This window comes from Meles meles, chromosome 8, assembly GCF_922984935.1.
Source record: "Meles meles chromosome 8, mMelMel3.1 paternal haplotype, whole genome shotgun sequence".
NCBI lineage: Eukaryota > Metazoa > Chordata > Mammalia > Carnivora > Mustelidae > Meles > Meles meles.
The window spans coordinates 16,903,487-16,956,729 of record NC_060073.1 but is presented as its reverse complement, the minus strand read 5'-3'; the positions used below and the strand labels follow the sequence as shown (position 1 = coordinate 16,956,729).

General features: G+C 38.6%; 1 protein-coding gene and 1 pseudogene across 1 annotated transcript; both read left to right on the top strand.

Annotated features, from left to right (window-relative positions):
* Positions 1-809: 809 nt before the first annotated feature.
* Positions 810-3,644, top strand: LOC123949115 (pyruvate dehydrogenase (acetyl-transferring) kinase isozyme 3, mitochondrial-like). The gene is given in 3 exon segments (XM_046016446.1): positions 810-1,592; positions 1,595-1,920; positions 3,277-3,644. Coding segments are annotated over 3 exon segments (1,245 nt in total). The 5' UTR covers positions 810-844; the 3' UTR covers positions 3,448-3,644.
* An 18,361-nt stretch (positions 3,645-22,005) lies between these two features.
* Positions 22,006-22,987, top strand: LOC123948641 (annotated as a pseudogene).
* Positions 22,988-53,243: the final 30,256 nt, after the last annotated feature.

Below are 53,243 nucleotides of genomic sequence, written 5' to 3'. Positions count from 1 at the left end.
ATTCCATTCCATTGATCTATGTCTCTGTTTTTGTGCCAATATCATGCTATCTTAGGGACCATAGCTTTGTAATATACCTAGAAGTCAGGCAACATGATGCTCCTAGCTTTGTTGTTCTTTTTCAACATCCCCTTGGTGATTTGGGGTCTTTTCTGGCTTCATACAACTTTTAGGATTGCTTGTTGTAGCTCACTGTGAGACAGGAATCCATCAAAATCTTAGAAGGAAACAGGCAGTAAACATTTTGAAATTGGCCACAGCAAATTCTTTCATAACACTTCTCCAAAGGCAAGGGAAATGAAAGCAAAAATGAGCTTTGGGACTTTATCAAGATAAAAACCATCTGCAAAGCAAATGACACAGTCAACAAAACTAAGAGACAACCCATGGAATGGGAGAAGATATTTGCAAATGACATAACAGAAAAACAGCTGGTATCCAACATCAATAAAAAACTTCTCAAACTCAACACCATCAAACAAAATAATCCCATCAAGAAATGGGCAGAAGACATTAACAGACACTTCTCTAGAGAAGATTTACAACAATATCTGGTGCATGATAAATAATGAATTAAAAAAAGAAAGTATAAAGGAAGGTGGATAAAGTTTTAAAAAATATAGAGCAAACGAGGCGGAGCCTGGGGAAGCCGCGGGCAGCCGTCCGCGGCCCGGGAGCTGCTGCTGCGGCGGCGGCGGGAGCGGCGGCCGCGGCTGCACCCGCGGTGCCAAGGCCGAGGCCAGGGTGCGAGCTAGGCTGACGTGCGGGATCCGCGTGGCTCGGCTGCAATGGCTCCTGCGGATGCCTGAGCGTCTGGGCTGGTGTGTGCGCAGCCTCGGCGAGGATGCGGCTTTTCCGATGGCTGCTGAAGCAGCCGGTGCCTAAGCAGATCGAACGCTACTCGCGTTTCTCGCCATCGTCACTCTCCATCAAGCAGTTCCTAGACTTCGGGAGAGATAATGCTTGTGAGAAAACTTCATATATGTTTCTATGGAAGGAGCTTCCCGTAAGACTGGCCAACACGATGGGAGAAGTTAATCTTCTGCCGGATAACTTGCTTAACCGCCCTTCGGTGGGGTTGGTTCAGAGTTGGTATATGCAGAGCTTTCTGGAACTTTTGGAATATGAGAATAAGAGCCCTGAAGATCCACAGGTCTTGGATAACTTTCTGCAAGTTCTGATTAAAGTGCGAAATAGACACAACGATGTGGTTCCTACAATGGCACAAGGAGTGATTGAATACAAAGAGAAATTTGGGTTTGATCCATTCATTAACAGTAACATCCAATATTTTCTGGATCGGTTCTATACCAACCGCATCTCTTTCCGCATGCTTATTAACCAGCACACACTTCTGTTTGGTGGTGACACTAACCCCGCTCATCCTAAACACATTGGAAGTATTGACCCCACCTGCAATGTGGCTGATGTTGTGAAAGATGCCTATGAAACTGCCAAGATGCTGTGTGAACAGTATCACCTGGTCACTCCAGAGCTGGAAGTGGAAGAATTCAATGCCAAAGCTCCAGACAAACCTATTCAGATAGTTTATGTGCCCTCACACCTGTTTCAGATGCTATTTGAGTTGTTCAAAAGTCAATGAGAGTGACAGTTGAACTATATGAAGACAGAAAAGAAGCCTACCCCTCTGTGAAAACCCTCGTTACTCTGGGTAAAGAAGACTTGTCCATTAAGATAAGTGACCAAGGTGGTGGTGTCCCACTTCGAAAAATAGACGACTTTTTTAACTACATGTATTCAACTGCTCCTAGATCCAGCCTGGAGCCTATGAGAGCCGCCCCTCTGACTGGATTTGGTTATGGCTTACCAATTTCTTGTCTGTATGCTAGATATTTCCAAGGAGATCTAAAACTCTATTCAATGGAAGGAGTTGGTACTGACGCTGTCATTTATTTAAAGGCACTTTCAGGAAAAAAATATTCAATGGAAAAAAGACAGTCTCTTCAATAAATGGTGCTGGGAAAACTGGACAGCGATATGTAGAAGAATGAAATTCAACCATTCTCTTACACCATACACAAAGATAAACTCGAAATGGATAAAAGACCTCAACGTGAGACAGGAATCTATCAGAATCCTAGAGGAGAACATAGGCAGTAACCTCTTCGATATCAGCCACAGCAACTTATTTCAAGATATGTCTCCAAAGGCCAAGGAAACAAAAGCGAAAATGAACTTTTGGGACTTCATCAAGATCAAAAGCTTCTGCACAGCAAAGGAAACAGTCAACAAAACAAAGAGGCAACCCACAGAATGGGAAAAGATATTTGCAAATGACAGTACAGACAAAAGGTTGATATCCAGGATCTATAAAGAACTTCTCAAACTCAACACACACAAAACAGATAATCATATCAAAAAATGGGCAGAAGATATGAACAGACACTTCTCCAACGAAGACATACAAATGGCTATCAGACACATGAAAAAATGTTCATCATCACTAGCCATCAGGGAGATTCAAATTAAAACAACATTGAGATACCACCTAACACCAGTTAGAATGGCCAAAATTAGCAAGACAGGAAACAACGTGTGTTGGAGAGGTTGTGGATAAAGGGGAACCCTCTTACACTGTTGGTGGGAATGCAAGTTAGTGCAGCCACTTTGGAGAACAGTGTGGAGATTCCTGAAGAAATTAAGAATAGAGCTTCCCTATGACCCTGCAATTGCACTGCTGGGTATTTACCCCAAAGATACAGATGTAGTGAAAAGAAGGGCCATTTGTACCCCAATGTTTATCGCAGCAATGGCTACGGTTGCCAAACTGTGGAAAGAATCAAGATGCCCTTCAACAGATGAATGGATAAGGAAGATGTGGTCCATATACACAATGGAGTATTATGCCTCCATCAGAAAGGACGAATACCCAACTTTTGTAGCAACATGGACGGGACTGGAAGAAATTATGCTGAGCGAAATAAGTCAAGCAGAGAGAGTCAAGTATCATATGGTCTCACTTATTTGTGGAGCATAACAAATAACATGGAGGACATGGGGAGATGGAGAGGAGAGGGAGTTGAGGGAAACTGGAAGGGGAGATGAACCATGAGAGACTATGGACTCTGAAAAACAACCAGAGGGTTATGAAGGGGCGGCGGGGATGGGGGGGGTGGGGGGTGGGGTGGGAGGTTGAGGAACCAGGTGGTGGGTAATAGGGAGGGCACGTACTGCATGGAGCACTGGGTGTGATGCCAAAACAATGAACACTGTTATGCTGTAAATAAACAAATAAAAATTAAAAAAAAAATAAAGGCACTTTCCAGTGAATCATTTGAGAGACTTCCAGTTTTCAATAAGTCCTCATGGTGTCATTACAAGACCACTCCCGAAGCTGATGACTGGAGCAATCCCAGCAGAGAACCAAGAGATGCCTCGAAAAACAAGGCAAAACAGGACAAGATCAAGACTAATAGAACTTTCTAGAGAACTGAATGCTCATATCCTCTCTGAGAAGAAAAAGGTTATCTTCTGCAAGTCAACCAGAGAGAACTCCTTTCCTCCACCAACTCTGAGCAATGCACTATAGTTACTCCAGTGCTTGAATGTGTAATTTCTCTATATGATCTGGACCTTTTCCACAAAAACCTTCCTGTAGCTGCTCCAGATCCACACTAAAGTAGTAACCTGAACAATTTTTCCTAGTACATTGTTGTGGTTTGGTTGACGCCTGTCATAAGAGAGCTCAGGGCCTCGTTAGCACTCTGGTGCCCTCATACCTTCCTCCTCCTTGTCATAGAGTCGAATGTCTCATTATCCCCAGGATTCTAAGCTTCTTTCTCATTCCAGATATAGCCAGTTTCTGCTGTTGCTCTTTGTGACCAAACACCATGGTTTTCCAAACCACCAGCTAAGGCCTGGGTGATCTGGAAGCTGAAGACACTAGCGGAGCGTATCTTGGTAATTCTGTCCCACGACCCTTCCTCTCCCATATGCGTCCTTTCTCACTCTGCGATTTCAGCTTTTGCCTTCTTCCATCTGATCTGAGTAAGGTGCGCTCCTTTCACCGTAGGTCTTATTCTCTGATGCATTGATTTTATTTTAAAATTCATTTGTGTACTTCCATTCTGTCAAATAAAGCATTCCAAAAGTAAAAAAAAAAAAATGTAGAGCAAAAAAAAAGTAGGTTGAAGGAATTTTTTTGTATTTTTATCAAATTCAGACTTTGAAACTTCAAGCTAGATCTCTTCAAGAAACCACAATTTCTTTCAACTCCTGCTTAAAAAGTGTGATGAGAAAGTAATTGAAACAGATTCTCGTGAAGGAACAAATAGCTTCCCTTGATACTCTTCCTGCTATCAACAACATTTCGTCATATAATTAGGAGCTGTTCATATTGTTTTTCCCTTTTAATTAGTTAATTTTTGGTAGCATTTCATTATGAAATGTATTTTTAAATACATGGCTACATACATACATACACACACACACAGAGATATAAACATAGGAATAAAGTTATTCCACTTATTCCTTCCACAAATCACTCATTAATCAACATAAATTTCTTAAACCCAAAGAATGTTTTAAACACGTTGATGGTTCCTGGGCCTTCAACGATAAATAGTGAGGAACCTAGGTCTTGTCTTCACAGAGCTTCAAACACACTGACAGACACCCAGAGGGGAGCACTCGAAAGTGACAACACCTTGTTATATATGCTAAGGAAGCAGCTTCACAGGGTCCTGTGAGCATGTTTGAGGGACACACAACAAAGGCTAGAGGATTCAGGAAAGGTTCCAAGATGAAAAGACATACAAAAGAGAACTTGCAAGGTGGAATCAAGTCAGCAGATAGAATCAAGTCAGCAGTGTGAATATGTTCACATCATTTGGTGTAAGAGTATTCATGCAAGAGAGAGTACATCACGAATGCCAGAGGGTGAAAATCAGTATGCAGGAAACCTCATGAATTCAGTGTGGCTGTAGTTGTTCATTCATCTATTCAATCAACAATTTTTTATTACACTGTCACTGTGTGTCAGGCAAAGTGCTAGACAGCAAGCTCATAAAAGGTAAATAGCAGAATATGAACTGGGAAAGACAGGAACAGAGAAGATGATGAAGAGTCTCATAATCCTGTTAAAGATTACCATGAATACACTGAGGCAAACATTGGAAGACCTTTTGATCGCACGAGTGATGCAGTCTGATTTCAGATTGGGATGATAACTGTATGGGTTATCAGTGTGGAAAATGTAATGAAGGGAACAAGAGTGACAGCACAATGTTACTGGAATGACATGAGTGTGAAAGGAAGGAACCCTGAAGTCTGGTGGTGCCAGTGAGGATGCAGAATGTGGTAGACACTGGTGTGTCCAGCCCCACTTCATAGCTTCTCTATGTCTGAGCTATTAAGAGCTCAGAGCTCTGTGTCCCACCTTCTATACAGTTAACCTAGGACAAAATTATAGGCTATGCCCACAATCCCAAGACCAGTAGGGACCAATGAATGACAGGCTGGTCCTGTTGCCTCAGCTGGAACCAGTCCTATATTACAATATATATCCCAGAGTTCTTATGGTGGCAGGATAAAGCCAAGCCCCTGCTGCAACCATAACCTTCTCTCTGTACTGTAGTCAGCTTCTCTCATCCCTTGTCCTTAGAAATCACTTTCATGGAAATACTCAACAGAGAATCTACTTCGGGAAACCAAACTATCAAAAAGATAGAAGATTTTAAGAAATAGTTAAAGAAATAAACAGAAGAACTTGAAAAGGGATGAATATATAAGAAACAAGTCATGGAGGAAAACCAGATTCTTCCTTAGATGACTGGGAGTTTGAGGGAACAGAGAAGATGAGTCTTTGCCAGTTTAAGTGGTTTCTCCCTCTTAATCTGAAGGGAGATTAATTAACTCTGCATTGCCTAAGGAAACTGTAATGCTCCTTTCCCAAGCTGTAGCCTTAAAAGAAAGAGCTGATTCTCCTCAGGACCTACCCCCCACCACGCTCTTTACTCCTAGACCTATAACTAAGACATGAGTCCCAGCAGACCTCAAAAGGTGAGGTTTCAAGTGTGACTGACCCATGAGGAGCACATGACATTCCAAAATAATGATGTGCTTTCTAGTTTGAATGGACAGAAATAGGATAATCATGGAAGAAACATAAAATTCACTCAAGCCAAATTTCTTGATATGTGTTCACTAAAAAGAGATTCTCCATTTAATATTGTAGCTGGGGAACTGAGTAAAAGTTAACAGGTTTTCTGCTTGGAGGTGAAATATGGACCAAATCGACCCATATTAAGCAAATTAGAATTTGACCTGTCTTGAGTATAGGAAAGGGAGAGATTGAAAGGCATAGGGAGGTTGGAATGTTAGAATGGATTCATCATTTGAGATCTGCTTAACTTCAGTGAGAGGGTCCAGAAGACATACCTTTTATCATGACTGTGAGAAATAAATTTGTCATGCTAGTCCCAGCACCCTTGAAAACCTCTGTGATCACTGTATTTTTGTAGACCAGATCATTAGTGTCACTGAACTGGGAAATCCTAATGCAAAGGGAGATAGTTTACCCCATGTAATAGTTGCCAAGTGGTAGCACTCAACTTCCTTAAAGGCAAAGTAGGCATGCTTCCCATAGAGGACAGAAGACTCAATACAACAGTCAGAATAATCAGTAAACTTCCAATGACGTAGGCACATACTGTGATGAGCACTGGATGTTAGATGTAACTAATAAATCTTTAAAAACTTCATCAAAAACTAATTATGTACTATACAGTGGCTAACTGAACATAAAAAAGAATATATTTATGATGAACACTGAGTAATGTAGAGAATTACTGAATTATGACATTGATTATCAGAAAGTAGTAGAACACCATAAGATAACTGTACTGGAATTAAACTTTGTTTTTTTTTTTTTGTTTTTTTTTAATATACTAAAAAATAATGACCTCCCAAGAAAAAGAGTGTTGGCTAGTGGGTAGTTTTTGCCAGTGATCCTGGAAGTCAAATATAGAGGAGGCTTATTCAAGTCTTTCTTGACCAGGGTTAGAAAATAAAAAAAAAAAGAAAGAAAGAAAAGAAAAGAAAGAAAGAAAAAGTCTAGGCAAAGAAAACAGAATTTTAGCATTTTTATTTTATTTTTATTGTGTTATGTTAGTCACCATACAATACATTAGTTATTGATGTAGTGTTCCAAGATTCATTGTTTACCTAAAACACCCATTGCTCCATGGAATACATGCCCTTCTTAGCAATCATCACATGGTTCACCAATTCCCCATCCCCTTTCCCTCTAAATCCTTCATTTTGTTTCTCAGAATAAAAAGTCTCTCATGGTTCAACTCCCATCCCTCCCATTTTCTTTTCCTTCTCCTAATGTCCTCCATGTTATTCCTTAAGTTCCACAAGTAAGAGAAATCATATGATAATTGCTTTTCTCTGCTTTACTTATTTCACTCAGCATAATCTCCTCTAGTCCAATCCATGTTGATGCAAAATTTGGGTATTCATTCTTTCTGATGGCTCAGAGATATTCCATTGGATGTATAGACCACACCTTCTTTAACCATTCATCTGTTGAAGGACATCTTGGCTCTTTCCACATTTTGACTATTGTGGAGTTGTTGTTATGAACATTGGGGTACAGATGTCCCTTCTTTTCACTGCATCTGAATCTTTGGAGTAAATATCCAGTAGTGCAATTGCTGGGTCATAAGGAGCTCTATTTTTTTTTTTCATTTTATTTATTTTTTCAGTGTAACAGTATTCATTCTTTTTGCACAACACCCAGTGCTCCATGCAAAACGTGCCCTCCCCATTACCCACCACCTGTTCCCCCAACCTCCCACCCCTGACCCTTCAAAACCCTCAGGTTGCCCCAACCTCCCACCCCTGACCCTTCAAAACCCTCAGGTTGTTTTTCAGAGTACATAGTCTCTAATGGTTCGCCTCCCCTCCCCAATGTCCATAGCCCGCTCCCCCTCTCCCAATCCCACCTCCCCCCAGCAACCCCCAGTATTTTTAACTTTTTGAGGAAACTCCACACTCTTTTCCAAAGTGGCTGTAACAACATGCATTTCCACCAACAGTGTAATAACATTCCCCTTTCTCCACATCCTCTCCAACATTTGTTGTTTCCTGCCATCTTAATTTTTGCCATTCTACCTGATGTTAGGGGGTATCTCACTGTGGTTTTGATTTGAAGTTCCCTGATGGCTAATGATGATGAACGTTTTTTTGTGTGTCTGCTAGTCATTTGTATGTGACTTCTCCAGGATTCTAACTTAATCATAAAAGCAGAGATTCATGGCCTCATACTCAATTCCCAGACTGGACCCAGTTTATAGACTCAAAATTCTATGAATAAAGGGGGGATTGGGTTTCCTTCACGAAAGAACTTGGGACATTGCTAAAAATGACTTAAAATAATCTTTTCCTTGAATTTCTCCAAAAGAGGCCTAAAGCCTTTTTTTATTCAAATTATGCACTGGAGGAAAGAAAATAAGCAACTATTGTAGGAAATTCTGGACACTCTCTTTGACCTGAAATTGATTGCTAGAAACCCATATCAGAAGTTTGATCCATCTGTCAGAACAGTAGCTTACAGAGGGCAATGTGATCATTGGAGTTTTACTTCCGACCTACTTTGTGCTGGGTCCAGTAGGTCACTGAACAAATTCTATGGTTACCTCCCCACCTCTAGAATGCATGATTTGAGTAGACATACTTTGCAATGGCAGAATCCCCACATTGGTTCCCTGGCATGTGAACAGAAGACTATTGTGGCTAAAAGCCAAGTTGGAGTCTCTAGAACTGCCTGACTTAGGAAAAGAATTCTCCAAAAGTGATAACCACATTCCTGGAGGAATCCGAGATTAGTGCCACCATCGAAAACTTGAAAGATGAAGAGGTGGTGATTCCCAAAACATGAACATTTAACTCACTTATTTGCCCTTCCCAGGAGATAGATGGATTTTGGAGAATGAGAGTAGGTATTTATTAGCTTAACCAGGTGGAAACTCCAGTAATTTATGACAGTTGTACCAGATATGGTTTCCTTGCTTGAAGAAATCAGGAGATTCTTTCTTACCTTGTAAACAACAAGTTACTTGATAATTGCATCTTATCTCCTTTTCAGTAAGCATCAACAGAAGCCATGTGATTTCAGCTTGCAAAGCCAGAAATAGGTCTTCACTGCCTACCTCTGGGGTGTTTCATCTTTTCAACACTATGTCATATTTTATTTCATAGGTAAATCTATTGTTTCTCATTCTGAAAGATATCCATATATGTCCATTATATTGATGACATTATGCTGAGTGGTTCTAATGCTCATGACTTAACTACTTTAAATTTAGTGGCAAGACTTCTGAGCCAGAGGTTGGAAAACAAATACAATTAAAATTCAGGGAACTGAAACTCAGTGAAATCTCCATGGCCCCAGTGATATAAAGCATATCAAGATATTTCCTTTGATGGAAAAGTGAAATAGGATAAAAACATAGAGGGGGAAAAGATCATAAGACACTCTTAACTATAGAGAAAACATGAAGGTTGCTGTAATGGAGGTGAGTGGAGTAAGGGGTAATTGGATGATGTGCTTTAAGGAGGGCAACTGATGTAATGAACACTGACTGCTATATACCACTGATGGATCACTAAATTCTGCCCCCAAATTAAGAATACATAACTTTAAATAAAACCAAAGAAAACAACAACAACAACAACAACAATGATATCTCTTTTAAGGTAAAGGGCTATTTTACTCCACCACTCTCCTCCAACACCAAAAACTGCACAATACCCAGTCAGCCTCTTAGGAGGTAGAAGGTACTTCATATGCGTGATTTACTCTGGGTTAGTTATCAAGTGACTCAAAAAGCTGCTAGTTTGCCTGGAGCTCAGAAAAAAGAGAAGACTCTGCCACAGATCCAGGCTCTGTCCCAAGCTTCTATTCAAGGTGGGTGTTAACAATTCATCACATCACACCCTACAATGCTTGATGTGTCATGAAGAAAAGGATGTTGTTGGAGTCTTTGGCAATCCTCCTTACATGAATTGCGCTGCAGGTACTCAGGATTTTGGAACAAATTCTTGCCATCCTGTACAGATAATCACTCTCCTTTTGAGAAATGACTCTTGATCTGCTACTGGGCCTTAGTAGAGACTAAACACCTAACCATGGACCATCAAATATCTGTGAAACCTGAACTTCTCATCATGAACTTGGTGTTTTCTGACTCATAGAATCATAAAGTTGGGTGAGCAAAGCAGTAATCTCTTATCAAATAGAATAGTCTTATTATATATAAGGTTTTGCTTTCCATGGATACACTTACTTGATGTTCAGAAGCAGATGATACTTCTTCTGACATATTAGGTAAAGTAGTAGCTTAATGCTACAACACAGTGCCTGCGTCATTCACCTCACTTCATCTTATCAGAACAATATTTTATCATCTCACATCATCACAGGAAGAAGGGTTAGCACAGTATAATCAGGTATTTTGAGAGAGAGAGAGAGAGAGAGATCATATTAATGAACTTTTTTTACAGTATATTGTTATAAATTTTCTATTTTATTATTATTGTTGTTACTCTCTTACTGCATCTCATTTATAAATTAAAAGTTATCTGAGGTACATATGTATAGAAATATCATAGTATATATAATATTCAGTACTATCCATAGTTTCAGGTATCACAGTGGGTCTTGAAACACATTGCTCCCCCCAGATAAGGAGTGACTAATGTATAGGTGATCTGCCCTAAACAGGAACAGAAAAAAATGTTACAAAAAAAGTGCCCAAATTCTCACATCCCCACTTTTACTGCCATGACTTCCCTGTCCCAGCCTGTGCCCAAGGCCTTATGAGGAGGTCACCATGATCAAGTGACAGAAGAAGAAACGATGTGGTCCTGATATACAGACAATTCTGCAGTGATGTGTTGGTATAGCTCAAAAGTGAATATATACAGCACTACAACTGCATTCTGAAAATCCATGAAAGTCAGTGGTGAAGGGAAATTCTTTCAATGGGTAGAACTTGAAGCAATGCACCTGATATTCACTTTCTTGGAAGGAGAAATGGCTGGATGTAGAAAGTATACTGATTCATGGGTTTTGGCCAAAGGTTTGGATGAATAATCAGGGACTTGAAAAAAAATATATTGGGTCATTGGTAACAAGAAAATTTGAGGAAGAGTCATGTTTCCATACCTTTCTGAATGAGTAAAAATGCACAAACATATTTATGTCCATTGGGAAGGCTCATCAAGGACTGACCAGCAGAGGAGGATTTGAAGAATCAAGTGGAAAGAATGACCCATTTTGTGAATAACAGTCAGCCTATTTCCCAGACACTCCTGTCATAGCATTAAGACTGCGGCTTGACCACATTAGGTAGCTCATGCATTTAAATCAATAGGCATAGAAGAAGGTTGCTGTACTGGCTGGGGTGATTGATTTTGGCAACCAAAGGGAAATTGGACTACTTCTCCACAATGGACATAAGAAAAAGTGTATCTAGAAAGCAGGAGATCCAATAGGACCACACTTAATATCATCATATCTGTGATTAAGGAGAATGGAAAAATACAACAACCTAAAATAGGCAGAACTATTAATGACCCAGACTCTTCAGTAATGAAGTTTTGTGTCACCCCATCAGCTAAAGAAGCATCACCAGTTTTGGTGCTTGTTGAAGGCACATTGAATATAGAATGGGTAACAAAAGAAAGTATTTATGAATTAATCATGTCACTGTTACAAAAATGAAGACTGTAATTATTGTATTTACTCCTTATATTATGAATGTGTTTGTGTGTGTGAATATATAGAGAGAGCAAAACCTTTGTTTTCTTCCCTTTTTTTTATTACCTTAACATGAAACTGTATATTGAATTTCTGTCATAGCACTTTAATATTCTCATTTGTCACTGTAGTATTTGTCTTACTGAATATCAAGGGGAAAGTAAAAATCACCCAAAATTTTAGCATATTTTCCTCTGGAACTTTTAGAGCATTTTCAGTTGTATGCAGGACTATGATGTTAGGCGGAATTATGACCTTGTGTTTTTATTATTTATTTATTTATTTATTTAATCTAGAGATTAAGTATGGTTTAAGGAGATGTGTCTAGGTGCTAGTGGGTAAACAATGAACTTGTACTGGTTAATTTTATGTGTTAACATGACTTGATCACAGTGTGCTCAAATACTGGTTCAACTATTGTTTTGGGTTGTTACTATAAGCTTTTTTGGATGATATTAATTTTGAATTGGTAGACTGAATAAAGTAGATTGCTTTCACTAATGTGTAGTCCTCATCAAACTAAAGGAAGTCCTGACAATTACAGAAGGTCAACCTCCCCTGAATAAGAGGGAAGTCTCCTACCTGAGAGCCTTCCAACTAACTATTAGCTTTCCCCATCTGGTGACTTGCCCTCTGACACATTAATTCTTCCCAATCTAAGGAGCTTTCTCCCTAGTGACCTGTACTGGGACATTGGCTTTTATTGGTTTATAGCAGTTTCTGGTCTTTACTCAAAATGGGACATAGACTGTACAGATATTGGACTTGCCAGCTTCCATATACGTGAAAGTCAATTCTTTTCAATAAATCTGTGTGTGTTTGTGTGTGTGTGTGTATTCTGATTTAAAATTTTCATGGATCAGGATACTCAATATTGTTTATAAGTCAATAATATCAGAAAAAATACACTTTTAATAAAACCCATATCAAAACTCCAATGGCAATTATTGAGGATATAGAAAAATCAGCTGACACTTCCATATGGAATCTCAAGGGATATTTAGTCAAAGAAAGAAAGAAAAAAATTTTGAAAAGAAAAAGTTGTGGGTCTCACATATCCTGAATTTAAAGCTTATAATAATGTTATAGTAATTAAAACATTGTGTTAAGAGCATTAAGACAGGTACACAGACAAATGGAATACATTGGAGAGCCCAGAAACACAACATCACCTATATGGTCACCTATCTACAAGGGTGTCAACATCATGTAATAGGAAAAGAATAGTTTTTTCAACAAATAGTTTGGAAAAAATAAAGATTCATGTACAAAAGAATAAAGGTAGGGCTTAACTTACATCCTATGCAAAATAAACACAAACTGGATCAAAGACCTAAGTATAATAGCTAAAACTCTAAAATATTTAGAAGAAAATAAGAATGAAAAAAGTTTCAATACATTACATTAGGAAATAATTTCCTGAATATGACACTCAAAAAAGCTTACAGAAGAAATAAATGAATAAATTGAATAAGGTCAAAGTGAAAAACTTCTATTCATCAAAGGCCCCAATCAATAGAGTGAAAAGGCAACTCATGGAATTCCTAAAACTCAGTATCAACAAAACTTCTGAATAAACGTTTATCAAAAAATATACATATAAATGGGCAAAGAGCAGATGAGAAAATACCCAACATCACTAAACACATATGTGCATACTGTTCATAAGAATATAAAAATGGTGGGGCCACTGTGAAAGACAGTATGACATTCCAGAAAGTCAACAATACAATGATGAAGTGATTTCTAATTTCCACTTCCAGGTATATAACAAAAGCATTGGAAGTGGGGATTGGAAGAGATATGTGTACCCTCATGTCCATATCAGCAACAGTCATATTAATAAAAGTAGTTAAGCAACCCAAGTGTCCACCAACATATGAACAAACAAAATGTGGTACACATACAATGAAATATTATTCAGCATAGAAAAGGAAGGTTCCTGAACCAAGGTACAACAGAGATACATTTTGATGACATATTACATGATATAAGCCATTTACGTTTAAAAAAATTCATATTTTATAACAGGTTTATATTAACAGGGAAATTGTGAAAAAGAGATTTCCCACATGCTCTGTGCTTAGTTTCATTTGTTACCATCTTACATAGAAGTGTATATTAATTCACAAGTAATTAACTTCATGGGAACACATTATTTTTAACCAACAACCATTATTTTATTCAGATTACTTTCACTAATGGCATTTTTCTTCTCCAGAATCTCATCCAGCATACCACATTAAATTCAGTTGACATATCTTCTTCAGCACCTCCAGGCATTGAGTTTCTCTAGATATCCTCTTATTTATTTCAAGTGCAATTAACATAGAGCATTTTATTACTTTCAGGTGTGTAAAATAATGATTCTATTTTTCTACAGCTAACGCAGTGCCCATCACAATAACTGCACAACTGTTTTTGTTTTTGATGAACTTGACTGTTTTGAGCAGAACTAGTGAGACATTTTATATAAAAACCTTCACTTGGGATTTGTTTGATATTTTACTCGATTGGACAGGGGTTAAGGGTTACTAGGAGAAAGATCACAGAGGCCAAGTTCCATTTACATCAGATCATGCCAGTGGGTACATACTTTCAATGTGAATCATTAAAGTAGTGTTTTCCACATTTCTCCTTTCTAAAATTACTGCTTCCATCCCACTCCACAGTAAGCCTTTTGGATGGAACTCATTTTTGTACACTCTACAAATAAGAGACTGAGAATTAGCCTACAATCCTTTGAGAGCAGAGTAACTCCAGTATCATACAGATTCTTTCATTATGGGAGATTTGTCTATTTTCCACTATTGATTACTTACTTATTTAAGTGTTTAATATCATTATGAACTTGTGGATTATTTAAACTAAGAGTTATATTTCAATTCAGTGTCACATTTTTTGATTCCTCAATTTTTTCCAGCTTTTGTCAACAGGGGCTCTTCCCATTGCTCTTGGGTCCCTTTGCCATAGTCTCATCAGAGAGAGGGTGTGTGTGTGTGTGTGTGTGTTAGCACTTCCTTACCTTCCATTACTCCAAGGTGCTCTAGTTCATCTTTTACATTCCCTGCCCCAGACCTAGAATCAGCCATTTACTTACGAAATTCTATTCATTTTCTTGGTAAATGGTATGAAGAACCATGCCCTGGCCACCAGAGCACTACGTAATCACTGTTCTTATTTATTTATTCATTTTATTCTAGCCAAAAGAAGTCCTTTATGACCCAAATAATCATTTTTAATTCCAAGAAGAGATCACCTTTTTCCCATAACCTATTAATACATGTTGAGACTTAAGTTCTTTACTACTTCTAGCTCAGGATTCTTTTTTTCCCCCCTTTTATTTCTTTTCAGCATAACAGTATTCATTGTTTTTGCACCACACCCAAGCAATACGTGCCCTCCTTAATACCCACCACCTGGTTCCCCCAACCTTCCACCCCCTACCCCTTCAAAACCCTCAGGTTGTTTTTCAGAGTCCATAGTCTCTCATGGTTCACCTCCCCTTCCAATTTCCCTCAACTCCTTTTTCCTCTCCATCTCCCCGTGTCCTCCATGTTATTTGTTATGCTCCACAAATAAGTGAAACCATATGATGATTTCCTCTCTCTACTTGACTTATTTCACTCAGCATAATCTCTTCTAGTCCTGTCCATGTTGCTACAAAAGTTGGGTATTCATCCTTTCTGATGGAGGCATAATACTCCATCATGTATATGGACCACATCTTCCTTATTCATTCATCCGTTGAAGGACATCTTGGTTCTTTCCACAGTTTGGCGACCATGGCCATTGCTGCTGTAAACATTGGGGTACAGATGGCCCTTATTTTCACTCCATCTGTATCTTTGGGGTAAATACCCAGTAGTGCTCTATTTTTAATTTCTTGAGGAATATCTACAGTGTTCTCCAAAGTGGCTGCACCAACTTGCATTCCCACTAACAGTGTAAGAGGGTTCCCCTTTCTCCACATCCTCTCCAACACGTGTTGTTTCCTGTCTTGCTAATTTTGGCCATTCTAACTGGTGTAAAGTGGTATCCCAATGTAGTTTTCCCTGATGGCTAGTGATGATGAACATTTTTTCATGTTTCTGATAACCATTTGTATGTCTTTATTAGAGAAGTGTCTGTTCATATCTTATGCCCATTTTTTGATATGATTATCTATTTTGTGTGTGTTGAGTTTGAGAAGTTCTTTGTAGAATGGAGGGGGCAAAAAAGGAACAACAACAATAACAAAAAAGGAATGGAGATTTCAGGGAATTACCTTCCCCAGACTCCAATATTTTGCATCACTCATGTTTAAATACCATGGCAGGAAAGGAAAAGAGGGGAGCATTTCCCAGTCAACATTCCATGTGAGATTTGATTTCAGAAAGTGTGGGATGAATCCAGGATCAACTTCTTTAGTCATGGAGGTGTGAACCGGAGCTTCACCGACATCAAATGAGATTAGATAGAATTTTAGAAACAGTTTATTTTTTTTAATTCTCATTTGAGCAGAGTAGCCAAATTACCTTGAGAAGAATGGAGAACTGAACAGCAAAACCTTCAAGTAAACTCCTATCAAAGCTGCTAAGATTTGTGTTAGGCATTAACATAGCTGCACATATAACTCACAGAAAATTAATCTGATCAATGCCACAGGGTGCATCTGACACATAAAAGCCATTTGTGGAAGGATAGAAAGTTTAGGGAATTTTCTAGACATAGATTACAATGGAAACTGAGAACACCAAATGATAGAAATGCACAGCAGCTCCTGGTGGAGAGATAAGCAAAGAGAAATAATATCTATTTGAGTGTCCAAGGAAGTGCTCCATGGAGATAATGATTTTACTTGGGATGGAGCAGCTTCCCTTTTCAGTGGTAAGTGAGTATTGGATGGGACTGAAAACTATTGGATTGTATCAACAGGAAATTCTCCTACATCTTTGATTCCCTTTATTAATACTTATTAATAAATATATACTTTCTTTCTGGATGATAAATTTAGCAGTAAACAGATAAAAATTGTCTCTCTTATGTTGCTTCCTTTGAATGTAAGCCTCTCTTATATCTGTTATTGTGTGAACTACACAAATGTCTCAGTCCGTATCTCTATTATATAGATAGATCAATAGGTGTGGATGGATAAGGATGATAGATAGATGATGATAGATGGTTTATAGGAAGATGGATAGGTGGATGATAAATACAGCATATATCAATAATTAGATGGGTGGATAGAAACAAAGATACCTTTTTATAATATTTAACTGTTAGAAACCACAGTCACGTTTTCACTCCTGTTTGCTGAAGAGTTGGACAAAGAGCAAATCTGAAAAACTCCTAAGAGTGCAGGGAAATAATAGTGAATGGCAGTGTGGTTGGGACATGATGTGGTTAAGAGCTGTGAGTCCAGAACTGTCTCTACAGTGAATCACCCTCTCTGGTCCTAGGAATCTTGCTGTCCCTGCAGCCTATGTCAGAAGACAGTTGTTAAGAACCACTAATATACCAACATGATTAATAAACCATCTACTAAGAGAAGGTATTTAAAAGCTTTATTTTTAATGCAGCACCATTATGATGTATTTTCAACAACCAAAGGGGGTATTTTAAAAAGTAATTAATCCACCTAGCTTTGATTCCAAGAATGCAATTTCCATACCCAGATGATACAATTATTATGCTGTCCCCATTCTCTCTTAAATAAAATGAATGGATATGAGTCCATGTGTGTGTATGTATGAAATATATTATTCTGTAGGTAATCAAAATATTACCATCCTCAGCATACAATTCAGAACTCTATCACTTTTCAGCATATTTTAGAAAGCTTTGCATATATACCCACTACATTTTTTAATGATCACATAAAATACCATCCCTGATTCATTAAGCTTCCTTCTTATGGGCATTGAAGTGGTCTCTGACCATTTGCCAACAAGGAGAGGACTGCTGTGATTGTCTTTGTGCCTCTGAGTGAGATTACTTGCAGCATATGGAAATGCCAGACCTGTGTCTATGTGACATTGAAGTATCAATGCTGAAAATCACTCCCTGAGAGATTGCATCCCCTTAAACTCCTACCAAGAATGTGTGGGATCAATTGTTTCCTACATCATTTTCATCTGTGTTTGTTAAAATACATGTATCAAAAAGATCACTTTATTAATACGATAGGTGAAAGGATATAGAATTGGAATTTAAATTGAATATATTTTTCTGTGAATGAAATTGATAATCTTTTCAAACTATGTTTATAAGGAAATTTTCTTTTTGTAATCACCTCTTTGGTCCATTTTCATTTGCATTTATTTTTAAGATTTTGTCAATTTATTTTGAGACAAAGAGAGATAGATCCTGAACAGGGAAAGAAGCAGAGGGAGAGGGTGAGGTAGAATCTTAAGCTGCTTCCATGCCCAGCATGGAGCCCAGCGGTGGACTCAAATACATAATCCTGAGATCACAACCTGAGTGGAAATCAAGAGTGGGACACAAATGACTGAGACATCCAGGCATGCTATTCTTTGTGTTTTAAAAGATTGACCTCTGAAATCCATTTATATTTGATAAAATTGTGCTTTTCTCTGTAATACATGATGTAAATATACTTAAATAAAATAAGATTTTTATTGTGGTACCATTTGGAAAATATATGTAAATAGGATGGTGAAGGTTTATTCCAAATGTTTCATATATATAAATAAATATTAGTTCCCTTCTTGTTTCTTTTTTTTAATATTTATTTTTATTTGTTTATTCACAGCATAACAGTGTTCATTGTTTTGGCATCACACCCAGTGCTCCATGCAGTACGTGCCCTCCCTATTACCCACCACCTGGTTCCTCAACCTCCCACCCCACCCCACCCCCCTGCCGCCCCTTCATAACCCTCTGGTTGTTTTTCAGAGTCCATAGTCTCTCATGGTTCATCTCCCCTTCCAGTTTCCCTCAACTCCCTCTCCTCTCCATCTCCCCATGTCCTCCATGTTATTTGTTATGCTCCACAAATAAGTGAGACCATATGATACTTGACTCTCTCTGCTTGACTTATTTCACTCAGCATAATTTCTTCCAGTCCCGTCCATGTTGCTACAAAAGTTGGGTATTCGTCCTTTCTGATGGAGGCATAATACTCCATTGTGTATATGGACCACATCTTCCTTATCCATTCATCTGTTGAAGGGCATCTTGGTTCTTTCCACAGTTTGGCAACCGTAGCCATTGCTGCGATAAACATTGGGGTACAAATGGCCCTTCTTTTCACTACATCTGTATCTTTGGGGTAAATACCCAGCAGTGCAATTGCAGGGTCATAGGGAAGCTCTATTCTTAATTTCTTCAGGAATCTCCACACTGTTCTCCAAAGTGGCTGCACTAACTTGCATTCCCACCAACAGTGTAAGAGGGTTCCCCTTTCTCCACATCCTCTCCAACACACGTTGTTTCCTGTCTTGCTAATTTTGGCCATTCTAACTGGTGTTAGGTGGTATCTCAATGTTGTTTTAATTTGAATCTCCCTGATGGCTAGTGATGATGAACATTTTTTCATGTGTCTGATAGCCATTTGTATGTCTTCGTTGGAGAAGTGTCTGTTCATATCTTCTGCCCATTTTTTGATATGATTATCTGTTTTGTGTGTGTTGAGTTTGAGAAGTTCTTTATAGATCCTGGATATCAACCTTTTGTCTGTACTGTCATTTGCAAATATCTTCTCCCATTCCGTGGGTTGCCTCTTTGTTTTGTTGACTGTTTCCTTTGCTGTGCAGAAGCTTTTGATCTTGATGAAGTCCCAAAAGTTCATTTTTGCTTTTGTTTCCTTGGCCTTTGGAGACATATCTTGAAATAAGTTGCTGTGGCTGATATCGAAGAGGTTACTGCCTATGTTCTCCTCTAGGATTCTGATAGATTCCTGTCTCATGTTGAGGTCTTTTATCCATTTCGAGTTTATCTTTGTGTTCGGTGTAAGAGAATGGCAAAGACCCTACCAAAAAGGAGAATTTCAGACCAATATCACTGATGAATATGGATGCAAAGATTCTCAACAAGATCCTAGCAAACAGGATCCAGCAGCACATTCAAAAGATTATCCACCATGACCAGGTGGGATTCATCCCTGGGTTGCAAGGTTGGTTCAACATTCGCAAATCAATCAGTGTGATAGAACACATCAATAAGAGAAGAGAGAAGAACCACATGGTCCTCTCAATTGCTGCAGAAAAAGCATTTGACAAAATCCAGCATCCGTTCCTGATGAAAACGCTTCAAAGTATAGGGATAGAGGGAACATTCCTGAACTTCATAAAATCTATCTATGAAAGACCCACAGCAAATATCATCTTCAATGGGAAAAAGCTTGCAGCCTTCCCGTTGAGATCAGGAACACGACAAGGATGCCCACTCTCACCACTCTTGTTCAACATAGTATTAGAAGTTCTAGCAACGGCAATCAGACAACAAAGAGAAATAAAATGTATCCAAATTGGCAAGGAAGAAGTCAAACTCTCTCTCTTCGCAGATGACATGATTCTTTATATGGAAAACCCCAAAGACTCCACCCCCAAACTACTAGAACTCATACAGCAATTCAGTAACGTGGCAGGATACAAAGTCAATGTACAGAAATCAGTGGCTTTCTTATACACCAACAATGAAAATACAGAAAGGGAAATTAGAGAATCGATTCCATTTACTATAGCACCAAGAACCATAAGATACCTGGGCATAAACCTAACCAAAGAAGTAAAGGACCTATACTCGAGGAACTACAGAACACTCATGAAAGAAATTGAAGAAGACACAAAAAGATGGAAGACTGTTCCATGCTCTTGGATTGGAAGAATAAACATTGTTAAAATGTCTATACTGCCTAGAGCAATCTATACTTTTAATGTCATTCTGATCAAAATTCCACCGATATTTTTCAAAGAGCTGGAGCAAATAATCCTAAAATTTGTATGGAGCCAGAAGAGACCCCGAATTGCTAAGGAAATGTTGAAAAACAAAAGCAAAACTGGCGGCATCACATTACCCGATTTCAAGCTTTACTACAAAGCTGTGATCACCAAGACAGCGTGGTACTGGCATAAAAACAGACACATAGACCAGTGGAACAGAGTGGAGAGCCCAGGTATGGACCCTCAACTCTATGGTCAAATAATCTTCGACAAAACAGGAAAAAATATTCAATGTAAAAAAGACAGTCTCTTCAATAAATGGTGCTGGGAAAACTGGACAGCGATATGTAGAAGAATGAAACTCGACCATTCCCTTCTTGTTTCTATCTTCTCTTACTGAAGCCAGGATATGGGATACTACAGGAAATAGATTCCAGGAATTCTGTTGAAAAGATTCAGCTATGACTTGAAGGTTTCTTAGCTCATTTTCTAAATCCCTGATACTAAAAATAACATGTAATTAAAAAAAACCTATTTTGATTCATGCCAAATGTTCTCTATCATTGATTATAGTCTCAGTTACTCTTTGTGTCTTAAAAAATATATCCTGAAAGACCCACTAAAATATTAGCAATGTGAAGAATGTAACTTTGGACAACATAATACAATATAAAAATGTAAAAAGTTTATGATAGAAACTGATTTTAAAACTCTAAACAACTAGAAATTATTGTGTGTTAAAGTACAGGAAATAAACAGTCAAGCTGACAGATTGAAATGAATTTCATGATGGACTGGACCAAATGACTGAATGTTCACAGCTAAAATATTGTTTGTTTCTCTCTTGTTCTCTCCCTTTCTCTCTCATGTCTATCTCTCTTTTAGGTGTCATTATGGAAAACACTCTCAAAAGTTCTACATCATTCCTTGATTGTTCAGAATACTTACTAGAAGATACTTCAGAACTGAACTACGAAGCTCAAATAGTATGAAAGAACATTAGGCAAATCATGCATGAATTTTCTCCATTTATCCTGTCCTAATAGGTCCTTGCTGTAAACTAAAGACATTCACTTCAGAAAGATGCCATCTCAGACCAATCCCCTAAGTTAATGTTTATTATGCCTGAGGAATCACATGCTCTTTTATTATTGGTATATTTCATTGTTTCCATAAGCACTCTGGTGAATATATTGTGAGCAAATATTATGATTCCCACCTTATTCAGAAGAAAACAACGCAGAAGGTAAGGGATTACACACTGGTAATTGACATATCCATGGTCATAGGGATTTGATCTCCAAACAGAGTCGTCATTTCATAATACTTTATATGTGTAGATTATTTCTAATCTTCCATTTCTCCACTTTGCCTAAAATACTGCAACAAAATAACAGTGTAACTGAGTTCATTCTGTTAGGATTGACCCAAAATCCCATGAGACAGAAAATGGTATCTGTAATCTTCTTCATTTTCTATGTGGGAACCATGGTAGGGAATTTGTACATTATTGTGACCATCAAGTCCAGCAGGACACTTGGGAACCCCATGTACATTTTCCTATTTTATTTGTCCCTTGCTGATTCCTGTTTCTCAACTTCCATAGTCCCCAGACTAATTGTGGATTCACTCTCTGCAAAAAGAATCATAACCTACCATGAGTGCATGATTCAAGTCTTTGCCCTACATTTATTTGGCTGTATGGAGATCGTTGTGCTCATCTTCATGGCTGCTGATTGTTATGTGGCCATCTGTAAGCCCTTACATTATCCAACCATCATGAGACGACAGGTCTACACTGTCCTTATCATTCTTGCATGGATAGGGTATTATATCCATTCTATATCCCAGATTATCCTGGCCTTGAGACTGCCTTTCTGTGGACCCAATTTGATTGATCATTACTGCTGTGATTTGCAACCCTTGCTGAAACTTGCTTGTATGGACAACCATATGATCAACCTACTGTTGGTGTCTAATAGTGGGGCCATTTGCTCAAGCAGTTTTGTGATTCTGATGATCTCATACATTGTCATCTTGCATTCCCTGAGAAATCACAGTTGAGAAGGGAGGAAAAAAAATCTCTCTACTTGCATTTCTCACATCATTGTAGTAATCTTATTCTTTGGTCCATGTACATTCATATATACACACGCCCCCAAATTCTTTCCCCATGGACAAGATGGTGGTTCTATTTTATACTATTGGGACCCCTTTTCTCAACCCGTTTATCTACACACCAACGAATGCAGAAGTGAAAAATGTCATGAGATACCTATGGCACATCACAACTACCTCAGAAAGCAAGAGATAAATTGAGGTTTTTTTTTTTTATTCCATAATCTGTATAGATATTAAATGCAATGGTGTGTATTCTCACTTGACCAATGCACTCTATTACAATGCACCTGATTTCCTTACTTTTTTCTGTACTTCTGCCCTCAAACTAGGAGCTTCCCTCATATCAACAGCCTGTTTCTTACTTTTCACTTTACTTTACTCTAGTTTTTCATGAGAACTCAGTTCTGACATTGCTGATTATGAAATACTCCTCACATTTCAGTCTACACTCTGGTTTGATAAGGAGAAAGATATTTATACAATCACAACTGGTCAAACAGTGAGCATCCATAAATGAAGAATGGCCTGTAGTCTATGATTTGTAATTCTCTCTAGAGTAAACTTCAAATAAGGTGTTCTGCTTTCACTTGAACACATTTAAAACAAAGGAATTAACTTTGTGGGTTTAGAAATTTTTTTCAGTATATCATTAGTTTATCTTAATAAGTTCCACATGAATGAACCAAAGGCCAAAAAGATTGTAAGAACTATATGTCACTTATTTCATAAACAATTTCTCTTATTGTTTCCTTTAACTATCAGGATAATTGAAGCATTATGGATGGGATTTTTTAAATGTAGTATTACAAAAGCCTGGAAAGATTCAGTTAATTTATATGATTGGAATATAGGAGCTACAACAAGAGAATACTGCAACTCTAAGGCAGAAAGAAGTAAAACTATTGTGAAGACTAAATATGTGGAGATTCCTCAAGAAATTAAAAATAGAGCTTCCCTATGACCCTGCAATTGCACTACTGGGTATTTACCCCAAAGATATAGATGTAGTGAAAAGAAGGGCCATCTGTACCCCAATGTTTATAGCAACAATGGCCACGGTTGCCAAACTGTGGAAAGAACCAAGATGCCCTTTAACGGATGAATGGATAAGGAAGATGTGGTCCATATACACAATGGAGTATTATTCCTCCATCAGAAAGGATGAATACCCAACTTTTGTAGCAACATGGACGGGACTGGAAGAGATTATGCTGAGTGAAATAAGTCAAGCCGAGAGAGTCAAGTATCATATGGTTTCACTTATTTGTGGAGCATAACAAATAACATGGAGGACATGGGGAGATGGAGAGGAAAAGGGAGTTGAGGGAAACTGGAAAGGGAGATGAACCATGAGAGACTATGGACTCTGAAAAACAATCTGAGGGTTTTGAAGGGGCGGGGGGTGGAAGGTTGGGGAAGTAGGTGTTGGGTAATAGGGAGGGCACATATCGCATGGAGCACTGGGTGCGGTGCAAAAACAATGAATAATGTTACGCTGAAAAGAAATTAAAAAAAATTACCTTGGAAACTATTAATGCCAATCATTTCCTCCTTTCAAAGATTATTTTTTTAAAAAAAATACAATATCATGTTTTCGATGTTCTCAGTACTTTTTGCTTTTTAGCTAGTGACTGCTCTAATATCCCAAAGGTGGCAAAGTGACATAAAATATTGTATATATATTTAGTTGTACAAATAGATTTTAAACATACATATAATGTGAAAATATCACCACAATCTAATTATTACATCTATATTTTCTATATAGTTACTATTGCATGTATGTGTGCATGTGTGTGTGTAAGATTTAATTTTCATCTATCTTCTGTAATTCCAACTATACATTATGGTATGGTTAACTATACTGACCATGCTATATATTAGATCTCTATAACTTTTTTAAAAATTTTTTAAGTATTTTATTTATTTGACAGAGAGAAATCACACCTATGCAGAGAGGCAGGCAGAGAGAGAGGAGGATGCAGGCTCCCTGTGGAGCAGAGAGTCCCAGCTCCATCCCAGGACCCTGGGATCATGACCTGAGTGGAAGGCAGAGGCTTTAACCCACTGAGCCACCCAGGCGCCCCAAGATCTCTAGAACTTATTCATTCTACGTATCTGAAACCTTGTACCCTTTGGCAACATCTCTCCATGTATCCCAAATCCTGGCCCCTGGTAACCGCCATTTTACTCTCTGCTTCTGTGAATTCCTTGAACAGAACCTTCTGCACGCACCTCGGCATCCTAGGTGAGGTGATTTCCGCTTTCCTGTTGCCCATACACACTGTGCAGCCCACTTGTGTTCCCGCGCAAGCCCACGTGTGTGGCTGCATCTTTTCTCTACGGTGCTGTCGGAGCCGACAGGTGCCTTCGCCACACTCATGTTTCTCGGTCACAGGGTGGCGCCAAACACCTTCCCGAGCTCTCACACAGGCTTTGGCAACGCTTCCGTCTGCCAGACGGAGCCCGCTTCCAGGTCCCCGATTGTCACTCCAGTGTCGCCCCTGGGCCTTAATCCCAAGGCCCACTCCCCGGCTTCCAAGCTTAGGTTGGGAGAGAGGTCCGCCCTCCTGACGGAAGACGTGCCTTGAGAGGGGTGTTCCACGGAACTGCTTCCTCAGAGTCCAGGGTGTGTTCCTTCCCGCGCCCTGCAGCACGCACGTTGGCTGGCCCTCCCGTGGGCCTGGGAGGCGGTGGCTAGGGGAAGGATGCCTTCTTGACAGGATTCCTCCTCATCGGTTCGCACAGCGCACCTCGCTGATGCTATCACCCAGGCATCGCAGCGAGGGTCCCTCTTCAGGAGCCATATGCGGGGAAACTGCTTTCCTGACGGGAAAGCATCTTAGCGTTTCTTGCATAGGGCCCTTGGCTTAGGCTTCTTCAAGTACGTTTGCCATCACTGCTGCGCCCCTGGAACAAGGTTCCGGCGCAAGGACGCAGGCCGCACACACCTGGATGGCCCAGGTCAGTACACCGCACCTTGCCGATGCTGTCCCACCGACATTGCAAGGGCGTTCTCTCTTCACCAGCCACAGGCGCAGAAACGGCTTTCCTGACAGGAAGACATCTTAGCGCTCCTCCGGAGGGCCCTTTGCTGAGGCAGCTTCACGTACGTTCTGAAATGGCGTCTGTCTCCCTGGAGCGAGGTTCTCGTGGAAGGACGCAGGCCGCACGCACCGGCCTCCTAGGGGAGATGGCTGCAGTGTCCCTTTTGCCTCACACACGCTTCTGAAGGTACCTGTGTTCTCTGGCAAGACCGTGCGTGCGGAGGCACCTTTTCTCTACAGTGTTGTTGGACGGGAAGGCTGCTTTCTCCGCAGACCTGTCTCCCGCTCCCAGGGAAGGGCCCCGGCACATTCCTCGAGCCTCCACACACCCTTTGGAGAGTGCTGCTGTCTTCTGCCTGGGGGGATGCGGTTTCGGGGTGACCGGTAACTATATCATTTCTATGTAGACCTGAGATCCTACAGTATCTCTATTTCTGTGACTTTCTTGTTTCACTTAATTTCAACGCCTCCAGCTCCATCCAGCTCCATTTTTTTTTTATTGCAAATGACAGAGTTTTCCTCTTTTTAATGTCTGAATAATAAAGATCTCACATTTTTCCTGTTAATCCGACAGTCAGGGATGAGGTTTTGTTCATACTTTGGCTACTGTGACTAATGATGTCATGAACCTAGGAATGTAGGGAGACCTTCACAATCATGATTTCAGATCCTTTGGGTGTATATCTTACAGCAGAATTGATGGATGGTAGCTCTACTGTCAGTTTTTGGAGGAACATCTGCACTCCTCTCCATAATGACTATATCAATTTATATGCCCATCAGTAATATACATGGCATCGCTATACTCCACATCTTCACCAAAATTTTTATCACTTGTCTTTTTGATAATAGCCATTCTAACAGATATAAAGTGGTATCTCATTGACTTTAATTTGCATTTTCCTGATGATGAGTGTTGTTGGGCATCCTTTGTTGTACCTCCTGGATATTTGTATGTCTTTGGAAAAATTACTATTTTGTCCCTCTGCCTATGTTTTCACAGAAGAGATGAAGGAAATCTCCATACCTTCTGCTCAATTTTCCTGTGAACCTGAAACTGCTCTAAAAATAGAGTCGATGATTAAGAAAGTATGTTAAGAAGAAGAGAACATAGAATATTCAAAAAAATCATCTACTCAATTAGATCAGAAGAATAAATAAAAGAATTAAAAATATGTATAGAGGAACAAAAAAGCAAGCTACAGTAAGATGAACTATTCCCTGACATTTAACAATTACATTAAATTCAAATGCACTGCACCTGCAAGGCAGAGTCTGACAGGATAGATGGAATAATCTTCAGCAAAGAAAAGTGGTGGACCAATGATATACATGTCAATATGTTAAATTCTAGAACAAAGGTACCATGTACTATGAGTAAATGCTGTGATTAGAATTACATGAAGTTAAGGAATAGACAACACTACAACACAGTGATACAAATCAGGCAAATTGTTACATCAGAGGGAATTAACTGAAAAAGGAACATGACAGAAATTTCTGGGTGAATGAAAGTATTCTAGATTTTGAATTTGTTAATGGTATGTGATTATATACATTTATCCAAACTTGGGACACCTGGGATGGGGGCTCAGTCAATTATTTAAGCCTCTGCCTTCAGTTCAGCTCATGATCCCAGGGTCCTGGGATAGAGTTCTACATTGGGGTCTCTTCTCAGTGGGGAGCCTGCTTCTCCCTCAGTCTGCCACTCTTCCTGCTTGTACTCTCATTGTGAAAAATAAATAAATACATTCTTAAAAATGCATTTATCAAAACTCATCAAACCATATGCTTAAAAAGTCTGTATATAAATAAATAAAATTGTATGTACAATTTACCTCAGAAAACAAATTGTATTACAAAAAAAAGAAAGCAAAAAGAAAAAAAAAAAAGCCTTAATAATATCTCAGAGACACTTTCCCCCAAAGTGCCTATCAAATCTAGTGACCTATATTAACAGAGAAAAAGTCCTGAACAGTGACTGTCATTAAGAATTTCAGTCTCATGAGTGGAAGATTTCAAAATATTTTATTTGAAATTTGGACACCATAGTGACTTTGAATAGCAGCCTTAGACTTCACCAAAATGAAAAAAATTTGTACAGAAAATTATGTCATCAACAAAATGAAAATCCCATCCAGAGATTGGGAGAAAATGATTGCAAATCATGTATCTGATAAGGAACTTGATTTCAGACTCTAGAAAGAACATCTATCACTTAATAATAAGACAGTAACCCAACTTAAAAGTTGACAAAATATTTGAATAAATTTATCTCCACAAATATATACAAATGGCCAAAAAAACATGAGATGTTGAATATCATTAGGTAACAGGAAATGCAAACTTTGGCCATAATGAGATACCACTTTCCACTCACTAGGATTTCTAGAACCAAAAAAGACAGACAATACAAGTTTTAGTGAAGAGGTGGAGAAATTGGAGTTCTCATAAGTTGCTGGGTAATGTGAAATGGTGCAACCTCTTTGGGAAACAATGTGGCAGCTCCTCAAAGGTTTAAACATATAATAACAATGATCTAGCAATTTTTATCTTTAGCATCTACCCAAGGGAAATAAAATACATATGCACACAAAAACTTGTACACCAAAGTTCATAGCATCATTATTCATAAGAGCTGAAATAGGGAAAGAATCTACATGTCTATCAACTGATGAATGGGTAAGTTATATATTCCTAAAATGGAATTTTAATCATCAACATAAAGAAAAATACTGCTACTTGCCACAATGTGCATGAAATTATGCCAAGAACTTTATGCTAAATGAAAGAAACGGGTTATCAAATATATCAGACTATAGAATTACATTCATATGAAATGTCTAGAAAAGCTAATGTAGAGTGAAAGGAAGTAGATGATATAGCCCCATGGTAGCTTAGTTCATCAGCCTCTGATTCCTGATTTGGACTCAGGTCATGATCTCAGGAACTTGGGATGGAGGCCAAGGTCTGGCTCTTTACTCAGCACTGAGTTTGCTTAAGATTTTCTCTCTCCCTCTGACTCACTCCCACCTTCACCCTTCTCCCCTCCCAGTTCACACTTATGTATGCTCTTTCTTAGGAAAAGAAAAAAAAAAAAAAAGAGGCGGTAGATTAATATTTGCCCAGGACTGCTGGGGATGTTGATGGAGAGGCATAAGTGCCTATGGATGGTTATGTAATTGTTTTTAGGGTAGCAAAGATGTTATGAAATTAGCTAGTGTTGATTGTTTCATAGGCTTCTATATTAAAATCCATTAAATGATTTATTTTGAATACATGAATTGTATATAATGTGGAGTATATCTCAAAAAGGCCAATAAAAACAGATGTTAAATCTAATGATCATTTGTATGGATTAAAAGGCAATATAGGAACTATTATTAGAAATTTATTTCACATAAACTGAAGATGTATAAATATTGTATTAAAAACTACTCCAGGGCGCCTGGGTGGCTCAGTGGATTAAGCCGCTGCCTTCGGCTCAGGTCATGATCTCAGGGTCCTGGGATCGAGCCCCGCATCCGGCTCTCTGCTCTGCAGGGAGCCTGCTTCCTCCTCTCTCTCTGCCTGCCTCTCTGCCTACTTGTTATCTCTCTCTCTGTCAAATAAATAAATAAAATCTAAAAAAAAAAAAAATTAAAAAAACTACTCCAAAACAGTGATTATGACTAAAATTTGAAATGATTAACACTGTATTTGCTAACTTTGTTTTTCTATTTTATTTTTTCAGTGTTCCAAGATAACACTGCTTGTGCACCATACCCAGTGATCCATGATAACTCAATTTGTATCATTCATACAGAATAACTGTTCAAATATTTATTATTGAGAAATAAATAGCATGTGGCATAAGGAAAGGAAAACTTAGGGTGCCTGGGTGGCTCAGTGGGTTAAACCCTCTGCATTCAGCTCAGGTCATGATCCCAGTATCCTGGCATCGAGCCCCACATCAGGCTCTCTGCTCTGCGGGGAGCCTACTTTCTCCTCTCTCTGCCTGCCTCTCCGCTTACTTGTGATCTCTGTCTGTCAAATAAATAAATAAAATCTTAAAGAAAAAAAGAAAACGAAAACTTTTTTTTTTACGTTTTTAAAATTTTTATTTATGATAGTTGATATACAATGTTACATTAGTTTCAGGGTGCAACTTTAACTTTTTAATCTGCAAAATGGTACCATATCAACTATACCCAAGAAATCTGCTTTAGCAGCCAAGTGCAGAGCACAATGATGCACACTAAAGGCAAAGTTTCTGTGCTGCTGGAGAAGTCCATGTTCCAGGTGCTTGAGGAGCAGAGCACGAAGCTCCAGACATTGCTGACAGGTGTGAATGAGGACAAAACCTGAGTGTCAGGTGATCCTGACTGGTCCAACTCCAACTAAACAGCTTCAAAGGTCTGGCCTCATAAATATTAGATATTGTTCTTCTCTTGAGTATTGCCATTTGTACCAACAATGTTGGATCATTAAGGCCATTAAACTCAATACAGCAAATATAAAGACATATACCGTCTGTTCTCATTTACATGGGGAATCAAGGATAAAATCTCACCATTTGCATTGATTGGGATGAAAATGCAGTATATTATGCTGAGTGAAATAAGTCAATCAGTGAAAGACAATTATATGGTTTCACTCAAATGTGAAATATAAGAGCAGCCCCGAGAATCATAGAGGAAAGAAGGGAAAAAAGAATGGGAAGAAATCAGAGAGGGAGTCAAACCATGGGAGACTCTTAACTATAGGAAACAAATTAAGGTTTCTGGAGGAGAGGTGGGTGAGGATGAGATAACTGGGTGGGCATTAAGGAGGGCAAGTGATGTGATGAGCACTAAGTGTTATATGCAACTGATGAGTTACAGAACTCTACGTCTGAAAATGATGCACTATAGGTTGACTAAATGAATTTTTTTAAAAAGGGGAAAGTTTTAAAAAAGATCTATTAGGGATGCATGGGTGGCTCAGTGGGTTAAAGTCTCTGCCTTCTGCTTAGATCATGATCCCAGGGTCCTGGGATCGAGCCCCACATTGGGCTCTTGGCTCCGCGGGGAGCCTGCTTCCTCCTCTCTCTCTGCCTGCCTCTCTGCCTGGTTGTGATTTCTCTCTGTCAAATAAATAAAATATTAAAAAAAGAAAGATTTAAAAAAAAAGATCAATCAATAAGCTGAACTCACAAATACAGAAAAAATATGAGTGGTTGCCAGAGTGAGGATGAAATGTTGAAGGTGGTCCAAGGAAGAAACTTTCACCTGTAAAATAAACAAATATTACACCATGGAAAGGTAATTATGTACAACTTAATGACGATGGTTCATAACGCTGTATTTTTATTGGAAAATTGCAAAGAGTAGGTCTTAAAAGTTTTCACCACAAGAAAAACATAACTGTGTGAGGTGGTGGATCTAACTAGACTTACTGTGCTTATCAATTCCATAAGCCCAATTCCCACACTCCTCTCCTTTGAAACCATTGGTTTGTTTCCTAGAGTCCAGAGTCTCTTGGTTTTCCTACCTCACTGATTTTTTCCCTTTCAGTTTTCCATAGTGTTTCAAAAGAGTTCATTATTAATTCAAATCCCAGATTTCTATGAAGCATTTTGAGGCTTTACGCTAGAAGGAACATTGTAGTCTAATAGAAATATTTTCAAAAGAATTGCTGATTGCTTACTGAATTACCAAAATAGTCCATGTATGAAGGTGTCATATCTTTCATATTGAATGTTTCTTAACCAGGAAGAGGTCAGTTTGAGATGGAATTATATCTCATAAGCCCTAAACATAAATAAGACAATCTAAGCCTCTAAGGTCAGTGTTTTAATTGTGCTGAAACATCTTGAACAATTGGTGCTTTCTATGTAGTAATCATTAAGTTTCAAAATTTTAGATATAATAATATTTTATCCTTACAATTCTCTAATAGATATTGGTAAATGTCATTAACCTAACTTGGCAAATAAAAACTTTGAGGTTTATACAGATTACACAATTGTTAAGACCCAGATCTCTGAGACCAAGTGCTTTCTTTTTCCAAGAGACATCTCCTTTAACAATCAAGACTAATCAGGAGTATGCAAATCAAAGGTAAATACACTCCACACACAGAACGACATAAGTATGACTAATAAATGACAAAATTCATCAGTCATTTAGTCCAAGGAAGACCAGGGTCAGACCTTCCTGAGGATAACTGCTATGGATTAAGTGAATCTCAGTGGCTTCTTCAGAAGTAAAATTGGAGATAAACCTTCTTGAGCTGATTGCATGGTTAAATGTTTATGCATACTTTGCTCAAAATACCAATTCTTCAAATCTTCTAGTTGCATACACAGTCACAAAACTAGGCAAAAGTTCTTATGTGCCCCCATAATGTGGTGGGTATGTGTATATGTTTTCTCAATCAATTTTTGTAACACCTAGGGGATATGGATATGATCATTCTCACTTTATAGATGTGAAAGCAAGGGTATAACATGCCAAGAAATGTGCCCAGGAATTAGAAAAAAAAAAAAAAAAAGCTGCGGATTCCAAAGCAAGATTCCAATCTTGTCTTTCTTATTTTCCAAACCAATACAGTACACTTAACCATTGTGGTAGTCATTTTCAACATTGTGCAGAAATCTGGGAACTCAAGCATGAAAGGACATTGAGAATGGAAGAAATGGAGCCACATCAGATGCCAGGGTAAAAGTACTCTTCAATGAAAGCAGCATCCATGTTGTTTTAATATTTAGGGATACAATTTGTGTGTGTGTGTGTGTGTGTGTGTGTGTGTGTGTGTGTGTCTGTGTGTGTGTTCATGAAATTGCTTCATGTATACTTGTCTGAAATAGCATTAGAGACATTAAGTTTTATGATCTTGTCAAAAGATTATTAGTTCAACGTGTATTACAACATAACAATGTAGGGAAAGTATTAAAAATTTCCAGGAAAAATTTCACAAGTATAATTTGATCTAATCTTGTCTCTACCCTTTTTTAACTGCTTCAACTTGAGCAAGATCTTTAAATTCTTCTAAATATATATATCTCCCACAGTGTAGAAAAATTATAAAATAATAGTGATAATTATCTCACATATTACTAGTAAGGATTAAATAGCCACATTTCTGTAAACACTTAGCACAGAAGTGTCTAGTAAATTTTAGTTGATATGATCATTATAATTACTATTACCATCATGTTTCTTCAATTTGAAGAATGAAATAATACTAACCACACACATTACTGCCATGCCATTCACATAGCAATCAATCATTAAAAATATATTTATCAGCTATTATAATGTTATTGGATTTAACAACATGTATTATCATTTCATTTGTAGTAGTTTCCGGAAACTTTTATTACATTCTCATAAAAAAACACCCTGTTAAGCAACGGCAGTCAGACAACAAAAAGAAATTAAAGGTATCCAAATTGGCAATGAAGAAGTCAAACTGTCTCTCTTCACAGATGACATGATCCTTTATATGGAAAATCCAAAAGAATCCACCCCCAAACTACTAGAACTCATACAGCAATTCAGTAACGTGGCAGGATACAAAGTCAATGTACAGAAATCAGTGGCTTTCTTATACACTAACAATGAAAATGCAGAAAGGGAAATTAGAAAATTGATTCCATTTACTATAGCACCAAGAACCATAAGATACCTGGGAATAAACCTAACCAAAGAGGTAAAGGATCTGTACTCGAGGAACTGCAGAACACTCATGAAAGAAATTGAAGAAGACACAAAAAGATGGAAGACCATTCCATGCTCTTGGATTGGAAAAATAAACTTTGTAAAAATGTCTATACTGCCTAGAGCAATCTATACTTTTAATGCCATTCCGATCAAAATTCCACCAGTATTTTTCAAAGAGCTGGAGCAAATAATCCTAAAATTTGTATGGAGCCAGAAGAGACCCCGAATTGCTAAGGAAATGTTGAAAAACAAAAACAAAACTGGCGGCATCACGTTACCTGATTTCAAGCTTTACTACAAATCTGTGATCACCAAGACAGTGTGGTACTGGCATAAAAACAGACACATAGACCAGTGGAACAGAGTAGAGAGCCCAGATATGGACCCTCAACTCTATGGTCAAATAATCTTCGACAAAACAGGAAAAAATATTCAATGGAAAAAAGACAGTCTCTTCAATAAATGGTGCTGGGAAAACTGGACAGCAATATGTAGAAGAATGAAATTCAACCATTCTCTTACACCGTACACAAAGATAAACTTGAAATGGATAGAAGACCGCAACGTGAGACAGGAATCTATCAGAATCCTAGAGTAGAACATAGGCAGTAACCTCTTCGATATCCGCCACGGCCACTTCTTTCAAGATATGTCTCCAAAGGCCAAGGAAACAAAAGCAAAAATGAACTTTTGGGACTTCGTCAAGATCAAAAGCTTCTGCACAGCAAAGGAAACAGTCAACAAAACAAAAATGCAACCCACAGAATGGGAGAAGATATTTGCAAATGACAGTACAGACAAAAGGTTGATATCCAGTATCTATAAAGAACTCCTCAAACTCAACACACACAAAACAGATAATCATATCAAAAAATGGGCAGAAGATATGAACAGACACTTCTCTAATGAAGACATACAAATGGCTATCAGACACATGAAAAAATGCTCATCATCACTAGCCATCAGGGAGATTCAAATTAAAACCACATTGAGATATCACCTTACACCAGTTAGAATGGCCAAAATTAGCAGGACAGGAAACAACGCGTGTTGGAGAGGATGTGGAGAAAGGAGAACCCTCTTACACTGTTGGTGGGAATGCAAGTTGGTGCAGCCACTTTGGAGAATAGTGTGGAGATTCCTCAAGAAATTAAAAATAGAGCTTCCCTATGACCCTGCAATTGCACTACTGGGTATTTAGCCCAAGGATACAGATGTAGTGAAAAGAAGGGCCATCTGTACCCCAATGTTTATTGCAGCAATGGCCATGGTCGCCAAGCTGTGGGAAGAACCAAGATGCCCTTCAACGGATGAATGAATAAGGAAGATGTGGTCCATATACACGATGGAGTATTATGCCTCCATCAGAAAGGATGAATACCCAACTTTTGTAGCAACATGGACGGGACTAGAAGAGATTATGCTGAGTGAAATAAGTCAAGCAGAGAGAGTCAAGTATCATATGGTTTCACTTATTTTTGGAGCATAACAAATAACATGGAAGACATGGGGAGATGGAGAAGAGAAGGGAGTTGAGGGAAATTGGAAGGGGAGAGGAACCATGAGAGACTATGGACTCTAAAAAACAACCTGAAGGTTTTGAAGGTGTGGGAGGTGGGAGGTTGGGGAACCAGGTGGTGGGTAATAGGGAGGGCACATATTGCATGGAGCACCGTGTGTGGTGCAAAATCAATGAATACTGTTATGCTGGGGAAAAAAAAAAAAAAAAAAAAAAAAAGATGTTCCTGAAGCGACTTGGGTATGAAACACGGAATTCTGAAGTATGGTGATCCCAGAGGGGATGCAGAATGTGGCGATCCCTGATGTGTCAAGCTCATTTCCCTTCAGTCCTGTAATGCCCCAGCTGCTGTGTGTCTGGGCTATAAACATCTCAGAGCTCAGTACCCCACCTTCTCTGTGGATTTGCTTCAGAACAAAATTGTGTGCTTTGCCCACCATCCCAGGACCAAGTGGATACAATGAACAACAGGGTGGACACTTTATCTTAAGGTGGAACTGGTCCTGTAATAAAATATATTTCCTAGGGTTTTTATGGCTATAGGTGGAAGCCAAGGACCTGTTGGGACCGTAATCTTCTTCTGGAACTGTAGTCAACTTCCCTCAACCCTCGTCCTTAATTTCACTTGTATGAAAATTCCCAAGTCAGAGTCTACACCTAGGTAACACAAACTAACACAGAGAGATAGAAGAGTTTAAGAAATATTTAAGAGTCTAAGCAGAAGAACTTGACATGGGATGAAGATTTAAAAAAAGAAGTCATGGATGAAAAGTAGATTCTTCTTTGGATTACTTGGAGGATAAGGGAACAGAGATGAATCTTCTTTGCCCATTGAAGTGGCTTCTCCCTCTTAGGCTGAAGGTGTAACTCTGCATTGTGTAAGGAAACTCTAATGGGTCTCCCAGGGGCAGTTGCCCTAAAAGAAGGGGCTGATTTTTCTCAGAATCCACCCCCACTACTTTCTTTGTTCCTAGACCTATAAGTAGATATGACCCGTAAAGGTGAGTTTCTAAATGTGACCATGAGGAACACACTACACTCCAAAATAATGATGTCTTTTCTAATATATAAATCCAGAAATAGGATCCTCACGGAAAAAAACATAAAATCCAATCAAGCCAAATCTTGATATGGGTTCATTAAGCAGAGATTCTTCTTTTAATTTTTTAGCTAGGGAACTGAGGGAAAGTTAACAGTTTTACTGCTTGGTGGCTGTTATATGAGTCAAAAGGTGGTTCATATCAAGCAAATTAGCTACCAGACCTGACTTGGTTTAATGGAAAGGGAGAGATTGAAAGGCATAGGGAGACTGGAATGTAGAATGGATTTGTCAAGTGCTTTTTCTACATCAATTGAGAGGACCACGTTGATCTTCTCTCTTTTCTTACTGATTTGTTCTACCACATTGATTGATTTGCAAAGGTTGAACCACACTTGCATTCCAGGAATAAATCCTACATGGCCATGGTGGATAATCTTTTTAATACACTGTTGGTTCCTATTACCTATGAACTTATTGAGAATATTGGCATCCATATTTATCAGGGATATTGGCCTGAAATTCTCCTTTGTGATGAGGTTTTTGCCTGGTTTGGGGATCAAGGTAATGCTGGCTTCAGAGAAAGAGTCTGTATGTTTTCCTTTCGTTTCTATTATTTTGAAAAAAATTCCAGGAGATTAGGTATTATTTCTCCTTTGAAGGTTTGGTAGAATTTGCCAGGCAATCCATCAGGTCCTGGACTCTTGTTTTTAGGGAGGTTTTTGACCACTGCTTCAATCTCATTGCTAGATATTAGCCTATACAGGATGTCAATTTCTTCCTGTTTCAGTCATGGAAGTTTATAGTCTTCCAGAAATGCATCAATTTCTTCTAGGTTGCTTAACTTACTGGCATAGAACTGTTGATAATAACTTCTGATGATTGTTTCTCTTTCCTTGGTGTTTGTCATTATTTCTTCCCTTTCATTCGTAATTTTATTAATTTAGGTTCTCTCTCTTTTCTTTTGGATTAGTTTGGCCAGTGGCTTATCCATCTTTTTAATTCTTTCAAAGAACCAGCTTCTAGTTTTTTGATGTATTCTACTGTGTCTCTAGTTTCTATCTGATTGATCTATGCTCTAATCTTAATTATTTCCCTTCATGTGCATGGGGTTGGCTCAATGTGTTGTTGATTTTCCAGTTATTTAAGGTGTAAAGAGAGTTGGTGTATTTGGGATTTTTCAATTTTTTTGAATGACACTCGGATGGCAATGTATTTCCACCTTAGGATTGCCTTTGCCATATCCCAAAGGTTTTAGAATGATGTGGCTTCATTCTCATTGCTTTCCATGAATTGTTTCATCTCTTCTTTGGTTTCCTGGTTGAACCAAACAAGCTTGTGGAGCATAAGGAATAACATGGATGACTTTAGGAGAAGGGGACTCTGAGAAACAAACTGAGGCCTTTGGAAGAGAGACAGATGCAGGTATGGGTGATCCTGGTGGGGGTATTATGGAGAACACATATTACATGAAGCCCTGGGTGTGGTATATAAACAATAAACCTTGGAACATTGAAAGAATAAAATGAAATAAAAAAATAAATTAAAAAATGAAAAGAGGCAAACACCAAAATTAATAATAATAATAATAATAATAATAATAATAATAATAAAGAATGGATTTTTCATTTAAGATCCCCTTAGCCCCCCTGGGAGGATCCAAAAGACATATGTTTTATCATGGCTGTGATGAATATATTTGGCACAGTAATCCCAGCGCCTGTGAAAACCTTTATGATCACAGTTCTTTGTAGACCAGACATTTAGTGTCACTAAACTGCAAAATCCCAATGCAATGGGAGATAGTTGATCCCAGATAATAGTGGCCATGTTGAAGTACTCAAGCTCCTCAATGCGAAGAAAACAGGCTTCCTATAAAGGAGAGAAGATGCAATACATCAATGAGATAATCAATACAAGCAGACTAACAGTTTGGGTAGTTTTTGACAGTGTTCTTAGAAGTAAAATAGAGAGAAAACCTATTAAATTCTTACTTATCCAGGGTAGCAAAAAAGTTTAGGTTAAATAAACAGAAGTTTAAACTAATCATAAAATCAGAGATTCATGGCTTCACAATAATTTCCAGACTGTAACCAGTATAGGTACTCAAATTTATTGAATAAAGGGGAGATTGGATTCCCTTGAGGAAAGATCCCGGGACATTTCTATATATTAATCTTCCCCTCAGCCTTCCCCAAAGGAGATCTGAGGCATTCTCAGTGAGATTGTGGATTGGAGAAAAGAAAATAATCCTTACATTATGAATAATTCTGTGTCTGAATATATATATATATATATATATATATATATATATATATATATATAAAGAAAATGCCTTTGTTTTTCTTCCCTTTCTTATTATCTTATCATGAAACTGAAGATATATTGATATTCTGTCCTATATTTTAGTATTTAATTTGCCATCATAGTTTTTAACTAACTAAATATCAAGGAGAAACTCAAGTCACCCCCAAATTTTACTTTTTGTTCTTGCGGAGGTTTTAGTGTTTTTGTTAGTATACGGGATTGTTATATGATGTAGTTGGTATTATAACCATTTGTAGTGTTTATTGGAGGTTAAGCATGATTTACAGAGATGTGTATAGTTGCTACATGGATAATCAATGGGCTCCTTATGGTTAAATTTATGTGTTAACTTGAATAGACCACAGGGTGCTCAGATAGTGCCTTGACTATTGTTTTGGATTATGACTATGAGATTTTTCTGGATGATATTAACTTTTGAGTTGGTAGAATGAATAAAGTAGATTGTTCTCACTAACATAGGGTCTTCATCTAATGAAATGAAGGCCTTAAAATTGCAAAAGGCTAACCTCCCTTGAGTAAGAGGGAATTCTCCTGCCTGAGAGCTTTCAGACTGAACCATTAGCTTCTCCTGTCTGATGACTCACCCCCTGACACATTAACTCTTCCCTGATTTTACACTACCCTCCTGCCTGTGGACCTGAACTAGGACATCGACTCTTTCTGGTTAACTGAAGTTTCTGGTACTCAAAAGGGGACATTGATTATGCAGAATTTGTACTTGATAGTTTCCTTATACACAAAACCAAATTAATTTGTGTGTGTGTGTGTGTGTGTGTGTGTGTGTGTGTGTGTGTACAGAGAGATATCAGATCTTCATGGATCAAGAGACGCAACATCGTTCATATGCCAACAATATCTGAAACATATACATTTTATACTGCCCCTATTAAAAACTCCAATGACAATTTTTGCAGATATAGAAAAATCAGCTGAAAGTTTCATATGGAATGTCAAGGGATCTTTAATCAAATAAAAATTCTTGAAAATAAAAAATTGTATGGTCCACCTGTCCTGATTTTAAAATTATTATAAAGAATGTATGTAATACATTCTTTATAATAATTTTATAAAAACATTCATCAATAAAGAATGTATGTAATCAAAACTATGGTAATGGCATTAAACCAGGGACATAGACAAATGGAATGAACTGGAGAGCGTGGAAATATACCATCTCTTTTATGGTCAACTGAATTTCTGCAAGGGAGCTAATGCCATCCAAGAGGAAAGAATAGTGTTTTCAGCAAATTGTTTAACTAAATTAGATATTCAAAATCTAGTTATGCAAAAGAACACTACATATGCAAAAAAAGGAAGGCAGGCATGCCTGGGTGGCTCAGTGGGTTAAGCCTGTGGCTTCCACTCAGTTCATGATCTCAGGGTCTTGGGATAGAACCCCATATTGGGCTCTATGCTCTAAAGGTATCCTGCTTCCCCCCTCCCTCTCTGCTTGCCTCTCTGCCTACTTGTGATCTCTCTCTGTGTCCAATAAACAAATAAAATCTTGAAAAAAAGAATGAAAGAACGTCCTTAAATTACACTATAGACAAAATAAACTCCAAATGGATTAAAGACTTAAGAATAAAACTATAAAATGTTTAGAAGGAAAAACTAATTATGTGTTTTATGTTGGCTAGCTGAACACAACAACACAAAAGAATAAAATATAAATGAAATAAAGGCCTCAGGACATTACCTTAGGAAATAATTTCTTGAATATGACACCAAAAAAAAAAAAACTAACAGAATAAATAAATTAATTAATTAAACTATCTCAAAATTAAAAACTTCTATTCATCAAAGGCCACAATCAAGAGAATGAAAGGCAATTCATGGAATTCCTACAACTCAATATCAACAAAAGGCAAATAAACATTTCTCAAAAAATAAATATAAATGATCAATGTGCGAGAGAGGAGTCAAGATGGCAGAGAAGTAGCAGGCTGAGACTACATCTGGTAGCAGGAGATCAGCTCGATAGCTTATCTAAACATTACAAACACCTACAAATCCAACGGGAGATTGATGAGAAGAAGAACAGCAACTCTAGAAAGAGAAAATCAACCACTTTCTGAAAGGTAGGACTGGCGGAGAAGTGAATCTAAAACGACGGGAAGATAAACTGCAGGGGGAGGGGCCGGCTCCTGGTAAGGGGTGGAGCAATGGAGCACAAAAATCAGGACTTTTAAAAGTCTGTTCCACTGAGGGACATTACTCCAGAGGCTAAAACGGAGTGAAGCCTACGTGGGGTCAGCATGACCCCAGGTCCCGCAGGGTCACAGAAGGATCAGGGGTGTCAGAGTGTCGCAGAGCTCCCAGGTATTAGAACAGAGAAGCTGGCTACAGAGACAGAGCCGAGGACTGAACTCTCAGCCCGGGGTTACCTTGAACTGGTCCCGGGCTGGGTGAGCTCAGAGCGCGGCTAGAGGCTGGGGATACAAGAGTGATAGGGTGCTGTCCTCTGGGGGCGCACTGAGGAGTGGGGCCCCGGGCTCTCGGCTCCTCCGGACCGGAAACTAGGAGGCTGCCATTTTCATTACCATCCTCCAGAACTCTATGGAAAGCGTTCAGGGAAGAGAAGCTCCCAAAAGCAAACCCGAGGGGATTACTTAGTCCGGCCCCCGATAAGGGCGGTGCAGTTCCGCCTCAGCAAAGACACTTGAGAGTCACTACAACAGTCCCCTCCCCCAGAAGATCAACAAAATATCCAGCCAGGACGAAGTTCATCTATCAAGGAAAGCAGGTTCAATACTTAAGAGAGCAGCGGAATTCCAGAGGAGGAGAAAGCAAAGCACGGAACTCATGGCTTTCTCCCCATGATTCTTTAGTCTTGCGGTTAATTCAATTATTTTTTTCAATTATTTTTCTTTATTTTTTCTTCTGCTAAATTTTTTAAAATTTTTACCATTTTCTTTTTTAATGTTTTTTGACTAGTTTATCTAAAATGTATATTTTTTCTATCTTTTTTATATTTTTTCTTTATTTGTTTTATTTTTAAAATTTTTATCTTTTTTTTTTTTTTAAACCTCTTTTTATCCCCTTTCTCCCCCCCAACAATTTGGGGTCTCTTCTGATTTGCTTACAGCGCATTTTTCTGGGGTCTTTGCCACCCTTTTACTATTTTATTTGATCCTTCTTATCCTCTTATCTGGACAAAATGACAAGGCGGAAAAAATCACCACAAACAAAAGAACAAGAGGCAGTACCGAAGGCTAGGGACCTAATCAACACAGATATTGGTAATATGTCAGATCAAGAGTTCAGAATGATGATTCTGAACGTTCTAGCCGGGCTCGAAAAAGGCATGGAAGATATTAGAGAAACCCTCTCTGGAGATATAAAAGCCCTTTTTGGAGAAATTAAAGAGCTAAAATCTAACCAAGTAGAAATCCAAAAAGCTATTAATGAGGTGCAATAAAAAATGGAGGCCCTCACTGCTAGGATAAATGAGGCAGAAGAAAGAATTAGTGATATAGAAGACCAAATGACAGAGAATAAAGAAGCCGAGCAAAAGAGGGACAAACAGCTACTGGACCACGAGGGGAGAATTCGAGAGATAAGTGACACCATAAGACGAAACAACATTAGAATAATTGGGATTCCAGAAGAAGAAGAAAGAGAGAGGGGAGCAGAAGGTCTATTGGAAAGAATTATTGGAGAGAATTTTCCTAATATGGCAAAGGGAACAAGCATCAAAATCCAGGAGGTGCAGAGAACCCCCCTCAAAGTCAACAAGAATAGGTTCACAGCCTGTCACCTAATAGTAAAATTTACAAGTCTTAGTGACAAAGACAAAATCATGAAAGCAGCCTGGGAAAAGAAGTCTGTAACATACAATGGTAAAAATATTAGATTGGCAGCAGACTTATCCACAGAGACCTGGCAGGCCAAAAAGAGCTGGCATGATATATTCAGAGCACTAAACGAGAAAAACATGCAGCCAAGAATTCTCTATCCAGCTAGGCTATCATTGAAAATAGAAGGAGAGATCAAAAGCTTCCAGGACCAACAAAAACTGAAAGAATTTACAAACACCAAACCAGCTCTACAGGAAATATTGAAAGGGGTCCTCTAAGCAAAGAGAGAGGCTAAAAGTAGTAGATCAGAAAGGTACAGAGACAATATACAGTAACAGTCACCTTACAGGCTAATAATGGCACAAAATTCATATCTCTCAATAGTTACCCTGAATGTTAATGGACTAAATGCCCCAATCAAAAGACACAGGGTAGGGGCCCCTGGGTGGCTCAGTGGGTTAAGCCGCTGCCTTTGGCTCAGTTCATGATCTCAGGGTCCTGGGATCGAGTCCCGCTTCTGGCTCTCTGCTCACCAAGGAGCCTGCTTCCCTCTCTCTCTCTGCCTGCCTCTCTATCTACTTGTGATCTCTCTCTCTCAAATAAATAAATAAAATCTTAAAAAAAAAAGACACAGAATGGATAAAAAAACAAAACCCATCGGGCACGTGGGTGGCTCAGTGGTTTAAGCCACTGCTTTTGGCTCAGGTCATGAACTTGGGGTCCTGGTATCAAGTCCCGCATCAGGCTCTCTGCTCGGCAGGGAGCCTGCTTTCCTCTCACTCTCTCTGCCTGCTTCTCTGCCCACTTGTGATCTCTCTCTGTCAAATAAATAAATAAAATCTTTAAAAAAAAAAACAACAAAAAAACCCATCAATATGTTGCCTACAAGAAACTCATTTTAGACGCGAAGACACCTCCAGATTTAAAGTGAGGTGGTAGAAAACAATTTACCGTGCTAATGGACATCAGAAGAAAGCTGGGGTGGCAATCCTTATATCACATAAATTAGATTTTAAGCCAAAAACTATAATAAGAGATGAGGAAGGACACTATATCATACTCAAAGGGTCTGTCCAACAAGAAGATCTAACAATTTTAAATATCTATGCCCCTAACTTGGGAGCAGACAACTATATAAACCAATTAATAACAAAATCAAAGAATCACATCAGTAATAATACAATAATAGTAGGGGACTCTAACACTCCCCTCACTGAAATGGAAAGATCATTCAAGCAAAAGATCAACAAGGAAATAAAGGCCTTAAATGACACACTGGACCAGATGGACATCACAGATATATTCAGAATATTTCATCCCAAAGCAACAGAATACACATTCTTCTCTAGTGCACATGGAACATTCTCCAGAATAGATCACATCCTGAGTCCGAAATCAGGTCTCAACCGGTATCAAAAGATTGGGATCATTCCCTGCATATTTTCAGACCACAATGCTCTGAAGCTAGAACTCAATCACAAGAGGAAAGCTGGAAAGAACCCAAATACATGGAGACTAAACAGCATCCTTCTAAAGAATGAATGAGTCAACGAGGAAATTAAAGAAGAATTGAAAAAATTCATGGAAACAAATGATAATGAAAACACAACAGTTCAAAATCTGTGGGACACAGCAAAGGCAGTCCTGAGAGGAAAATACATAGCGGTACAAGCCTTTCTCAAGAAACAAGAAAGGTCTCAAGTACACAACCTAACCCTACACCTAAAGGAGCTGGAGAAAGAACAAGAAAGAAACCCTAAACCCAGCAGGAGAAGAGAAATCAGAAAGATCAGAGCAGAAATCAATGAAATAGAAACCAAAAAAAAACAATAGAAAAAATCAATGAAACTAGGAGCTGGTTCTTTGAAAGAATCAATAAGATTGATATACCCCTGGCCAGACTTATCAAAAAGAAAAAAGAAAGGACCCAAATCAATAAAATCATGAATGAAAGAGGAGAGATCACAACACACACCAAAGAAACACAGACAAATAAGAACATACTATGAGCAACTCTACACCAACAAATTTGACAATCTGGAAGAAATGGATGCATTCCTAGAGGCAGATAAACGACCACAACTGGACCAGGAAGAAATAGAAAACCTGAACAGGCCTATAACCAGTAAGGAGATTGAAACAGTCATCAAAAATCTCCGAACAAACAAAAGCCGAGGGCCAGACAGCTTCCCAGGGGAATTCTACCAAACATTTAAAGAAGAACTAATTCCTATTCTCCTGAAACTGTTCCAAAAAATAGAAATGGAAGCAAAACTTCCAAACTCATTTTATGAGGCCAGCATCACCTTGATCCCAAGACCAGAGAAGGATCCCACCAAAAAAGAGAACTACAGACCAATATCCTTGATGAACACAGATGCAAAAATTCTCACCAAAATACTAGCCAATAGGATTCAAGAGTACATTTAAAGGATTATTCACCACGATCAAGTGGGATTTATTCCAGGGCTGCAGGTTTGGTTCAACATCTGCAAATCAATCAATGTTATAGAACACATTAATAAAAGATAGAACAAGAACCATATGATACTCTCCATAGATCCTGAAAAGGCATTTGACAAAGTACAGCATCCCTTCCTGATCAAAACTCTTCAAAGTGCAGGGATAGAGGGCACATACCTCAATATTATCAAAGCCATCTATGAAATACCCACCGCAAATATCATTCTCAATGTAGAAAAACTGAAAGCTTTTCCACTAAGGTCAGGAACACAGCATGGGTGTCCATTATCCTCACTGCTATTCAACATTGTACTAGAAGTCCTAGCCTCAGCAATCAGACAACAAAAAGAAATTAAAGGCATCCAAATTGGCAAAGAAGAAGTCAAACTATCACTCTTCGCAGATGATATGATACTATATGTGGAAAACCCAAAAGACTCCACTCCAAAACTGCTAGAACTTGTACAGGTATTCAGTAAAGTGTCAGGATATAAAATCAATGCACAGAAATCAGTTGCATTTCTGTACACCAACAACGAGACAGAAGAGTGAGAAATTAAGGAGTCAATCCCATTGACAATTGTACCCAAAACTATAAGATACCTAGGAATAAACCTAACCAAAGAGGCTAAGAATCTATATGCAGAAAACTATAAAGTACTCTTGCAAGAAATTGAGGAAAACACAAAGAAATGGAAAAATGTTCCATGCTCCTGGATTGGAAGAATAAATATTGTGAAAATGTCTATGCTACCTAAAGCAATCTACACATTCAATGCAATCCCTATCAAAATACCGTCCATTTTTTGCAAAGACATGAAACAAATAATCCTAAAATTTATATGGAACCAGAAAAGACCTCGAATAGCCAAAGAAATATTGAAAAAGAAAGCCAACGTTGGTGGCATCACAATTCTGGACTTCAAGCTCTATTACAAAGCTGTCATCATCAAGACAGCATGGTACTGGCACAAAAACAGACACATAGATCAATGGAACAGAATAGAGAGCCCAGAAATAGACCCTCAACTCTATGGTCAACTGATCTTCGACAAATCAGGAAAGAATGTCACATGGAAAAAAGACAGCCCCTTCAATAAATGGTGCTGGGAAAATTGGACAGCCACATGCAGAAAAATGAAATTGGACCACTTCCTTACACCACACACGAAAATAGACTCCAAATGGATGAAGGACCTCAATGTGAGAAAGGAATCCATCCAAATCCTTGAGGAGAATGCAGGCACCAACCTCTTCGACCTCAGCCGCAGCAACATCTTCCTAGGAACATCGGCAAAGGCAAGGGAAGCAAGGGCAAAAATGAACTATTGGGATTTCATCAAGATCAAAAGCTTTTGCACAGAAAAGGAAACAGTTAACAAAACCAAAAGACAACTGACAGAATGGGAGAAGATATTTGCAAATGACATATCAGATAAAGGGCTAATATCCAAAATCTATAAGGAACTTAGCAAACTCAACACCCAAAGAAGAAACAATCCAATCAAGAAATGGGCAGAGGACATGAACAGACATTTCTGCAAAGAAGACATCCAGATGGCCAACAGACACATGAAAAAGTGCTCCACGTCACTCGGCATCAGGGAAATACAAATCAAAACCACAATGAGATATCACCTCACACCAGTCAGAATGGCTAAAATTAACAAGTCAGGAAATGACAGATGCTGGCGAGGATGCGGAGAAAGGGGAACCCTCCTCCACTGTTGGTGGGAATGCAAGCTGGTGCAACCACTCTGGAAAACAGCATGGAGGTTCCTCAAGATGTTGAAAATAGAACTACCCTATGACCCAGCTATTGCACTCCTGGGTATTTACACTAAAGATACAAACGTAGTGATCCGAAGGGGCACGTGTTCCCAAATGTTTATAGCAGCAATGTCTACAATAGCCAAACTATGGAAAGAACCTAGGTGTCCATCAACAGATGAATGGATAAAGAAGAAGTGGTATATATACACAACGGAATACTATGCAGCCATTAAAAGAAATGAAATCTTGCCATTTGTGACAACGTGGATGGAACTAGAGGGTATCATGCTTAGTGAAATAAGGCAGTCGGAGAAAGACAACTATCATATGAGCTCCCTGATATGAGGACATGGAGATGCAACATGGGGAGTTAGGGGGATAGGAGAAGAATAAATGAAACAAGATGGGATGGGAGGGAGACAAACCATAAATGACTCTTAATCTCACAAAACAAACTGGGGGTTGCTGGGGGGAGGTGGGGTTGGGAGAGGGGGAGGGGGTTATGTACATTGGGGAGGGTATGTACTATCATGAGTGCTGTGAATTGTGTGAACCTGGTGATTCACAGACCTGTACACCTGGGGATAAACATACATTATATGTTTATAAAAAAAAAAAAAAAGGAAAGAAAGGATGAATACCGAGCTTTTGTAGCAACATGGACGGTACTGGAAGTGATTATGCTGAGTGAAATAAGTCAAGCAGAGAGAGTCAAGTAGCATATGGTTTCACTTATTTGTGGAGCATAACAAATGACATGGAGGACAGTGGGAGATTGAGAGGAGAAGGAAGTTGAGGGAAATTGGAAGGGGAGCTGAACCATAAGAGACTATGGACTCTGAAAAACAACCTGCGGGTTTTGAAGGGGCGGGGGTGGGAGGTTGGGGGAACCAGGTGGTGGGTAATAGGGAGTGCATGTATTTCATGGAGCACTGGGTGTTGTGCAAAAACAATGAATACTGTTACGCTGAAATGAGCAATGTGCAATGTGAAAAGATACTCAACATCACTAAACATACTCATGTACACTGTCCATAAGAATATAAAAATATTGGGGTGCCTGGGTCGCTCAGTGGTTTAAGCCTCTGCATTCGGCTCAGGTCATGATCTCAGTGTCCTGGGATCGAGCCCTGCATCGGGCTCTCTGCTCAGTGGGGAGCCTGTTTCTCCCTCTCTCTCTGCCTGCCTCTCTGCCTGCTTGTGACCTCTCTCTCTGTCAAATAAATAAATAAAATATTTAAAAAAAAAGAATATAAAAATCCTGAAGCCACTGTGAAAGAAAGAAAGACCTTCTTTGGAAAGTTAACAATACAATGACCAAGTGATCCAGCCTTTCCACTTCTGGGAATGTAGCAAAATCACTGTAAGTGAGGATTAGAAGAGACATGTGCTCCCTCATGTCCACATCAGCATTAGTCATGATAGCCCAAATGTGCAACCCATGTGTTCATCAATGTATGAATAAACAAATTGTGGAATGCATACAATGGAATATTATTCAGCATGGAAAAGGAAGGAATTTCTGACCCATGCTGAACACAGATATACTCTGATGACATTAAATGAAATAAACTGTGTATCATTATGTCTTCTTCAATACCTCCAGACACTGAGAGTTTCTCTGAATATCCTTTTATTGATTTATTTCAGTTATGTTGAAAATACAATGTTATAATAGTTTCACTTGTGTAATATGATTCCATAATTCAAGAGCATACTCATTGCCCACCACAATAATTCTACTCAACGTTCCTTGTTTTTGATAAACTTGAAAGTTTTGAGGAGAACTAGTCAGACATTATATAAAAAACTTTATTCATTGTTTGTTTGATGTTTTATTCAAGATAAGACTGGGGTTATGGTTTTTTTTTTAAGATTTTATTTATTTATTTGACAGAGATCACAAGTAGATAGAGAGGCAGGCAGAGAGAGAGAGAGGGAAGCAGGCTCCCTGCTGAGCAGAGAGCCCGATGTGGGACTCGATCCCAGGACCCCGAGATCATGACCTGAGCCGAAGGCAGTGGCTTAACCCACTGAGCCACCCAGGCGCCCCTGGGGTTATGGGTTTTTGAAAGAAGAGTCACAGAGGCAAAGTGCCATTTCCATCACAAAATGCCAGCTTGTACATACTTTCATTGTGACTCATCATCCTTGAGGTTGACCTTGATCACCTGGTTGAGGTAGTGTTTGCCCCATTTGTCCTTTGTAAATTTATTTCCCCTGCTGCTTTCCACAATGTGCCTTTTGGAATAAGTTCACCAGTGTGCAGCCCACAAATTTGAGAGGGAGTGTTATCCTATAACCCTTTGAGAGCAGAATCCCAACAAAATAATTAATAAGAATTTTAATGGAAAGTTTCTCTATTATTCCCTATTCGTTAGTTATTATTTAAGTGTTCATATTACTACAAACTTATGCATTTTTAAACTATGAGTTATATAACAATTTGTGTTATTTATTTTGTCATCCAATTCCTTTCTAGCTGTAGGCATTGTGGGCTGATTCCAGTGGCTCTTGTGTCCCTTTCTCATATACTTATCACTGTGTAAGTTACCTGTGTGTGTTTTACCACATTCTTGCCAGTTCGTCTTGTACATTCCCCACCTGAGACCTAGAATCAGCCTTTTGTTTAAGAAATACTAACTAATTTTTTTGGATAAAGGTATCAGGAACCAAGTCCTGCCACTAGATCACTAGATAATCATTATTTTGTTTATTACTGTTATTCTACTCAAAACATGTCACTTAGGGCCACGTAATCTTTAATTGTAAAGGTCACCTTTTCCCCAAAATCCAGTAATGCATAGTGAAGATGAAGTTCTTATCACATCTAGCTCATGTGTCTTAATTAAAAGGGAAGGGACACTTTAGGGAATGACCTCCCTAGACTCCTATATTTTGCATCACTCATGTTTAAATACTGCTGTAGGAAAGGCATAAAACAAATATTTCCCTGTCAAAATTACAAATGAGAGTGGATATCAGAAAGCGTGAGAAAAATCCTGGACCAACTTTGTCTTCTGGTATGCAGGTGAGAACCTGAGTCTCAGTGACATCAAAAGAGATCAGACAGAATTTTAGAAGCACTTTTTAAAATTCTCTTTGGAGTAAAGAGAGACTGAATTACATTGAGAAGAAAAGAGAATGACTGAACTTCCTACGTTTTGCATAAGCTCTTAACACAACTGGTGAGATTTGTGTTGGGGATTAACTTAGTTGTATTTAATACTCAGAGATAATTCATCTGATCTATGCCAAATGTGCACCTAACACATAAAAGGCATCTGTGGACAGACAGGCAGTTTAGGGAATTTTCTACAAGTGCTTGACAATCTAAACTGAGAAGACAGAGTAAAAGAAATACACAGTAGCTCCTGGTGGAGAGAGTGGCAAATAAAAATTGTATCTAGTTCAGTGTTCCAGGATGCTCCATGGAGATGATGGTTTTACTTGGGATGTACTAGGCTTCCCTTTTCAGTGGTAACAAAGTATTGAAGGACTGACTGAATAGATTCTCTTAATTCTTTCATTTGCTTTATGAATACTTATTATTAAATATGTACATGTTTTCTAGATGCTTGAATTCAGCAGTGAACAGATAAAGATCTCCTTCCTTATGTTGCTTCTTTAGAATGTATGCCGCTCTTATATCTACTCTTATTTGAACTACACAAGTCTTTCAGTCTGTATCTTTGTAAGATAGATGATTGATAATAGATGATAGATAGAAAGATAGATTTATTATAGAAAGATAGATAGAAAGATAGATAGAAAGATAGATAGATATATGACTGGTAGATAAATGATAGAAAAGTAGTAAATTGATAGGCAGATATATGGATGAATGGATAGACAGACATCCTTTATAACTTAATTGTTAGAATCCACAGACAGGTTTTCACTCCTGTTTGCTGAAGAGGTGGACAAAGAGCATATTTGGCAATCTCGTAAGAGTGTAGGGGAACATGAAGTGAATGGGAGTGTAGTGGGGACATGATGTGGTAAAGACCCCTGAGTCCAGAACTGTCTCTACTGTGACTCACCTTCTTACACAGACATTTTAATCTTACTCTAACCCTAGAAATTTTGCTGTTATTGCAGCCTGTGTCAGAATACAGTTGTTATGTACCAGTAATATACCAAAGGCAGTATTAAGCCATCTACTAAGAGAAGTTCTTTAAGAACATTTATTTTGTTGCAGCATCACTATGACAGATTTTAACTACCAATGGGAATATTTTAAAAGGTAAGTCATCCTCCTAACTTTGATTCCAAGAAAACAATTTCCCCACCCTGAGGCCACACATATGCTATCTCAATACTCTCGTAAATACAATTAATTGATATGATTCTGTGTGTGTGTGTGTGCGTGTGAGAGAGAGAGAGAGAGGGAGAGAGAGAGAGAGATTATTCTGCTGTTAATGAAATTATTACCATCTTCAACAGACAGTCCTGAACTCTGCCCCTTACAACATATTTTAGAAACCATTGTATATATATCCACTTCCCTTTGTTTGATGATTCCATAAAATACTATCCCTGAATCATTTAACATCCTTCTGGAGAGCATTGATGTTGTCTCTTACCTTTGGTCAACATGGAAAGGATTGCTGTGATGATCTTCCTGCCTATGAGTGAGATTATTTGCAGCAAATAATCTAGACCTGTGTCTAGACCTGTGTCTATGTGACACTGAAATATCATCAATGCTAAAAATCACCCCAGGAGAGGTTGTATCCCCTTAAACTCCTCCAAAGAATGTGTGGAATCAATTGTGTCCAACATCATTTTCAGAACTGCTTGTTAAGAGACATTTATCAAAACTGTCATTTTGGGGATGCCTGGGTGGCTCAGTGGGTTAAATCCTCTGTCTTCAGGTCAGGTCATGATCCCAGGGTCCTGGGATTGGGCCCCACGTCGGGCTCTCTGCTCAGTGGGGAGCCTGCTTCCTCCTCTCTCTCTGCCTGCCTCTCTGCCTACTTGAGATCTCTGTCTGTCAAATAAGTAAATAAAATCTTAAAAAAATCTTCAAAAAAACTGTCATTTTGTTACTATAAGTGAAAAGATAAACAATTGGATTTGAAGGAATGTATTTTTCTATGAAAGAAATTGATAACCTTTTCACATTATTTCTAATAAGAAGAGTTCCTTTTTTTATATATATTTATTTTTATTTGTTTATTTACAGCATAACAGTGTTCATTGTTTTGGCATCATACCCAGTGCTCCATGCAGTACATGCCCTCCCTATTACCCACCACCTGGTTCCTCAATCTCCCACCCCCCACCCCCCTGCTGCCTCTTCATAACCCTCTGGTTGTTTTTCAGAGTCCATAGTCTCTCATGGTTCATCTCCCCTTCCAGTTTCCCTCAACTCCCTCTCCTCTCCATCTCCCCATGTCCTCCATGTTATTTGTTATGCTCCACAAATAAGTGAGACCATATGATACTTGACTCTCTCTGCTTGACTTTTTTCGCTCAGCATAATGTCTTCCAGTCCCGTCCATGTTGCTACAAAAGTTGGGTATTTGTCCTTTCTGATGGAGGCATAATACTCCATTGTGTATATGGACCACATCTTCCTTATCCATTCATCCGTTGAAGGGCATCTTGGTTCTTTCCACAGTTTGGCGACCGTAGCCATTGCTGCAATAAACATTGGGGTACAAATGGCCCTTCTTTTCACTACATCTGTATCTTTGGGGTAAATACCCAGCAGTGCAATTGCAGGGTCATAGGGAAGCTCTATTCTTAATTTCTTCAGGAATCTCCACACTGTTCTCCAAAGTGGCTGCACTAACTTGCATTCCCACCAACAGTGTAAGAGGGTTCCCTTTTCTCCATATCCTCTCCAACATACGTTGTTTCCTGTCTTGCTAATTTTGGCCATTCTAACTGGTGTTAGGTGGTATCTCAATGTTGTTTTAATTTGAATCTCCCTGATGGCTAGTGATGATGAACATGTTTTCATGTGTCTGATAGCCATTTGTATGTCTTCATTGGAGAAGTGTCTGTTCATATCTTCTGCCCATTTTTTGATATGATTATCTGTTTTGTGTGTGTTGAGTTTGAGAAGTTCTTTATACATCCTGGATATCAACCTTTTGTCTGTACTGTCATTTGCAAATATCTTCTCCCATTCCGTGGGTTGCCTCTTTGTTTTGTTGACTGTTTCCTTTGCTGTGCAGAAGCTTTTGATCTTGATGAAGTCCCAAAAGTTCATTTTTGCTTTTGTTTCCTTGGCCTTTGGAGACATATCTTGAAAGAAGTTGCTGTGGCTGATATCGAAGAGGTTACTGCCTATGTTCTCCTCTAGGATTCTGATAGATTCCTGTCTCACGTTGAGGTCTTTTATCCATTTCGAGTTTACCTTTGTGTACGGTGTAAGAGAATGGTCGAGTTTCATTCTTCTACATATCACTGTCCAGTTTTCCCAGCACCATTTATTGAAGAGACTGTCTTTTTTCCATTGAATATTCTTTCCTGTTTTGTCGAAGATTATTTGACCATAGAGTTGAGGGTCCATATCTGGGCTCTCCACTCTGTTCCACTGGTCTATGTGTCTGTTTTTATGCCAGTACCACGCTGTCTTGGTGATCACAGCTTTGTAGTAAAGCTTGAAATCGGGTAACGTGATGCCACCAGTTTTGTTTTTGTTTTTCAAAATTTCCTTAGCAATTCGGGGTCTCTTCTGGCTCCATACAAATTTTAGGATTATTTGCTCCAGCTCTTTGAAAAATACTGGTAGAATTTTGATCGGAATGGCATTAAAAGTATAGATTGCTCTAGGCAGTATAG